Source organism: Onychomys torridus, chromosome 3, assembly GCF_903995425.1.
Source record: "Onychomys torridus chromosome 3, mOncTor1.1, whole genome shotgun sequence".
NCBI lineage: Eukaryota > Metazoa > Chordata > Mammalia > Rodentia > Cricetidae > Onychomys > Onychomys torridus.
This window is the reverse complement of record NC_050445.1, coordinates 122,069,883-122,141,971: the sequence shown is the minus strand read 5'-3', so window position 1 is coordinate 122,141,971 and position 72,089 is coordinate 122,069,883.

The following is a 72,089-nucleotide window of genomic DNA, read 5'->3' as shown; positions in this document are numbered from 1 at the left end:
ATATTTATGAGTTTTTAATATATTTTCACAACTTGTATCACTTATTAGTCTTTAAAAATAATAACATTGATGAAGTTCAAAATGTAGTCATGTTGGACTTGAGGAAAAAATACACTTACCAGTTAGTTACAAATGGCCACATGAAATGTCACTAGGCAATACATCACGATTAAAAATGTACATCATCTTTGATAGACATAACCTTGCCTTCTGCTCTATGGTAAAGATGGAGTAAGTATACAACACAAAACTTTGGAGCACATTATCCATATTTTCTTCCTAATAACACAGAGCCTTTATATAGGTCAGTCAGAACTTGGGCTTTGAGCTATTTTTACACTGTGACCAAGTTTTATAGACCTGGCCAAAGAGTACATGAAATACATTCCTTATCTGAGAATTAATAAGTGAGTAAATGTGTTCAATATTTTAGACTTTTACCTAAATGCAGAAACTTTACCTAGTCTTTTCTAATAATATGAGGTAATTAAGATCCTCAGAAGTCTTTCATACTTCACAAGTGGGTTTTTCCCCCCAAGAACTATTGTCTTAAATGAAGAATAGTCAGTATTTGTCCCTTGATCTAAAATGGGCTAATTTCTGCATTTAAGTGTGCTTGCACGTATGTGAGTATGGACACACACACATACACATACACACACACACACACACAGACATACACACACACACAGACATACATGTCAAAAGGTGAACATTCTTTTCTAAAATGTATTTATTTATTGTGCATACAGTGTTATGCCTGCATGTGTCCCTGCAGGCCAGAAGAGAGAACCATTACAGGTGGTTGTGAGCCACCATGTGGTTGCTGGGAATTGAACTCCCGACCTCTGGAAGAGCATTCAGTACTCTTTAATGGCTGAACCATCTCTCTAGCCCAAGGTGAGCATTCTTAACCATTTGATTGCAGGATGTAGTTTTGATTTTCATGTTTGAAAGTGTGTTTTTCTCTTGACCTCTAGTCCTGCATGACACTCTGAAATAAAGAACATTCCAGAATAAACTAAAATATGAGACCAGCTGGATCAACTGACTGTTGATTCCTTGAACACATTCACATACAAAATGCTCTGAGAAGGTCTTATAAAAAGGAAATGAATGCAATTCTATTTTGTTTAGACTTATTTCAAGTTATCTGCGTACAGAACTTTTTTTCTTTAAATAACAAATTTAACAATCTGTGTAACATCCTCTAGGAAACCTGTTAAGTCTGCCAGATTTGTTTTCAGAGTCTAGAGAAAATAATAAATGAAATGAAGCATGGGTGGATACAGTGGCACTGGTGCTTAGGGTTTACAGAATTGAAAAAAATGAAACACACAGGGCAGTACCAGAGATCCCATGCCTGTAGTGCTGGGGCTCAGTGAATCAAATGGAATATAGAGTAAGGAAAGTGTATTGTGGGATATCCAGAGAGGAAGGAAAATTACAAGGGAAGGTAAAAATAAACCTGCTTTCTAACAACACATTTTGCTTAAATCAATTAATGCTACAAAACAACTGGAAATGTTATCAACTTTGAGAATCATAACTTGTATCCCAAGTCAAGTTCAGCTACAAGACCTCAATAAGCCAATTAAAAGAGCCAAATTAAAGGGTAAAAGCAGAAAAAAGACAATTAATCAAATGTGACCAAAAAGAGATCCAGCAAACCCCTCAAGTCATTCTTTGTCTTTGAGTTCCTGAAGAAAGATCAAAGTGTAAATAAAGGCCAAAGACATGCACATCTACACATTCCATGACAAAGTGTGCTCCTGCTCACCACTGACCCATCATTATCCAGCTTTCAGCCTCATACTCTGAAGTGGTCTGACAAGTTGTTAAACTGAAATCTTTTCTCAAAAATAAGTTCTCCCTCTTGCTAGCATCTACCTGTTCCTTCTCCCATTATGAGATTTCTGGGAGTATTAACATTACCGGGTATCTCTTACTTCAGTAGTCAGATTGAGAGACACTAGGGTTTCTTTAGAACCTCTTCATTCTTTTGAGGCCAATTACAGATACACAACCATGCAACAATTGTAGTAAAGTTTCTTTCAGGTAAGCACACCTTAACTTGGGTCAAACTGTTTGGGGGGCACCCAGGCAGGGGATCGGGATCTGTCCCTAGTCTATGAGCAGGCTTCTGGAATCCGGTGCCTGTGGTGTGATACCTTGCACAGCCTTGGTGCAGTGGGAAGGGGCTTGGACCTGCCTAGGCTCAGTGTGCTGGGCTCTGCTGACTCCCCATGGGAGACCTCGATTTGGGGGATGTGGAGATGTGGGGTGGCTTGGGAAGGAGAGCTGGGGACTGGGAGGAGGGAGGAGGGGATGTCTGTGGATAGCATGTGGAGTGAGTAGAAAATTTCTTAATAAAGAAAAATGAAAAAAAAAAAAGAGTGTCTTCTAGTATAGTCATCTGACTGCATGGATTTAAACAAGGGCTGACTTGTGCTTACCGTGGTCCTGGCAGAACCATGATGGTCATTTTTATGTGTTCACCAAGGAAGATGGAATTGTCTGAAGTAGAAGGGATAATAAAGATCATCACAGCCAGCTCCTCACTTTTGTAAAAGTAATGAAACGAAGTGGAAAAAATACATTGCTTAATGTTGATGCCTTAACTAGATGAGAATGAAACTTTGAAATTTGAGAATGATGGATTTGTTCTTTACCTATGCTTTATTAGTCCTGTCTTATTGGGCAAATTATTCACTCAGCTTCAGAAGTTTTTTTTTTGTTTGTTTTTGTTTTTTTGTTTGTTGTTGTTGTTGTTGTTGTTGTTGTTGTTTTTGTTTTTCAAATTCAAAGCACAAGATGAAATGGGTGGAATATACAACTCATGGTGGTCAGAGAGTAGGTAATGGATGGCAGCTGATGGGAAGTGCTCATTGGTAAAATAGTTACACCAAAAAAGAAAGGAAACACAAAAATCAAAAGTGAAAAATCCAGTACATAATATATGTTATAAAGAATTTGCTCATATAATTATGGAGATTGACAAGTTTTGAGACCTGCAGATGAATCTATAGAGTAAATAGTGCTGCCCCTCAAGACCTAAGCCAGTGAATGATATTGTTCTACTCCAAGTACAAAAGGCAGAGGATGAAAACCCCAAGAAGATTAGCTATTCCTATTTGAGTTGAAGGCATATAAATATCAGCATCCAACTTTGAAGGCAGGCAGAGAAATTATTTTCTACATAAAGTCAGATATTTTCGTGTCTGAAGCCCTTTCCCCTGGTGGGCCTCAGCCAACAAACACTGAGAGGACAATCTGCGTTTTCAACTCCACCAAGTTGTAGTGTTTACATGACAATGCCCTGTAGACTCACACCTTTGAATGTTTGGTTCCCAGTTGTTCTGAGACTAGGAAGGAATAAGATGGGTGGCTTTGTCCAAGGAGGTGTGACACTTGGGGTGGGCTTTGAGGTTTCAAAATTGCATTCTCATTCTCTCTCTCTCTCTCTCTCTCTCTCTCTCTCTCTCTCTCTCTCTCTGTGTGTGTGTGTGTGTGTGTGTCTCTCTGTCTCTCTCTCTCTCCTCTGCTGGCTGCTTATGGACCAGATATGTGCACTCACCTACTGCTCCAGCACTGTGCCTGCTATATGTTGACATGTTCTACACCATGATAATCAAGGACCTCTGAAACTGTAAGCAAGTCCCTAATTACATGCTTCCTCTTATAAGGTACCTTGGTCATAATGTCTTTCCACAGCAAAAGAACATTAACTAAGACACAAACTAAATGGTAGCTTCACCAGAATATCATTTTATCAAATATATGGGTACCATGTAACCTGCTCAAGCTGACACATAAAATTAACCATCACACCATCTCTCAGCTTGTAAGTGAAAAAAAATCAAAGATTTTATGTCCATCACACAGAACATAGATAGAACTGTATATTTATTCTTTTATGCATTTGCTAATCAATTTTTTCTCACATACATATATACATATATCAATTAACTACCCTTAGCATGGTGTATGTGTGTGTGTGTGTGTGTGTGTGTGTGTGTGTGTGTGTGTGTGTGAGAGAGAGAGAGAGAGAGAGAGAGAGAGAGAGAGAGAGAGAGAGAGGTTTTGATGTTTCAGAAACAGGAAAAGGGGAAATAAGTTTTTCAAGGGTTTGACAATAATTTGGGGTGTTCAGAATAAGGGAAAACACCAGGCATTTCCCCAATTGTACCTACCATACAGCATAGAAAATAATCATTGAATTTTATGAGAGCCTGAAAAGACATTTCTTTTCTAGTCTTTCTCTGGTGGGTTACTCCAAAGAACAAAGCAAGTTGATTTTTCATGGAATGCCATGCATGCATAAAACAAATCTACTGTTAGTAATTCCTTAGAAACAAACCTGGACTTCCACAACGAGATCATTTTTACTGTGTTCCCCTTACATGCTCCCTCTAGGTATTTCCCCTGCACATGTATACAGTGGCACATAGTTAACACATGTAGTGTTGGTGTTGCAAGTTTCACAAATGCTGTGCAAGCTAGAACAATTTGTACAAATGAGTGGCCGCTTCCTGAGTTCGCCTTGACTCTTTCTTAGAGCCTGTGAATAATACCTTATTTTGGAAAATGAAAATGTGCAAAATTTATATATATATATATATATATATATATATATATATATATATATATATATATATAGTCAATGCCATAATTAAAGCCAGACAGTTTTCACATCCTGATGTGTCTGCCTCAGATTGTTGTCAGGTGAACTGTGGGCAAGTTCTTGAACTGATCCTGGCGAGTTCATTTTGTTAAGAAATGACCTTTGCAATTGCTCACCCTTTGTTCTGTAAACTGCTCTGCTTTGGCTGCCAGAGGCCAGGGAGGCTCAACCAGCAGGGGGTGATAGAGGGAGCCCAAGGCTGGAAACCAAAGACCTTGCACCTGCTGGTTTGCTCTGTCTCTGCCCATGGCAACATGCAAAGACTCTTCATTTCAGCAACAGTCCCCTCAGCACAACCTTCATTCAGTTTGTGCTTTTTTTAACTGTAACAGAACAGATGATATCCGAAAACCAGCAAGCTAGGACAGATCTCCTCACAAAAATGCTGGCCCCTGTTAAATCCCAGCCAGGGTGTGTCACTCCTCCATGATCTGGTAAGGCCTCTTCTCTATGATTAAAGAAAGACCCCAGCATCAGCTGCGATGAAACCTCTCATCAGCCAGTCTTTCAACTTCTTTTAAGCATCTAAGTTTAATGAATTATTGCTGTTTCCTCCAGTAGCCGACTCTTTGGTATTTTGGTAAAAACTTTATGGCTAATTAACAACAGTTCACCCTATTAAACAATTCTTTGTATTTAAAATTACCCTTGTTAAAGTAACATGCAGTTTTCTGTCTCCTGGTGATAGCCAACAAGAAGAACTAACTTAGTACTAACAATCAGAAATGTCAGTCTTAACTAGTAAGTGGAAATAGTCAGGAATGTATATCACACCAGAAGGACACTGACCATAAAACATGGTGTAAAAAGACAGCAGAATGAAGACAGTTTGGCTCATTGATATGGGATCATGAATTATTTCTTCATCTCTGAATTATATCTTAGCATATAAACATTCAAAGAGATGTCATATTGGTATATTTTCATATGAACTCAGGATTAACTTTCTAAGTACAAAATTATTTGAGGGAGCTCAAATAATGGCTCAGCAGTTAACAGCACTGGTTACTCTTGCAGAGAATCAGGTTTGATTCCTAACACCCACATGGTTGCTCACTACTGCCTGTAATGTCAATTCCAGGGAATCTGATGCCTTCCTATGGTCTCCACAAGTACCAGGAATGCATGTAGCACACAAACACATACACAGGCCCACATGCATAGATACAAAATAAAATAATTAAACTTTTAAAAATTATCTTAGTATTTTTGTTCCAATAAAAAAGTTTTAGAAAAACATAAAGATGTTTTATTTATTTAAAAAACCAAATTTCTTATCTAAGGATGTAGTATATCAGTAATTAAATGTTGTGACCTCTTACACATTAAAATATGCAGAAAGACTCAAACAAGACTAACAAATTATTATTAAATAGTAACTCTTCACTTAATAATAACAATTTTACTATAAATATTTGCTGATCTTTTCTAGGTTAGGCTTATTGTATGAATTAGCCAAAGATGTACACTGAGTTTAATGTTGGTGGTCATTGGTTGATCCATGAGTGAACAGTACTATTTTCCTCTCAGTTATACAGGAAATTTGACACTGATGAAGTGATAAACTCCACATTTAGTGTTTTCCCCATTCCCTTCTGCCATGTGCACATTTCTATTCTCACATCATTACTCTACGCTCCCCATTTCTCACACCTGCCATCTTTACTTGCTTGCAACTAGTTGTCAGATTGGAACTCATAGGAACAATTTATTCAGAAAGAAAGACTTGCAAATGGGATGAAATGTGATCTAAAGGCCACGGCCCATTAGTAGAGAAAACAAATTTCAAAACTGCATCTGGTGGGTATGGGGTCAGGTGGAGTGGGGTAGGTATTTCTGCCTGGACTCTAGAGAGACAGGCCTTCTAGACATTTGCAATCACAAAGTTCTTCTGCCTGTAGCTAACTCTTTTTTTTTTTTTTGGCTGAAATTTCTCCTAGTCCTCACCAAGGACTGCTGAGATGACTCAGTGGGTAAAGGTGATGACCTGGATTTGATCCCCAAACCAAGTGATGGAAGGAGGGAATGACTCTGCATGTTTTCATCTGAGCTCCATATGTGTTTCATGATGTATGCACACACACTTGTACACACACCCCCCCACACACACACACACGGATGTATTTAGAGTTTCTCAAGCTCCCTAACTACTCAAGAGGTGGTTTCTCATGTCAGGTGTTTGTTAGATAGTCTAATGCTTTGGGAAAGAAAATTGTCTGAGTAAGTGGGATAACTTCTTTTAAATTATGTGTGTATACATATAAACTTACATGTATTGTATGTAATTTAAGGACAATAAATAATAGTAGATTCTTGTGGCTTTTATAGACATCCTTAGTGTTATTTTACTCTCCTCCTTCCCTCCCCTTCTCTATTGAACTTCTCTCCTCCTCTTAAAGCCCCAAGTTTATTATGTGTGTGCTAATGGAGGCCAGAAGAGGGCACCATGCCCATTAGGGCTGAGGATACAGAAGGTTGTGAATTGCTTAACATGGGTGCTGATGATCATACCTCTGTAAGAGCAGTAAGAGCTCTTAACTTCTAGACCATCTCTCCAGAGCTTTAAGACACTTTTCTAATTAACCACATCTACATCATGTTCTGGCTGACTATTTGGTGGACACAAATTTACCTATATGATTCAGTGTCTTCTCCTTCAATCTGAGATGTAGGTATCAACTTACCTGCAGAGAAATATTGAAATGCCATGGATCAACCACATAGAAACCTTAAACTTGTTGTGATCCTATTGTGCATTTATTTGACATCATCTCAGGAAACGTGCCTGTGTGGGAGATGTTCAGTTGCCATTTACTCTCCACTGGTGCTAATGGGATCGGTGATTGATGATCACCAAACACTGACTATTAAGAAGTACTTATGTAATGTGTTTTCCAGGTTTGATAGTGAATTTTCTTCCAGCAAGCTGCATCACATGCTGCTGTAGATATTTTAAGACACATTCTCACAGTTACAGTTAAGATGTTTTTTCTCCTTGAAATACACAATCACCACCCGCCCTCCCAGCAGGCGGAAATTTTTTATTAGTCAGTATGTTCTGAGAATCAACTCAGAAATGATGACATTAATTTCCTGTCCCTTTGCCTTGTATCACATAAGTAATAGCTCCTAAAGTTTGTCATCCATTAAATACACTGAGGTAAAGTTGTCTCTTTCACAAACACAAACACAAACACAAACACTTTTCTGATTTTAAGGAATTCCTTAAACTTATTTATTTTATATTAAGCAAAAAACGCCTCACCAACAGCTATGAACTGTTTTCTGATCACTTCTCTCATAGCAGACTAATGACTAATTTAGAAAAGTGGCAACATAGGCTGACAGGCAACTCCTGGATCTCCTTGTGTAGACCCCTGGAGGTCCTTCTCGGCCTGATTCTCAGAGCACATACGATTGAGGAGCTAAGAATTTAGAGATGACCATATCTGAGTTGTTCTGGAGCCACAATAATGAAGAATTAGGAAGGACCTGTTTTAGACAAATACAGGTATTTACAGGAAAGGTTTATTTATTTATTCATTTATTATTATTGCTATTAATAATTATTCATTTATTATTAATGTATATGTTTATGTCCATGATTGTAGAGGAATTTAGTATCTCTTTTTTATGATATATATATATATATATATATATATCATAAAAAACTCTGATTCTTAAGACATTTTTGTTCATGTCTCCCACATAAGCCTTCCCAATATTTCATGAACTGTCATTTATTTAAACCTTTGATTAAAGAAATGAGTAAACCAACACATTTTCTCTCATTCTTAACTTCCACTCTAGATTACCTCTTTTCAATATAATTCCAAAAGCTTCAGGATCACCTCCATAGGTGTTTTGTGGCATTTGGTTGTATTCTTGTCCTTACACCATTATAGGGCTCACTGCAAGCATGTCTGTCCTTTCTTCTAACCAAGAAACTAGCTAACTTTGCTTCACTCCAACTAGTAGGAAGTTCTTGCTATGTGAAGGTATCATATATCAAAAAGCTTGTCTGCACCTGAGTAGATGCCCTGGTGAGGCAGGAGCCTAGGAATTTAGAGAGTGATGGCAAGATTAAAGTATGAAAAAAACAAGTTGACAGTAAATAGGCTGTAAATACTTCCTATCCAGATTACATGCATTAAGCCTGAGAGGTAGATGCCATGTAAATGCCTTACAAAGTGTCATGAGCCTCACAGCAAATGTTTTTGGACATTTGCCTTTCTACAGCTCACTAGTCCACTGCATTCTCAGGAGTGTTTTTCCTTCTTAATAAAATTGTCATGAATTATGAACCAAAGGCTGTGGAGCCCCCAGCTGGATCAGGCCCTCTGGATAAGTGAGACCATTGAATAGCTTGATCTGTTTGGGAGGCATCCAGTCTGTGGGACCAGGATCTGCCCTTAGTGCATGAGCTGGCTGTTTGGAACCTTGGGCTTACACAGGGACACTTTGCTCAGTCTGGAAGGAGGTGACAGGACCTGCCTGTACTGAATCCACCAGGTTTAAATGAATCCCCAGGGTTGCCTTGATCCTGGAGGACATGGGAATGGAGGGGAGGGGCTGGGGGGAAGGTAGAGGTGGAGGTGGGAGGGGGGAGGACAGTGGAACCCATGGCTGATGTATAAAATTTAAAACACATAATAATAAAGAAAAAATTATTTATAAAAAAAATTGTCTCTATTTTCATGTCTACCAATATGTTCATGGTGCAACTCATTATCCTAGGAACACAAACCTGTAAAGGTCATTGGGTGCCCTCCGAACACAGATCCATATCTATAACAGTGGAGCGTTGAAGGAGGGATCCTCAGGTTTCGCAAGCCAAATGATGAGCTGTATTCACTGCTGCAGATCATATAGTGATCTTGAGAAGTACAGGGATGCTATAGAGATATGGATATAACCCTAGAAATGGAAAGATGAATATGATTTGCAAATAGATCCAAGGCAAGGGGCCAGACAGAAAGAACATTTGAAAAGCAGATAGCATTTTTACTCAGTGCAGACATTTCCTAAATGTTATTATCCCATTAGACACTTTTTATAATTTCGCTGTAAGTCACAATGGCCATGACACAGTTTGAAGCCATCTTGCCATATAATACTAAGGATAAGTCTGATCTATGGGAGCCAGCATGCTAGTACTCAAGTCTCAAATGAATATTTAGAAAGGATCATTATATATAATTAGGCCATACTTACACAAGGAAAAAAAGCAAAAGTACACAAGAATTTAGAAGCTACATGATATTATCTTGTAATAAGAAAACAATTAGGTGTTAGCCAGAATGACACAATTTGTAAAGCTCCTTTATTTTGGTTAAAGTGTGATAATGATTATAACTAAATGATTTTATACCTAGACATAAAGCACCTATTTTTTTTTCCTAAATACTCACCCTTCCTTTTCTCAGAACTAATTGATAACTAAATTGAGAGACAATCTGACTGCAGATCAGGCACATACTTTAGCAGTCATATGGCTTAGAACCTGCAAAAAAAGGATGCTCACTTCTCCATGGAGGCATCATCTCTCATGTGGGCCCCTGCTATTCTGTCTCCTTGTCTATGGTGTCAATGATTCTTCTAATAAAACTCTTATTCCAAAAGAGCTATCTCCCTCACTGTCCCATTTGAAACCAACACCAAACCTTTTATAACACTGAAACCTGTAAGGATAGTCAGCTATTCTGATGAGTTGCTCTTTGGGGTTCCATTTGTCCTTGTAGCAATCTTCTCCATTCCCAATATTGGCCTTTTTTCCCCATTTGGGCTCTGTGATAGCCTTGAACATCTGTTGCCCCTTTCTCCCCAAAAACCTTTCACCGGGAGCACTGAAATAAAATTTCTTAATCACGGAAAGTTGCCATTCTCTAAAGTGAATGATGAGCCACTATTTAGAAGATACACAAATATGACAATAGCATATGTCCTTGCTCTCTGACACTCAAGATCTGCAAGATATAATGAATGTATGTAAACTATATATAATTGGAATTCACTAAAAGAGAGAGAAGAGTATCAAATTACTGTCAGGTAGCTAATCAGAGGATGGACCCCCTCCCTTCTAGGTGACTTTCAACCCTGCCTCTCATTTTCTTGGTAACTTAGAAAGGAAAACATCATATCTGCTCCTCTTTAGGCAGTTGTGATATATCTAAGTGGACAACTATCTCTTCTATGGCTAGCTAAATATTAACTGGGGAATTAAAAACCTAGAAAGAGGGTCCTGTACTTTACATTATAAAAAGTCTTTACTTTGTACTTACAGTGTGCTAAACTATAGTCATGTTAACTGAAGAGTTTATCAAAATCTACACTGATATTGCTGAGCACATGAAAGTGTATCTGAAGCATGACTATTCTGCTTTGGAGATTTTCTAGACACTTGGGCATTCACACTGCAAAAGTAGCACAGCCAGAGTTGTTGTCGAAAACACAGGCCATGAAAGAAGTGCTCCCTCTTCCGGCGACTGAGTTAAAAGCTGCTGTAGGAGCTTTTAAATATAAATCTTACTAACACAGCAGAGTAAAGAATTCCTAGATGAAACCCTACCTCCAGATCCCACTGGTGTTGTTTCTTAATAAATGTATTTATTCTTTCCAGCACCTACGTTCCTTTTTGTAAAAGATATCAGTTGAGTTCTTACGATCTTGAATAATTTTCTTAGTTTTTGATTACCATGTCCATAGTCAAGCTTAAGTACAGAAAGGAGACATTATCTCCAAGTATTTGTTACAACAGAACATATATACATATATATTTTTTTTCTTTTAAAAAGATTATACTTGTCTAATCATCATGTCAAGGGTTTAAAATTAAACTTAAACTCTAACACCTCCATCGGCCTTGTTTTCCTGAGGCCTTCTTTGCATACATCTACAGCTTTCACCAAGGATAACTTGCATGCTACTCTTCTGACCCCTTTTTATTGTACAACCTTATCCACCCTTACAAGTGCATGCTGTTGTATAATGATCACCATTGTTCAGTTCCGCCATACACAAACATGTCTTCGTTCTTCTTGGTAAGCAGCATCATCCTTTACCTTAGTCCTGGAAACTAACAATGTATTTCGGTAGTTTCATATAGATTTCAGGGAAATATGCAGAATGTCATCATTTGAGTTATTAAATACAAATTTATTTGTGATTCATTCTTATATAGGATGCATTCATTATTCAATTTTACTTTTTCTATCTGCCTCGAGTGTTTTGGCATTTTTGTCTTGGATTCTTCACTTATTTAAATGTTAAGTAGCCACTCTGAGAGCTTTTTGCTAAGGGCAGATTCATTTGGACAGCTAATTGTTCTCAGATTTTCTATGATTGGAGTCTCTCCTTAGCTCTTAAAATAAAACTATTATTGACCAAATGTTTATTTTACTGGGAAAATTGGGGTTCTGTTCTTGTTGTTAGACTCCTCAATAAAAGAACTTGAACACAGACTTGGGAAGAAGCTCAACGATAACTAGTCTGAGAAAAACAAAACAAACAAACAGCAGAGTAAGCAAATTGTAATCTTTGCAGCTGCCAAGTAAAAGGAGACGGAAAAAAGCAAGAAAGTTATTATGGAATAATTATTCCTCCAATCTCTGTTTTCAACTAAATTAGCTTTCCTTTGCCTGAGGATTACTGGCCAGATTATTGACAGGTCCCACTACATTAACTCATAAAGGGTGAGGCAATAGTATACAGTTGCTAATTTTTGGAATAGGTAAAAATATTATATCTTCACCAGGAGGTCTAAAGAGGTAGTTGTGATATTTTCATTTCTAATTTACCAGGGAAATGAAAGATGGGGTCCAAAGCCACATGTAAGAAAGGGGTCCATTCTCAATGGCCTCTAAGGTCACTAATCTCTGACTACCTACCTATCTGGCATTAATTCTAACCCCCTTTCTCTCTCTCGGTGGATTCCAATTGCTATATTTTAAGTAGTTTTGTTTTGTCTTACAGTTCTTGGGTATTTTGATATTTTACTTCTCTCAGTAATTTTTCTCTTTGAGTTAAAGTTTTAAATAATTTCTACTGGCTTAACTTCAAATTCATTGATTTCCTCCTTTAGCTCAATTGAGTCTACTGGTGAAAGAGAAAAAATATTATGCACCATAATGCATTTTTCTTCTAGTATTTCTATTTATTTTATTTTACTTTGTCTCCAGATTCCATTTTACTCTTGAACTCAATTATCTATCTATCTATCTATCTATCTATCTATCTATCACCAGAAGTTTCAACTAGAGTTCTTAAAAGTATTAATCACAGTTATTGCAACTTTCTTGGATACCTGTAATGTCTATATTCTATCTCAATCTCAGTCTATTAATTATTTATTTTCCTACAAATGACATATTGTATTAGCTTCATGCCCACCACCTTCACTGAAGACATACTTTCTTTCCTCCTCTTCCATTAATGTGGCAAATCATCAAAGATCAAAACTAAAGCACATTTTATGGCTCATTAGAATTTGTGAATGATGAAATTACCCAGTAATTAAGCACAGGCCTTACTCTGGTGAAAGGTGTGTCACAAGAGTATTGTTTGTTTATGAATGCCTTCAGTTCACACTGATTGAATTATAAAAGATAAGAGAAATTTTCTGAACCAAGAATTTCTAAAAAAAGTTACTATTGTGATTGACTGACCACCACCCCCTTTTCTTGAAGTCATGGAAGTTAACATGCCATCAATACAAGGATTATAGCAGGGTAAATCCTGGTGCATCATAGAAGGCACAGAGTAACAATGGTTCCCATCTATCTCTCATGACTGAATATGGTATGACTTTCTCAAATTCTTTCTATTACAGTAATGCTTTCTATTAGAGTCCAGGCCCGGTTCCTCAATGCCATAATAAGAGATGACATACATGTGACCTTTACCAATGTCAGACTCAAAGTCATCTGCTTATCTACCTTGTGATACTTTTGTAAGATGAAAAATTTTAATTTACAGGGAAATGTTATGTATAGTAGAAATGATAGGGTGGAATATTCATCTATTTCTCCATTTCTAATTAGAAAAACTGAAGATCAAGCTGGAGCTGGTAGTATGTTTGTAACCAAATCTTGTTTTTACAAAACAAGATAAATAATATAACCAAGATTGAAAAAAAAAACCAACAACTTGCCTGTACTGAATCCACCAGGTTTAAATGAATCCCCAGGGGAGTCTTGGCCCTGGAGGAGATGGGAATGGAGGGGAGGGGATGGGGGGAAGGTGGGGGGGAGGGGGGGAGGGGGGAGGACAGGGGAACCCATGGCTGATGTGTAAAATTAAAACACAAATATAATAATAAGAATAAGAAGGAGAAGAAGAAGAAGAAGAAGAAGAAGAAGAAGAAGAAGAAGAAGAAGAAGAAGAAGAAGAAGGAAAAAATTTAAAAAAAACAACAAAATAACATTGGACTGTAGGAGAGAGAGAGAGAGGGAAGGAGAGAGAGAGGGTGTGTCTAATAAAAGTATTGAGAGACAATAAATCTAAGATATGTTAAATTATGTAATATATTTGTAGTGATATTTTATTTGTACTGAAATATGTTTTATTTGTGTCTTAATAAATAAAGTTGCCTGGAGATCAGAGGTCAAATAGCTATAAAACAGAAGTCAGGCAGTAGTAGTACTTGCCCTTAATACAATCACATGGTAGGCAGAGTCTGTGTGGTCAAGGACATAGCCAAGCGTGGTGACACAAGCCTTTAATCCTAGTACCAACCATAGATTCCTAGAGGTCTGTATAGACAGGCATGACGAGGAATTCATTTGGCTGGGTTTAGAGCCAATGAGAAGGCAGAACAGAAAGGTAATAAAAACACGGGTTAGACTTGAAGAAGCTCTCTCTGTGGAAGCTACTGTTGGTGGTAAGCTAAAGCTAGTTGTGGCTATTGCTATAATCTCTTTGGCTATTACCTCTGTATTTGGGTCTATGTTTCTTATTTAATAAGACTGTTTAGAAATTTGTCTACATATGTAGAAACTTAAAACTATGAAAAATTTAAAAAAATATTCCTTGGCACTGAAAAGTGGGAATTATTAAAACTATTACCTTGTGAGTTTCAATGACATTTTCATTTTTATAATATTCAACATTTGAGTGCTTAAGCTCACATGTTTGTTTGTTTTTTATTTTTATTTTTATTCAAGATAGGGTTTCTGTTCAGAAACTTACTCTATAGACCAGCTGGCCTTGAACTCACAGAGATTCACCTGCTTCTGCCTCCCAAGTGCTGGATTTAAAGACATGCACCACTACCCATCCTCAAGCCCCCATTTTTAATGAATATATGGGATTTTTGTTTCTTTCTTCCTGAACTTATTCTCTTATTCAAGATATCATTAGTGTAAAGAAACATTAACAAAGTTTTTATACTTGTGGTTTTTGTCCTGTACCCTACCTCCTGAGAGCTCTTAAAGTTAGTTGCACTGTGAAGAAAATGGCATCAAGTGAATTGACTGTGGTTTGGAAACTTTTCTCTTCAAAATTGTATGTTCTTGTTAGTGCCACCAGGAAAACTGAAATAATAAATAACATACTGAAAATGAGAGTAAATAGTTTTTTGAGGAAAATGAATAAATGTTGGCTATAAGCAGTAAATGTCAACTACAATCATTGACAGATAGAAAATCATCTAAATCTCAATGCACTTTCAATGTGTCTCCTCATTAGCAGAGCTGAATCTTCTATTAGTAATTGTGCTCGTGTTATATGAGGCAAATAACATTTGGAGACCATCAGAAAACATCATCAATTCACTGTTCAGAATTAATGGAAGAGGAAAGGCAATCTCAATTAGTTAAAATGTTGGATTATATAATATAAATAATCCTTTTCATAAAATAATCTATTTTAATTGGGTGAGACAGGCAATAGCAAAGGGTTTGAATTGCATATTATGAAGAATGTTGAATTTTGCCTTTTATATTGTACATAGCATCCTATAAATTATGATTCTGTACTTTACTATAGTGCTCTATATTAATCAAGCTTATAGATCAACATTTGAATACTGCAGTGGGAAAAACATATAAACAGATGGTGTGGCTTTTAATCAGTTTTACCTCTGTTTATTATGTTAAGTTCAGATTGAGTATTTTCACTTGTATTTTAGCCTGACCATTTAGAAAGAATATTCAAAATGCCATAAGCATGCATAGCTGGGAGCTAGTTTTTCTGTCTTAACTATTATCCATAGTTCATAGAATGGCCCTGTCCTGTGACTCTCAAGTTGTTCATTAGACTGAAATATTCTTACAATGCCCACTAGAAAATCCCACATCTTCACCAGTATTCTACTGAAATCCTTTCCTGATCACAGAACACAGGCCTGAATATATTACTTGACATTGTTTCTATGCCCAATTTGCTGTGCTGGGTACATAGCTCCTACCCTATACCAGCAGCCTCTTTCTTACCCCTTTCCAAGCTCCAAGTGAGATTATATTGGCATGTAAATGAATCTCAGTACAGCCCAAAGAGAACAAGGTCCATAAAGATTCTGGAAATTTCTTAGATTATATAGTTAAACAAACAAACAGATACTATGGCCTGGTTTCTTCACTCCAAATCCCACTGGGCCCTTTGTAATATTCTGGTATTAATTGACAATAGTGAAACACTTAGTGAATTTAATAGTCATCCCTTGCTGTCTGTGGGAATATGTATCATAACTTCTGTGTATAACAAAACCCATACACAATCAAGATTTTTACCTAAAATGTCATATTATTTGCATGCAATGTACAGATATTCTCTTACACAGTTTTAAGCTACTCTTGATTACTTATAATGTATCAATGTAAATGCCAAGGTAAAAGTTTTTACTTCGTTTTTTAAAAAATAACTGCAACATAGACACATTTTCATTTTAAATATTTTTGAGATTTGTTGGCTGAAGTGACACATATGAACCATTTTGAATGGAGAGGTGTGTGTGCCTGTGTCTTCACTAATGCATATTTTAAATTGGTATATTTATAGTATGACTGTAGTTTTTTTTTTTTTTTTTAATTCTTCTCCCAGGTAACTATGTAATCAAAAATATATATAATAAAATGGTGGCTTGAAGTTCTATGCTGATAAGCAACAGAAGCAGAATCTGAAGTTGAATTTGTCCTAACAACCTTTTTTTTCTATTATTATTATTATTATTATTGTTATTATTATTATTATTATTATATTTGTGTTATAATTTTACATATCAGCCATGGGTTCCCCTGTCCTCCCCACTCCTGCCCCCACCCCTACCTTCCCCTCCATTCCCTCCCCTCCATTCCCATCTCCTCCAGGGCCAAGACTCCCCAGGGGATTCATTTAAACCTGGTGGATTCAGTACAGGCAGGTCCAGTCCCCTCCTTCCAGGCTGAGCAAAGTGACCTTGTATAAGACCAAGGTTCTAAACAGCCAGCTCATGCACTAAGGACAGGTCCTGGTCCCACAGCCTGGATGCCTCCCAAACAGTTCAAGCTATTAAATTGTTTCACTTATCCAGAGGGCCTGATCCAGCTGGGGACTCCACAGCCATTGCTTCATAATTCATGTGCTTCCATTTGTTTGGCTATTTGTCCCTGTGCTTTTTCCAGTCTTGGGCTCAACAATTCACGCTCTTACAGTCCCTCCTCTTTCTCAACTATTGGACACCTGGAGCTCCACCTGGGGCCTGCCTGAGGATCTCTGCATCCACTTCCATCAGTTATTGGATGAGAGTTCCAGCACGAACATTAGGGTGTTTAGTCATCTGATCACCAGACTAGGTCAGATCAGGCTTTCTCTTGACCATTGCCAGCAGTCTACAGAGGATGTATCATTATGGAATTCAGGGGACCTCTCCAGCACTCTGCCTATTCCTGTTCTCATGTGGTCTTCATTTATCATGGTCTGTTATTCCTTGTTCTCCCTTTCTGTTCTTGATCCAGCTGGGATCCCATATATAAAGAACTCAAAAAATTAGACATCAAAATGCCCAACAGTCCAATTAAGAAATGGGCTATAGAACTAAACAGAGAATTCTCCACAGAAGAAGTTCAAATGGCTAAAAGACATTTAAGGAATTGCTCAACATCCCTAATTATCCAGGAAATGCAAATCAAAACAACTCTGAGATACCACCTTACACCTGTCAGAGTGGCTAAGATAAAAAACACAGAAGACAGCTTATGCTGGAGAGGATGTGGAGCAAGGGGAACTCTCCTCCACTGCTGGTGGGAATGCAAGCTTGTACAGCCACTTTGGAAATCAATATGGCACTTCCTTAGAAAATTGGGAATCCATCTCCCCAAAGACCCAGCTGTGGCACTCTTGGGCATATACCCAAGGGATGCTCAATCATACCACAAGGGCATTTACTCAGCTATGTTCATATCAGCTTTGTTTGTAATAGCCAGAACCTGGAAACAACCTAGATGTCCTTGAATTGAAGAATGGATAAAGAAAATATGGTACATATACACAATGGAGTACTACTCAGAAGAGAAAAACAATGACATCATGAGGTTTGCAGGCAAATGGATGGATCTAGATAAAATCATCCTGAGTGAGGTAACCCAGACTCAGAAGGACAAACATGGAATATACTCACTCATAAGAGGATACTAGATGTAAAACAAAGATGACTAGACTGCTACACATCTCCAGGGAAGCAACCTAGAAAATGAGACCCTAGGAAAGACCCAGGGATCACCCAATGACAGAATAATGGATGAGATCTACATGAACAACCTGGATGACAGTGGGAGTAATGAAGGGCAAGGTTTGAGGGAAAGAAAGCTTAGGGGAGCAGAAGATCCCAGCTGGATGTCCTAGCAACCTTTGTCAACTTGATGCAGCCTAAAATCACTAAAAGGAAAGGGAGACAAGAATGGACACAGGGCAGAGGGAGGAGAGAAGGAGGAATGGAGGAGAGAAAGGAGAAAAAAGGAAGGAGGGAAGGCAAGAGGAAAGACAAAGTTGTCATGGGGACATAAACTCTTTAAAAAGTTATTAAATTTAAGGAGAAGCCAGGCACGATGGCTCATACCTTAAATCCCAGAGCTCAGGATGCTAAAGTAGACAGACTTCTCTAAGTTCAATGCCAGCCTGATTTATATAGGGAGCTCCAGAGCACCCAGGATGCGTAGTGAGACTCTTAGAAATATGGGGACTTAGTACAGGTGTTATTAAGTAGTAAATCCCGAATAGGGGATCTATAAATAATATATCTGCTCTGTTAATAAAGTCTTAAATTACTAACTACTTAGTTCTGAAATGTGTTATATATTGTCAATTGTAAAGACTTTCTCAATAATGTCTTATGAAAGCTTTATCAACTATTATTTTGGAAATGAGAAGATTCTGTTTCGAGGTTAACATGCAACTCAGCACCCACCTTTCCTAAGAAGAAAGGGAGAAATGAACTGTGGACCTTTAACTTGGGCGTGTATTTGAGAATGGCCTACATCAGATCTTGCCATTAATCATGTGTGACAAAGAGAAACAGAGATTTGAAATCATTGTTCTAGGATAACAAGTCTGGGGTGGTCCTGCCTTCTTTCTGAAGCACAGGAGATGGGGTAAATGAGAAGTAAATGAAACTGTGTTATTCCATGCTTCCTAAGATACACTCGCATTTGGCCCTATAGAAGGTGACATGCCAACACCTTATGACTTCAAAAATAGCAATAACTAAGCAGGACAATTATTGCTTAAAAAACTCATGTCAAATAATCTCCCCCATCAACTTTAACTTTAATCTAGGTCAAGATAGGCTATTAATAAGCAAGCACCAAACCTATACATCTTTTCTGACACTTCCTTTTAATTTTGTGGACAAGAAGTAACTGTCCTTGATTGATATGGTATCTCTGAATTTGATCACAGAGAAATCCCTATACTCACAGACTCAAATGGGTTTAGTTATTTTATTGTTGTTTAAGACTCTTTTACTTTAAAAATAATTTAGAAAATAGGTCATTTCTCTTCAGAGTAAGGGATAACATATGCTTGGAAAAGTGGAACATTTTCATCCTGACGAAAACTTAAATTTCCCTTGTAAACTTCTTTTTTTTCTTAAGAAATTTTTTACTCATTTTATATACCAATCACAGATTCCCCTCTTCCCTTCTCCCAACCCTTCAGCCTTCCACCACCCACCCCTTCCCCCATCCCCCCTACAAAAAGGTAAGGCCTCCCATGGGGAGTCAGCAGAGCCTAGTATGTGCAGTAGAGGCAGGTTCAAGCCCCTCCTCATAGCCTCAAGGCTGTGTAAGATGTCCCACCATTGGTAGTCTCCAGGAGCTGATGGAAGCAGATGCAGAATTCCAGTCAAACAACAGGCTGAACTGCAGGAGTCCAGTCAAAGAGAGAGAAGAGGGATTCTATGAGCAAGGGACATCAATATCATGATGGGGAAACATACAGAGACAACCAAACTAAACTAGTGGGGGAACTCATGAAATTTAGACCAACACTTGTGGAGCTTTCATAGGACTGGACTAGGCCCTACACATAAGAGAGACAATTATGTAGCTTAATCTGCTTAAGAGACCTCCTGGCAGTAGGATTGTGATTTATCCCTGATGCATGAGCTGGCTCTTTGGATCCCTTGTAAATGTTAATAAAACTTTGTAAGAATACTGAATGAGTATACCTGAGTCTGTAAGAAAATGGCTTGTTAGGGCAAAAGAGTCAAAGGCAAGTAACTTTTCAGTGCACCAAATGTTGGCCCCAAAAGTTATAATATTAACTGTGAAGTCTTAACTTATTCCTAAAGAGACAATTTTAAGCCAATAGTCTCTGATAATGCTATAACTACACTGTGTCTCTGGTAGCAACCATTATCAAGTCTTCAGATACAGTCAAATTCACACACCATCACTTTGAAGTAAATACTAATGACCACTAAATTGTTTGATGGCATTGTGATAATGAACTTTGTTTTGGACATTACATTTATCAGAGATGGAGATAAAATTCTGTTAGTGAAAGTACTTCTTGAATGAGGATTTGTTTTAAAGATTCATTTCATTATTAATTCATGTGTGTGTGTGTGTGTGTGTGTGTGTGTGTGAAGGTGCCCATGGAGGAGAGAAGAGGACATCAGATACTCTGGGACTGGAGTTACAGGTGGATATAGATAATTGATATGGGCGCTGAGAACCAAACTCAAGTTCTTTGAAAGAGCATCAAGAACTCTTAACCACTGAACCATATCTCAATCCCTTTGAAGAACATTTAAGCAAAATTCAAACATTTAAGGAAAAATAGAAATATATGGCATGCACAAAGTACTAACACCTCAGGTTCTCTCACTTTCTTGAGTTTTAAGACTTCATTTATATGTGTAGCATCTTAAAAGTGTAGGTGGTTGGTGACTAGGCTTCCGAGAGGTGAGAGACATGTAATAAAGTAGGAAACTGAATGGATATGGCAACCTGGTAGCTGAATAAAAACTGCAAAGATCTGTTTTTCCATGATCTCCTCATATTGTGATTTATATGGTCAAGAAATATTACAGCCCTATGACTATTCCATAGGTTACACTCAGAAAAAATAAACAAGAACAAACAAGCAACTACAACAATAATAATAAAACACCATGCAATGTAGGTTTTACCATGTGCAGAGCATTGCTTACCAAGCATCATTATCATAAATGGCCACTTGGAAGTTTTTGTGAAAGCCTCTCTCCCTGTAAGATAAAAGTCCCCTGCATCAGACTGAACTAGGCTAGGCTCTATGTATAGCAAAACAGTTGTGTAGCTTGATCTGCTTAAGTGGCTCCCTGGCAGTGGGATCAGAATCCATCCCTGGTGCATGAGCAGGCCTTGTGGAGTTCACTACCTATAATGGGACACCTAGCAGAACCTTGAGGCAGGGGGAGAACTTAGACCTGCCTTTACTAAATGTACCTCCCCATGAGAGGCCTTACCTTCTTATATGAGGGAATGGAGGGTGGGTAGGGAGGGGGAGCCTGGAGGGGTGAGATGAGAGAAGAAGGGGATCTTTGATTGGTCTATAAAATGAATATTTTTTTTTTTCTTAATAAAAACTGCAATGACTAAAATAGCATCTCTGGAAAGCAAAGACTTCTTAATGCAGAATGAATTACCTGCATTAGGACTTCTAAGGGTCTGGAGAAACTTAATATTTACCAGGAAGTACTGAGAAAATTTGGGGTCTAGGTAGAGGCTGACCAAAATACCACTTCTTTTTTTAATACTAAATTGTTTGAGAATTTTATACGTACATATATACAATGTATGGGACATCCACTGAAGCACAAGAAACCTAAGAAAGACTGGTTATATCCTCTGAGAAAATTGATTCTTCTCCCCTAGATGCCATGGGATGTCAATGGTTTCTCTGACAGCAGTGGGGGGTCATGAGTCCTTCCTGCCTTCATGCTGGGGTGTTCAGGGATGTGGAAGCAATCACAGCTGCTGTGAGTCTGTGAGTGCAACTGTCCAGTCATGTCCAAAAGATGTTTTTGCTCTAGTCTTCCCTCTCTCTTGGTTGTTCTTACAATATTTCCATCCATTCTTCAGCGTCAATCAGCACTAACAACCATGAATGATGCCATCCATCAGTTGCATGTCTTTGCATTTATTTCTTTCTCTATGCTAATTCTGTTCTGTCGTCATGTGGCTACCGCTGCATTTCTCCAACCCTTTTACTAATTACTTTCCCCTCCCCACCTATTTGTTTTCAAGACAGGGTTTCTCTGTGTAACAGCTCTGGCTGCACTGGAACTCACTTTGTAGGCAAGACTGGTCCTATTACTATTTTATGTATATGTGTCAATAGGTTCTGAGCAAATGGAATACAAGTGTTAGCTTTATTGACTGTTGTATTCTCAGCTCCTACAGCAAGAGTTGAAACAAAACTTAAGAGAACTCAAGAAAAGTATTAATTATCCATGCTGTCATAAACAAAGGATATGATAAAACAAGAAGAAAAATGAGAATGATCAGGTTTGAGAGTTATAGAAGCATCAAGAAGATCAGGGACTACAGAGCTGACTCAGCATTGAAAACCAATCTTCCAGAGGACTAGAAGCAATATTCCAGCAGGATGTAGTGGGCTCATAGGTGTAAGCCCAGTACTCAGGAGGCAGAAGCAGAAAAATTGTTGCAAGTTCAAAGTCTGTGTAATGAGCTCCAGGCCAGTCAGGACTACATTGTTAGCTTCTTTCTCAAAAGAAAATTATCAAGAAAATCAGAGCATTGTAGAAAATACCAGGTAAGTCTGACTAGAAGTCGATGAAGTGAAGACATGGAGAAACTTAGTCTAGAAGGAAGGCAGGCATGGTGCATGAACTCCTCAAGCAATAAAAAGAAAGACTGAAAATTACTTGAAAATTCTCTTAAGTGCCAGCTCCTTACTCCACCCTACTGAGGAAATAGAGTTGTGAGTCTTCATAGGCAAATTCAGAAGCACATAGTTCAATAAATGATTTTCTGTCCATCTTGGTACTCTTACAAAAATAAAAGTATCAGTCAACTCTGGAACACAGTAAAGAGGATCTATGTCCTGTGTTATGGAACATTTAGTTAAGATTTGATTTGTATATAAAAATAAACAAGCACATCTATCTGTTTACTATGCAGATTTGCTTTTGTCTTTAATAAGTGTATGTATCCAAAAAAGAAACAAGAAAATTTTAAAAATCTGTCAGAATGAAGTAATGGTTTTAATCCTTTCTATTTCTTTAATGTCTATTTGTCACCCCTATAAATAAATGCAATCGATATCTTCACTCAAAAAAAAAAATAAACATTTCAATGATGCTCAGTTATAATAAAAACCTAGTGACAATGAATGAGGCCATGCATTGTCAGATATGGGACACATGGAACAATTTGCTGCTGGACTTGTTAAAAGAGGCTTTAGACTTTATTAGAGGGCAGTCATGGAGAAATTTTTAAAAGGAAAAGTAATAGGCATATTTCAATAGTTTCTGTGCCTTTATCCCATGAGAAGGATGAATTTGAAGTGAATAACCCTTGAGACCAGAAACTCAACTGATAGTGGTTTTTATAATCCATGTGTGAAACTGTGGGGGGCTGAGGCTGGGTGATAATGGAAGTGAAGAGACAGACGGGGCAAGCACTTGTTTCTCCGCCCTGGCTTCATATTAGAATGCATAAGGAGCTTTGCAGTACTCTGCCTTTCTGGCCCCACTTCTCTCTCTCAGGCCAAATAAACATCAGACTGAAGCACTCGCACCTTTTCATGTTGCCAGGTGACCCTGCTGTGCAGTTTGATGTAGCAAGCTGCTAAACTAGAGATGCTTTTAGGGGCAAAATTAGCTGACTTTGGTGATGGCTGGATTGAAGGGATACAGAAGGGGATAGCCAGGATGAAAGAGGATTTCTAGCTTAGATAATAGAGGAGACTCTGGTTCTAGATGGAGAACCCTCAGAAAGATTACATCAGATCAGCTTATATAAGTGTCTCTGAAAAGACTGCAGAACCTCTGTGAGCAAGGGCATTGTGCTCTGCAGAAAGCACAGAGAGCATGAAATATCTTGGAAATACTCAACAATTATGTGATGAAAAGAACAAAGGTCAGGAAGGACAGAGGGAGGGGGTGGACTAAAGAAATGAATGTAGGAATGAAGGAAGGGGAGGGAGGAAGGGAAGAGAGACAAGAGGAAGGAAGGGAGGGAGGGAGGGAGAAAGAGAAGGAGGGAGGAAAGGAGGGAGGAAGGAAGGTAATTAACTAATAATTGAGTATCTGCATAGGCTGTGTTTGTTCTATTCTTGACAAGCAAAACAGAAAATGTTTACATAGGGCTGAGGCAGGCACAGAGATCAAAGAGGTACCGGTAGGTATCTTCTCACTGGTTACTGGATGCTGCCTCTGGAACTCTGCTCAGTGCAGAGCATCTGTGGCTGGCCAGCTGACTCTCAGAAGTGTGCTCAGTGAAGCAGCTGACATCCCTGGACTGGCTATCAAACTCATTGCAGTAGTAACGTGCTCCTAAGGCTACTGAATAATTGTCATCCTTGGAGGAACAACTCTTGACTCCTTGATGGCACTTGTTCATGAATACTTGTTTCCTATTCTACTCAATTAAATATTTATTTTTCTAACCTCTTTAGATCTCTTTGTTCTGCCTGTATTCAATTGTCTAAAGTTGATGTTTTACATGTCCTTTAAGCTTTTGTTGCTTAGAGCTGCAGATATTAAAATCTATAAATGTCCCAGTAATTATCACTTCATATAGTAATTCTTTAACTGAGTCAGATTTATTGAGGTTCCATTTATAAACAGTACTATTCACTATTTATTGCTGTGTCATTTGAGAAGTTTTGAGTAATGTGCTCAATTACATATCTCTACCAAAATGATGTTATATTTCTAACAAACATCTCTACAATTTCCTATTGTATATTCTTTAATATTTATTTTCCATTATACATTATATATATATATATATATATATATATATATATATATATATATATATATAATTTCTAATTTTTTCTTGGCCTTTCACTCACATTTCTTTGTTTCCTTTTGTGATGTGACTTTTCAAAGATTCTTTGGACATTATGGAATTTTTAGTTTACCTATTAGAATTTTGTTCCTTCTGGGAATATGTTTATCTATTTCTGTTGGGGGGCTCCATGATCATTACTAGCTTTGGATCACTTTCGATAATTATCTCCTTGACCATTTTAAAATAATTTGATACCATGAAGTGAGGCTACAAATGAAGGCAAGGCAAGGGAAGCTTCAGTCTCCCCTCCTCTGCACAAACCTCCTGAGATCATTATTAGGTAAACTTGGTTCTAACTACGCTTTGCCAAGCATATATAAATACCCAAATGAAGTAGAGGGAAACATCTAGAGGATCACTGGGTCTTGCTGGCCACAAGACTACCTCCAAGTTCACTGACAGAATCTTTTTTCAGTGGAATAGAGCAAAGAGAAACAGAGCAGGCTAAATGATATATTCCACTGGGCTCTGCCCACATATGCCCACAGGCACCTGTACAAACCTGTATGCACAAAAAGCACACACACCACACACACACATAGAGGCAGGCAGAGAGAGAAAGAGAGAGAGAGAGAGAGAGAGGAGAGCAGAAGCAAGCTGGTTTAATATATTGCACTTACTAACTTATAATTTTCCAGTTTGTTAATTTTTAACCTTATAATAAGCTATAGCAATTGTCTCTATTTATACTTCATCATGGCATGTTATCTTTAAGTTCTTGTCTTCTATAATATTATCAGAATAAAAGTTCTTTGGTAGAGTGTTTGTCTAGTGTGTATGACTACCTATGGTTTCATTATGCACACACACAAACACACACACACAGAGAGACAGACAGAGAGAGAGAGAGAGAGAGAGGGAGAGAGAGAGAGAGAATGTTTGTAACACCATAAAAGCTTCCCTTAGAACTTATCTGTTTGTCCTTCCTTTGACCTCTTCTTCAGCTTGCCTTATCTTTGTTACAGTCTTTGTTAGCTTATCAGTGAATTTAGAAATATGACAAGTGTGTCGTTACCTGTCATACATGGTATCAATCAAGACAGCCATTCAGAATGTCTATTACTCTATACTACAGGATTAGAACTGGTTTGTAGAGTTTGCAAGGGTTCTAAGAAAGTCTTTGTGTATGCCTGTATCTTCAAAATACCAAACAAAAGTAAATTTCATTACTAAGTGCCTCTAGGCAGAGTAGCAAGAATCAGAACAGAAAGATGAAAAACTAATTATAAAACATTTTAAAATGTCAAAATCAAAACAAAATAACCCAAGCAGTCATTTAGGCAGATTCTTCCCAAATCAATTTAATATGAATAAATAGACTAGTAACTCTTCAGTATTTAACTATGCTTGAAGAAGTTAAAGAACATCATTCATGATTCTTGACTTCCATTAGCAGTCACATAAATATTATAATTAAGTATATGTTAAAGTCACATATTTGATGCATGATTCCCCAAGAGTTTGAAAGAAGAGAAGGTATTATGTCTGGTAAGTAACTAATCCCAAACCACAGCAACTGTGCTTTAGGAAACTCTGTAATTGAACTCTCAAAAACTGAGCATGCTGAGGTGGTAGGATTTGGGGTAAGGGTAAATGATCAAATTTCTCAGGGGAGAAAAGAATGTGGAAAATATAGGCTGGATTGAAGACACTACCTGGGCTACTGCAAGGCCCAGTATGATACCCGAAAAAAACTTGGTCAACACCTGGTCGAACTCACACTTTAAAAAAAAAAATATTTATTTCATTTTTATTGATGTGTGCGTGCACATGTGTGTGCATGAGGATGACTTCAGGGATAGAAGAGAGCACCTGACACTTTGAACTGGAGTGATAGGTGATTGTAAGCTGTCCAACTTGAGTGCTAAGATCAGAAGTTTGGTCCTTTGCAAACACTCCCTAACATTGAGTCATTTCTCCAGCCCAGGAGCTAACATTCTCATACACAGACAAGATTATGCCGATAGGTTGATTTGGAATAACATTTAACAACTGGATAAAAAGTTATTCTTTTTCTTGAGTCATGTTACAGTTGATTTTAATGTCAACTTGGCATACATTAGAATCACTTGAATAGGAAACTCCAGCCAAAGAATTGTTCTGGTTACCTTACCAGATGTAGAAGACCCACCACAACTGTGGGCAGTGTCTTCTGGTAGTAGTCTAGTAACTTGTCCTTCTTCCTTGGTTTTCCCCATTGCTGCTGCTCATCCCTTTATTGATATCAGAGCCAATGTTCCCAGGCTTCCAATTTGGACTAAGAACCAGAATCTCTTCAGGAAACTTTAAGGTTTTCTGGGACTACTGAGGACCCCTGCTTCCTAGATGACAGTTTATTATTGGGTTCTAAGCTTCTCATGTATGAGGCAACTACTGTTGCTATCTGAAAATAAAATTATCTAATAAATCACACACACACACACACACACACACACACACACACACACACACACACACACCAATCATCCTATTGGTTCTGATCCTCTAAAGCAGCAGTTTTCAGCTTGTGGAACATGAAATCTTTGGGGGTCACATATCAGATATTCTGCATATCAGATATATTTTTTAAATCATAAAGTTTTTTTAAATAATTTTATTCATTTTACATACCAACCAGAAATCCCCCTCTCATCCCTCCTCCTGGTCCACACATGCCCCCACTCCCCACCCCAATCCCCCACCCAAGACCCACTTTTCATCTCCTTCTCCAATAGGGCAACTTCTTCCATGAGGGCACAGCTAAGTCTGGTACATTCAGTTGAGGCAGAACCAAGCCCCTTCTTGCTGTGTCAAGAGTGATTAAGATGTCTGACCATAGGTAATGTGATCCAGAAAGTCAGCTCATGCAACAGGAATAGATCCTGATCACACTGCCAGGGGCCCCTTAAAGAGACTCAGCTACACAACTATCTCCCATATGCAGAAAGACCAGTCTGTTCCAATGCAGGTTCCACAGCTGTCAGTCTAAAGTTTGTGAGTTCGTTTGAGCTTGGTTCAGTTGTCTTTGTAGGTTTTCCCATCAAGAACTTGACCCCCTTTGCTCATATAATCCCTCTTCCATCTCTTCAACTGGACTCCAGGAACTCAGTCTTGTGCTTGGCTGTGAATCTCTGCATCTGCTTCCATCAGTTACTGAATGCTCTATGATGACAGGGTATTCATCAATCTGTTTACCAGAGTGGGACAGTTCGTGTACCCTCACCATTACTGCTAATAGTCTAATTTGGGGTCATTAATATTATAGGTTTATAGTTAGAGTTTGCCTGCCGGGTCCACAGTCAGGACAAATCTCTCACCTGCCAGTTCCACAGTCGCTCAGACCCAACCAAGTAAGCACAAAGAGACTTATATTACTTGTAAACTGTATGGTCATGGCAGGCTTTTTGTTATCTACTTCTCTTATCTTAAATTAACCCATTTCTATTAATCCATACTTTGCCACATGGCTTGTGGCTTACTGGTGTCTTTACATGTTGCTTGTCATGGCGGCAGATGGCAGTCTCTCCTCTCTGCCTTCCGCTTCCCAGAATTCTCTTCTTTGCTTGTCCCACCTATACTTCCTGCCTGACTACTGGCCAATCAGCATTTTATTTATACAGAGTGATATCCACAGCATAGGTTCCTGGAAATTTGTCTGCTGAATAATCCTGTTCTCTCATATTCTCATCCTCCATCCCCTAACCTCTATTGTTCTCCCTCACAGTTTACTCATGGGGGTTTCCTTTGTTTCCCCTTCCCAAGGTGATTCATCCATCCCTCTTAGGGTCCTCCTTGTTTCTTAGCTTCTCTGGCACTGTGGGTTGTAGTCTATTTATCCTATGATTTATCTCTAATATCCACTTATGAGTAGGTACATACCATGTTTGTCTTTCTGAGTTTGGGTTACCTCACCAAGGATGATTTTTTTTCTATGTTCATCCATTTGCCTACAAATTTCATGATGCCATTTTTTTTTCTTTTACTGCTGAGTAATACTCCATTGTGTATATGTACCACATTTTTTTATCCTCTCTTTTGTTGAGGGGCATCTAGGTTGTTTCCAGGTTCTGGCTGTTAAAAAAAAAAAAAAAAGGCTGTTAAGAATATAATTGAGAGAATGTCCTTGTGGTATGATTGAGCATTGGGTATATGCCCAAGAGTGGTATCATTGGGTCTTAAAGTAGATTGATTCCCAATTTTCTGAGAAACCACCATACTGATTTTCAAAATGGCTGTATGTGGTGGGTATTGTGTTCCCTGAAATATTGTGTATTCCCTGAAATAAACATATCTGGGGTCAGAGAACAGACAGCCACTAGAAGAAAGCCAAAAATGGTGGCTAGAAAATAGGAAGAGTAAGCCCTAACAGAAGTTGGGTGGTGGTAGCACACGCCTTTAATCCCAGCACTTGGGAGGCAGAGCCAGGTGGATCTCTGTGTGTTCAAGGCCACTTTAGAAACAGCTTAGCATGGTGATCCATGCCTTTAATCCCAGAAACCCAACCTTTAACCCCAGGGAGTGGGGGCAGAAAGAAAAAGGTATATAAGGCATGAGGGCTAGGAACTAAGGAGTTAAGCATTTAGTTAGTTAAGCATTTGGCTGGAGAAGTATTCGGGATTTGGAGCAACACAGTTCAGCTGAGATTCATGTGGAGGAGGACTCAGAAGCTTCCAGCCTGAGGAAACAGGATCACCTGAGGAACTAGCAAGGTGAGATAGCTCTGGCTTGTTCTGCTTCTCTTCCAGCATTCACCCCAATAACTGGCCTCGGGTTTTTGTTCTTATTAATAAGAACGCTTTAAGATTCATGTTACAGCTGTACAAGTTTGCACTCCCATCAACAATGGATAAGTGTTCCCCTTATTCCATATCCTCTGCAACATAAGCTATCATCAGTGTTTTTGATCATAGCCATTCTGACAGGTGTGAGATGATATCTCAGAGTCATTTTGATTTGCATTTCCTTGATGACTAAGGATGTTGAACAAGTCCTTAAAAGCCTTTGGCCATTGGGATTCTTCTGTTAAGAATTCTCTGGTTAAATCCGGAGCTCATTTCAAAATTGGATTGTTTGGCATTTTTGCTGTCTAGTTTCTTGTGTTGTTTATAGATTTTGGAGATCAGCCCTCTGTCAGATGGGGGTTAGTGAAGATGTTTTCCTGTTCTGTAGACTGTTGTTTTGTCTTATTTATTGTGCTCTTTGCCTTACAGAAGCTTCTCAGGTTCAGGAGGTCTCATATTTTAATTGTTGCTCTCAGTGTCTATGCTACTGGTATTATATTTAGGAAATAATCTTCTGTGCCAGTGCATTCTAGGCTACTTGCTACTTTCTTTTCTATCAGGTTCAGTGTAGCTGGATTTATGTTGAGGTCTTTGATCCACTTGGATTTGAGTTTTGTGCAGGATGATGGATATGGATCTATTAGCAATCTTCTACATGTTTACATCCAGTTATGCAAGCACCATTTGTCGAAGATGCTTTCTTTTTTCCATTGTACACTATTGGTTTTTTTTGTCAAAAATCAAGTGTTCATAGATGTGTGGATTAGTATCAGGAGCTTCAATTCAATTCTATTGGTCCACATGTGGGCTTTTATGCCAATACTAAGCTATTTTTATTACTATAACTTAATAGTAGAGCTTGAAGTCAGGGATTGGGATGTCTCCAGAAGTTGCTTTATTGTAAAGTATTGTATTAGAATACCTAGGTTTTCTGTTTTTCCATATGAAGTTGAATATTATTCTTTCATGGTCTCTGAAGAATTGTGTTGGGATTTTGGTGGGGATTGCATTGAATCTGTAGATTGCTTTTGGTAATATTGCCATATTTGTTATGTTGTTTCTACCTACGTATGAGCATGGGAGATCCTTCCATTTTCTGATATCTTCTAATTTCTTCCTATAAGTCTTTCATTTATTTGTTTAGAGTTACCCCAAGGTATTTTATATTATTTGTGTCTATTGTAAAGGGTGATGTTTCTCTTATTTCTTTCTCAGCCCATTCATCATTTTTATATAGGAAGACTACTGAATTTTTTGAGTTAATCATGTATCCTTCAACATTACTGAAGGTGTTCATCAGTTGTAGGAGTTCTCTGGTAGAATTTTTTGGGGTCACTTATGTAGACTATCATATCATTTGCAAAAGTTTGACTTCTTCCTTTCCAATTTGTATCCCCCTTGATCTTCTTTTGTTGTCTTATTGCTCTAGCTGGAACTTGGAGTACTACATTGATAGATATGGGGAGACTGGACAGCCTTGTCTTGTTTCTGATTTTAGTGAAGTTTCTTTGAGTTTCTCTTCATTTGATTTGATGTTGACTGTCGGCTTGCTGTAAGTTGCCTTTAGTATGTTTAGGTACTTTTCTTGCATTCCTGACTTCTCCAGGACCTTTATCATGAAGGGATGTTGGATTTTGTCAAAGGCTTTTTGAGCATCTAATGGGATGATCATGTGGTCTTTTTCTTTCAGTTTGTTTATATAATGGATTACATTGACAGATTTTCATATGTTGAACTATGCTGGTATCTCTGGGATGAAGCCTATTTGATCATGATGGATGATTTTTTTTTTTTTGATGTGTTCTTGGATTCAGTTTGCCAACATTTTATTAAATATTTTTGCATCACTGTTCATGAAGGAAATTGGTCTGTAATTCTCTTTCTTTGTTGCATCTTTGTGTGGTATAGGTATCAGTGTTATTGCAACCTCATAGAACAAGTTTGGCAATGTTCCTTCTGTTTCTATTGTGTGGAACAATTTGAGGAGTATTGGTATTGGCTCTTCTTTGAAATTCTGGTAGAATTCTGCATGGAAAACACCTGGTCCTGGGATTTTCTTGGTTGGGAGACATTTAATAAAAGCTTCTATTTCCACAAGAGCAATTGGTCTATTTACACTGTTTATCTGATCTTGATTTAATTTGGGTATATGGAACCTATCCAGAAAATTGTCCATTTCTTTTAGATTCTCCAATTTTGTGGAGTACAGGTTTTTGAAGTATGACATAATGATTCTCTGGATTTTCTTAGTGTCTATTTTTATGTCTCCCTTTTCATTTCTAGTTTTGTTAATTTTGATATTCTCTCTCTGCCTTTTAGTTAGTTTTGATAAGAGTTTGTTTATCTTACTAATTTTCCCAAAGAACTAACTCTTTGTTTCACTGATTCTTTGTACTGTTCTCTTTGTTTATATGTTATTGATTTCAGCCCTCAATTTGATCATTTCCTGGTATCTAGTGTCTACTCCTCCTGGATAAGTTTGCTTTTTTTTTTTTTTTAGCTTTCAGCTTTCAGTTGTGCTGTTAAATCATGAGTGTGAGATTTCCCCAACTTCTTTATGTGGAAATTTAGAGCTATGATCTTTGCTCTTACTACTGCTTTCATAGTGTCCCATAAGTTTGGGTATGTTGTACATTCATTTTCATTGAATTCTAGGGAATGTTTATTTATTTATTTCTCCCTTGACCCAGTGGTTATTCAGTTCCACATTATTCAGTTTCCATGAGTTTGTAGGCTTTCTGTAATTTGTGTTGTTGAAATCTAACTTTAAGGCATGGTGGTCTAATAAAATACAAGAGCTTATTCCAATTTTTTGTATCTGTTGAGATTTACTTTGTGACTGAGTATATGATCAATTTTAGAGAAGGTTTCATAGGGTGCTAAGAAGAAGGTATATTCTCTTGTGTTTGGGTCAATGTTCTGTAGATATCAATTAAGTCCATTTGAATCATAATGTCTGTTCATTCCCTTATTTCTCTGTAAGTTTCTGTTTGGCAGACCTGTCCACTGGTGAGAGTGGGGAGTTGAAGTCTCCCACTGTTAGTGTATGGGATTTGATGTGTGACTTAAGCTTTAGTAATGTTTCTTTTACACATGTGGTTGCCCTTGTATTTGGGTCATAAATGTGCAGAATTGGGACTTCATCTGGATGTGTTTTTCCTGTGTTGAATATGTAATGTCCTTTTTGATCTCTTTTGATTGATTTTAGTTTGAAGTCTATTTTGTTAGATATTAGGATAGCTACAACAGCTTGCTTTTTAAGTCCATTTGACTGGAAAGACTTTTCCCAGTCCTTTTTCTGAGATAGTGTGTGTCTTTGGAGCTGAGGTGTGTTTCTTGTTTGCAGCAGAAGGATGGATTCTGTTTTTGTATACATTCTGTTATCCTGTGTCTTTTTATAGGTGAATTGAATCCATTGATATTAAGGGATATTAATAACCAGTGATGGGTAATTCCTGTTATGTTTTGGTGGTAGTGTTGTGTGGTTCCCTTTTTTGGGATTTGCTGGTGTGGGATTATCTATTACCTATGTTTTCATGGATTCATCTAACTTCCTTGGGTTGATTTTTCCTTCTAGTGCTTTCTGTAGAGCTGGATTTGTGGATATAAATTGTTTAAATCTGGTTTTATCATGGAATATTTTATTTACTCTGTTTATAGCAATTAAGAGTTTTGTTGGGTATAATAGTCTGGGTTGGCATTCATGATCTCTTAGTGTCTGCATAGTATCTTTCCAGTACCATCTGGTTTTCAGATTCCCCACTGAGAAATCAGGTGTTATTCTGATGGGTCTGCCTTTATATGTTACTTGATATTTTTCCTTTTCAGTTCTTAATATTTTTTTCATTATTCTGTGTGTTCAGTAGTTTGATTATTATGTGGTAAGGAGACTTATTTGAGTCCAATCTATTTGATGTTCTGTAAGTTTCCTGTAAGTTTCTTGTATCTTCATAGGCATTTCCTCCTTTAGGTTGGGAAAGTTTTCTTTTATGATTTTGTGGAATATATTCTCCATGCCTTTGAGCTGGTATTCTTTTCCTTTTTCTATCTCTATTATTCTTAGGTTTGGTCTTTTCATGGTGTCCCAAATTTCCTGGACATTTTATGTTATGGCTTTGTTGGCTTTAATGCTTTCTATGATAAATCTATTTTCTCTATCGTATCTCCAATGCCAGAGATTCTTTCTTTTATCTCTTATATTCTGTTTGCTATATTTGCATCTGTAGTTCCTGTTCGGATTTTCCATTTCCAGGATTCCCCCAGTTTGTGTCTTCTTATTGGCTCTATTTCAGTTTTCATGTCTTAAACTGTTTCCTTCACCTGTTTGATTGCTTTTTCCTGATTTTTCTTGGCTTCCTTTAAGGGATTTATTGATTTCTTTCAAATTTTTGTTTGTCTTTTCCTCAATTTAAGGGAATTTTTCATTTACTCTTTAAAAGCCTCTATCATCTTCTTCAAGTCATATTTAAGGCCATTCTCTTTTGCTTCTTCTATGCTGGGATGTTCAGGTCTTGCTGAGGTAGGACCACTTGGTTCTGGTGATGCCATATTGCTCTTTATGTTGTTGAATGCATTCCTGCACTGGCAGCATCTACTTATCTCTTCCTCCACTCAGTGCAAGTGGTATCTTTGTCCAGGGAGCCACTCTTGGTCCAATTGGAGCTTTTGGTCCAATAGGAGCTCTTGGTCCAGTCAGAGCTGGTGAAGTCTGTGTCTCAGGGAGTAGTTGTGGTCTAGAAGGATGGGTGGGCTTGGCGGGTGGGGTGGAGTGGAGCTTGTAGATTACAGGGTCTGATGGAAGATAGTGGTAGTCAGGCCTGCTGGCAGGAGTCCCTACCTGCTGCACTGCAGCTGGGGGAGCAATGGGTGGCAGTATGGGAGCACTGGTTGTGCCTCTAGGAGAACAAAGACTCACCTCTTGGTCCATTCAGAGCTGGCAGAGTCTGCCTCTCAGGGAGCAGTTACAGTCTTGGAGGATGGATAGGTTTAGGAGTGGAGTGGGGTTACAGGGCCTTGTGGGGTATGGTGTTAGTCAGGCCTGCTGGGCAGGAGTCCTCTGGGTCTAATGGGAGCTGGCAGAGCCTGCCATTGCTTATCAGATATTTACATCATGATTCATTATAATAGCAAAATTACAGTTATGAAGTAGCAATGAAAATAATTTTATGGTTGGGGTCACCACAACATGAGGAGCTTTTTTAGAGGGTCACCACATTAGAAGGATTAAGAACCATGGGTCTAGATACTCTAGACAAATATAAACATTAACTTTTCAAGCATGAAGATAAAATGAAGGATCCAACTCTGGAAGATCAACTCAGACAGAACAGGTAGGTATCCTGTATTCAATTAAGTATAATATAAGTGACACATATATAATTCCTGGCTCTAGAATAGCATCTAGGCTTTAATTATATTTAGTTTTATTTATTTATTTGTGGTGAGGGTACACACTTGACACAGGGCTCCTGTGTGGAAATTGGAGGACAGCTTGTGGTAGTCCATTTACTTTTTCCATCATATGTATCCCTGGGATCAAAATCAGGTTATTAGAGCAAATGGCTCCACCCACTGAACCATTGAGACAGCCATATAATATTTTCAAATTGGGAAGTGGTTTTTCCTACTTAGATGTATTTTGTACTGAAATTTAAATATTACTTCTTATCTAATTCATAGTATCAGAAACTGTGATGTTGGAAAAAATATGTTTGATCAAGTGCTATCTTGCATGTTTGTTCAATGAGATAGGCTTTAAATGTGAGAAAGAAGAGAGATATGAATATTATACATTGTTTTAAATAATATGCACAACATTTTTCACTGGTATTAGTACTATAAGAGACCAACTGATAAACTAAAATGCAAGTAATTAAATGACTTATTACATATTTTTTTCCTTGCATGTGTTAGCAAAATACTAAAACACAGTTGAACATACTTTCATTCTGTTGAGAACGCATAGTGTTTTGCTACTCTCTGATTATAGGTGCCCTTCATTTATCAACAAAGAAGAAAAGAGAAGTTGATGGGGAGGATGTTGCAATTATTACTGTCTTATTAAATAATCCTCCTGCCAGGCTCTTTGCATACATTGATTAATGCTCATATTAATATAAACACCAAGTAAGCATCCACACATACCCCATTTTGAAGCTGACTTAGGGTGAGTTGTTTGGGCAAAATGTCAAATTCTTGGGCACCTGCTGCCCAAGAACTAATCATGATGTTTTCAACGGTGAACATTTAAGGCAGGAATTCAGTAGAAGTGTTGTATATGAGCATAATTATGATTATGCAGTTTGAAGAGCAGGAAGTTGTTTCTGTGTATGCATTTAAAATGTATGTTCCATTTATATGAAAACAGCTGCATTGTATATAATATAATAAATATGTATTACTTGCTGCATGACATATTTAGGCTCAGAATATCATGTACAGTATATGGTTCTTTGCCTATTTTTAATATTTTAAGCAGTAGGAAATTGAGAACACTGCAAAAGTAAATAAGTTAGAAGTCATTGTCGTGGCTGGAGTGAAGTGTCCCTCACAGGCTCAGATGTCTTAAGACTACTTAGTCTCCATGTAGTACTGCTTTACACAGGATGTTGTGATGTTTCAGGGATGTGAGTACTTCCCTCAGGGAGGAAGGCCACTAGGAGCAGGTCTGTGAGCTTTAGACACCTAAGTGAGGTTTTCTGCCACATGCTCCTTCCCCCATGCCATCTGCACCATATGGAACCTAAGCTACTCTAAACCTTCCCTCCCCCATGCTGCTCTTGGCAGGTACTTTCTCCCTCTCCAATCCACTGAAGACTTGTGAGACAGTGATGTACTACATATACAAGGTTGAACACAGAGCAGTCAAGAAGAATCACTACAAACTAAACTTGCCAATTTCCTGACACTTTGTAATATGCTGGGCTCTTTGCCTTCCAAACATAATCTGTATGATTCTCATAAAAATATAGGGTTGGGAGTGTATGTGGAGCTGGTTCAGTCCACAAAATATCTGCCATAAAGGCATCAGAACTTAGATTGATATCCATGGTACCCATGCAAAAAGCTGGGTATCATGGTCCATGTCTGCAACTCCAGCACTGAGGAGATAAAGTCAGGGTATATTGGCCAGTCAGTCTTATTGAATTAATGAGCTCCAGGTTCAATGAGTGATCCTTTCTCAAAATGGAAGGTAAAGGGGGAAGAAGGGAGATACCAAATGTCATTCTCTGGCATCTACATGCATATATGCTAGCACATGCCCACAGAAACACACACATACATACATACATGCATACATACATACACACACACACACACACACACACACACACACACACACAGAGAGAGAGAGAGAGAGAGAGAGAGAGAGAGAGAGAGAGAGAGAGAGAGACTGTGTCCCTAACTCTTTTCCTCTACATTTTTCATCTCTGAAAGTTGCTTTGGCTATGTAAGACTTTTTAAATAAATTATTAACTTTTTTCTATGTTGTCTTTATTGTACAGGTCCCAGGCATGAACCCTGTAAGAGGTCATAGAAAAATTACTAAATTATTTATTCTCCTCTGTATACCTATATGGAAATATATAATGTGTATATTATATATGCACATGCATTAAGGAGATAAGGAGCTATTAAGAAGTATCTGGGCGGTCTTATTTGTAGAATTAAATGAAATATCTCTATAATATTTAGATGCAGAACACATAAAATGAGGATGAAGTGGACCCATAGAGCTGATAAAGTGGAAAACCAAGATCCTTCATACAGCAGAGGGATTATTAGGAGGGAGGAAAACTTGATTCTTTGAAGGTGCCTTCCCTATATCACTGTCACATATTAACTTATTAACCATTGTGGTATGTACCTCAAGAAGGAAACATATCCTCTAAACCCTCTAAAATACTAGAGAATTACTGCTACTTGTCACTCCTGTTAGAAAATCCCAGAAGCACACACTCCCACCACTTGTTAGAGAATCCTTTTGTTACATACCAAACCATGTATCTGTTTTTACTTTTACTCTTTATTGATCCCCAAATATAGCAAATGTTTCAAGCCACACTCAATAAGTCCACGGAGAATGGACTGCTGAGGGGAAAGCTTGAAAATATAACTTCACACAGATACCCTGGAGAGACTCTGACACCTCTCATTCAAGCTGAGCAGCTTCCATTTATTTACATAGATACTGAAGTGCTGTGGCATATTTTATATGAAAGAAAAACTGACTCTAAAATTAGTCTGAAAACAGCTGTGCTTGTAGATAGTGAGTGGAAATGGATTAATCAGATACAGTCAACACTATTGATTTTAGTGCTGTGGCTTTTGGAGATTACAGAAATGATTTTCAAATTGCCAAGGCAGACTACATCACACCCTGGAGACAGCCATATATGTTGCCTAAATTAAGACTGGCTGGTGCTGGGGCAGACAGTTGGTGTTCCTGGATTTAGCTTCCATGCTTCCTTTGTGTGCAGTTCTTCTGGCTCCATTCCTGATTGTGGCTACCTCACTAGCTACCTCCTTTCCTTAGACTTCAAATAATATGGCTTCTTTCCCATGATGCTATGTTTCTATAAAATACAACCTGAGGAACTTCAAGACATTTCATTAAAAATAGTCTCTCTCTCTCTCTCTCTCTCTCTCTCTCTCTCTCTCTCTCTCTCTCTCTCTGTGTGTGTGTGTGTGTGTGTGTGTGTGTGTGTGTGTGTGTGTGTGTATTTGCATGCCACCATATAGGTGTGGAGGTCAGGAAACAATCTCTACTGGTCTGTTGTCTTCTTCCACCATATGCATTCCAGGAATTGAACTTGGGTCATCATCCTTGGCAGTGAGCACCTCCATCCTTCAAGCCATGTCACTAACCCTTTCACACATGCACTGTAGATGTTTATAGTAAGTCACGTTTTCAGGTAATACATATAGACAATTTAATATCAAAGAGTAGAAAAAAGTAAAAACACATAGTAAACTTCCCTCTCCACTAGCTCACCCAGGAACAGAATTTTCCTTTCTGGGAGGCTTCTCTCAGATTTCACAGCTACAGTGAGTCAGACTCTCTAACATGTGAGCATGGGTGTGACTTGTTCTCCTTCAGCATATACTTTGTTTTATGCCACATAATGTTTATTGCAGCTGTTGTTCTGTGCAAACATGTGATGAACTTCATTTCTTTATATAGCAAATTAATTTATTATATGAATGTTATATAATCCATTTAACAATATATGGCTTAGAAATTTGTTAAAGCTGTGTTTTTACAAATAACACTAAAATGAATAACCATACGTCTTTATGCAAGCATACCCTTAGAATTAATCCTTTGAAGTTGAATTAACTGCCAAATTGATCCCATGAATGTCATATATTTGGTAGTCACATAAAGCAAGACTCTTGACTTTCTATACCCTCACCAAAATGATATGTTTCAAACACCTTAGATTTTAGTCATCTATAAATATTATCCTATTTTCTTTTTGGTTTTTCGAGACAGGGTTTCTCTGTGTAGCTTTGTGCCTTTTTCCTGGAACTCACTTGGTAGCCCAGGCTGGCCTCAAACTCACAGAGATTCACCTGGTCCTGCCTCCCCGGTGCTGGGATTACAGGTGTGCACCACCATCGCCCGGCCTCCCATTTTATTAACTTTCTCATTTAGTGAAAAACTTTGAGTATTTTTTTTTTACATGGTTACAGGATTTTTTGATTTGTGTATCTCCAAGCTAAACATTTTGCCTTTGAAGAACATTTTTTTATTTGCTATTGTTGATGTTTCTTTATTAAAATTTGTTTGTGTATAAAAGACACACACACACACATGTGAGGAGGTCAGAGGACAATTTGAGGAAGTTAATTATCTTCTTCTGCTATGTGGGCTCTGAGCATTGAACTCAGAACATTCATAGTAGTCTGCTGTCACTTCTCAAAATACCCTGTCTGCTGTTGAACAGATTAAGTAGATCTAGATCAAACATATCATTATGTGAAGGTTATTGATTTTTGTGTTTTTTTAATCTCATGATCTTATTGGATCCTTGGAATATTCGTAAATATTTTACCTTTTCTCTTTTTTTTTTTTTGGTTTTTTTCGAGACAGGGTTTCTCTGTGTAGCTTTGTGCCTTTCCTGGAACTCAGGCTGGCCTGGAAATCACAGAGATCCGCCTGTCTCTGCCTCCCAAGTGCTGGGATTAAAGGTGTGCGCCACCACCGCCCAGCCCCCTTTTCTCTTTCTTGTGTTGAACTGAAATGACGCTGGATTTCTATTGAACAAACTCTTTAAACAACTTTGAATAGATTTAGCCATATGTAATCAAGTATTACTTTTTTTCAGTGTAGCATGAATCTTAAAGGTACTTGTTAATAAAAACAAACCTGAGGCCAGTTAGTGGGGTGAATGATGGAAGATCAGAGAAGCAGAACAAGCCATGGCTATCTCACCTTGCTAGTTCCTCAGATGATCCTTTTTCCTCAGCTGGAAGCTTCTGAGTCTTCCTCCACATGTTCTCAGCTGAACTGTGCTGCTCCAAAATCTAAATGCTTATCCAGCCAAAATGCTTAACCAAATGCTTAACTAACTTAGTTCCTGGTCCTCACGCCTTAATTAGAGGAGGTGATAGTTCATCAATCAACATGACCATCCAATTTAAACTCACTTATACTATTAATACATGCCTTTTCATTTAATCAGATATAACTTGCCAAAAGGAAACCTCCCCAAAATTAATCTTGGGGAAAGGTTTTTATTTTTGTCTTTTAGGAGAATGAAGGCTAAGGAATCTGAAGAACACTGGAAAAATGAGACAACTAAAGAAAAAGGACAAATCATCTGTCCCAGGAAAAAGAGTAAAATGGCCTATTGGTATATCATCTACAAAATTTCACAAATCTTCCTAAATATTTGTTTCTGCTCTTCTCTAAAAAATTAATACTATTGGTCTTCTTGTAGTCCTAGTTCAATTAAAGTTTAAAGCTGACTTAGGAGTTGGAGAATGGCTCTCTCCTCCTTTAAACTCAAGCATGTTGTTAAAAGGAAAATGAAAACTCCCTGTATCATACCAGAAGAAAGAGCCATCTTCTGACATAGGACAGGAAAAAAACCAAATTAATTAAAGGACTATTCTATTAATAATCTCAATTCTTTGATTCTATTCTGATTCTTCAAACTTTTCTTAAAATATGAATTTTATATCAAAATTTACAATATACATATATATATATAAATTTTATAAATATATATATATATATATATATATATATATATTAAACTTTGTTAAGATAATAATGGTCATATAGAGTACCAATTAATTCTAGAGGAAAGGCTTGGATTAGCTGCCTATACATGTCTTTCTGTTGGAGTCTCTTTTCAGTTTTCTGCAGGAAATCATGGCCAGGCCTAACATCAACTGAAATCTCCAGGAAGAAGATGGGGCCCCACAATGACAATTCCAAATGGACAATAGTAACATCACTAAGCTGACAAACATCATCTACAGATCAGCTTTGGACTACAAAGTGCTTAGAGCAATTCTGAAATGGCTAGCTGAGATGATCCAGTTTCAAAGACTACTTGAATAAGGACTTGAGATAAACCCTGAACTTTGGCATTATGGATAACAAAGAATATAGTTACCTTTCCTAGAATTGGACAATTAACCCAAAATTTTTCTTTTCAGAATAAAGATAACTTCGCCCATACCCAACAGAAAGCAATTTTAAGAATACGACGCCCACATTCCCAAAGGGGTGGTGTGGGGTGGGTGGTTTTTTGGTCTTTTTATGGGTTTTGGGTCTGGGATAGTTTTCATTGTTTAGGAGGGTAGGTTACAAGTTGTTGTTAAGGGTTAGGAAAAGGGCTAGGCAAAAGGTGCTTGTTTAAAAAAAAAAAAAGAAAAGAAAATAGAAAAAGACAATTACTAGTTTTAAATACTTTGCATTGGATTGGATTGTTTTATATTGTACACAAATTGTTATTGTTATTGAGATTGAGATTGTTAGAATATGCCATACACATATTTCTAATCTTGCTCGAGGTATTGTATTTATATCATTCATTTAACAATGTAATAATGCAATTTGCTAATCCTTGAATGTTAATATTACCAACTATTAGGATATATAGAAATGAACGTTAGTGGTTAGACATTACAATTGAACTTGTAGTCATATTAGGTGTGTTTTCAAGATGGAACAGAGATATTTTAGATAGACAGGTCATCCTCAAACCCTTCAGAGATCTACAGAATATGGCATTTAAAATGTTTTAATAACTTAGTAATTTTTCTTTTTTGCTATGACTATGAGACAGACATGTTGGCTCCTGGCAGTACCAATCTACTTCAGAGAAAATATTGGCATTGAAGAAACTGCATATGGAGTTAACTTTCATTGTGGCAAAAGTTAGCCATTGGACAACAAAGTATCCTCGAATCAACTGCTGACAAACAGGACAGATAGGATATGAAACCAAGGACTACCGATTCTTGCCAAAACAAGTGTGGTTGTGGCTTTAACAAAAGGCATCTTCTGAAGCCAGGACAATATGGCACCATCTCTAAAGTGAGTGGCCTTTGCAATCTGTGAAAGGTACCGTGCCCTTTTCTTTGAAGGCAGCTGAACAGGGAGTGGGCCAATGGCTTCTGATGTGCAATGGAACAGCAGATGAAACAGTTATTCTTGAAGAATAACTAAGCTCACCCATCTCAAGAGTAGACTGGCATTTAATAGAGGGATGTGGAGAAGAACGGGATGCTGAGATGAAGCCACATATACATAGCCAAGAAAAATGGACAGCTAAATTGAAAGAAACATCAATAATTTCCAGAATTTAAAATCCTAAATCATGACATGACACTAATGAAATTCAGGTGTTTCTGGTACATGGACTACTCTTACCAAATGTGAGGTCAAACTGTTGACCTGGTATACATCCTAGTTCACAAGTGAGTCTGTCAGATATGCTAAGCCTATAGGCTGAAGATGATGCCCCAACACTGCGGAGAAACCTTAGGTGACTGTCCAGGCAGCTGGCTGTTTCTGTCAACTCACAATTTTTTTTTTTTTTTTTGGAAGCTGCTTGCATGCACTTCCTGTTTTTATTTTTTATTAGGTAGTATTATTTCCTTCTTGGGTCTCTGAGGGAGTTGAAGATAAGTTAGTTATAGTTATAATTATCTTTGTTAAGGATTTCAAAACAACTCACTAAGAGCTGTAAGTGTATAAATTTGAAAGACATTATAAGACAGTTCTGTTAGTAATATAAGTTAGGATAGAAAATGAATCAGGTACATTTTGGACTTACCAAAATAGGATAGATAATGAAATTATTTTCTCTGAATTTATCAAATGCAAATGGACTAAACATTGTTTCGGTATTTATTATTTGTATATATGGTATATATAGTTATTATACTTTTGTATATAGTTTTTCTTAGATTAGTAATAACTTTTTCCCTTTTTTCCTTTTTATTAAAATAGAAAGGGGGAAATATAGTGATATTTTATTTGTATTGAAAAGTGATTTTATTTGTATTTTAATAAAGTTGCCTTGAGGTCAGAGCAAGCCAGAGCAGAAGCTGGGTGGTGGTGGTGCACGCATTTAATCCCAGCACTTGGGAGGCAGACCTAGGTAGATCTCTGTGTGTTCAAGGACACAGCCAGCATGACAGACACACGCCTTTAATCTCAATAGCAACCATAGAAGACCTGGAGGTCTGACAGACAGGCAGTGATGAGGAGGTCATATGGCTGGGTTTACAACCAATGAGAAAACAGAACAAGATAGTCTATAAAAAGACAGGACACACAGAAGTAGGTCTCTGGTGGAGAGGAAAGATAGCAGAAGCAGTGAAGGGTAAGATTCTCAGTTATTGCTCTGACCTCTTGTTTTTAACTCTGCAGCTGGCTCTGGTGTTTCTTATTTAACAAGATGGTTACATCTACATTTCAGTAGTTACATTCCATTAAGTTGATAGTGAAGATTGAACATTTGTTACTAGGGGAAAAAACACTGAAAGCTCTATTATGCATATGGTATTCTAAATATTATATCATTTGCATATAGTTTTTAAAGATAATTACATGGATCGACAAAGATGGAAATCTCACATAGATATAGTTACAATCCCCAAGAGTTGCTCATTCTACAGAAGATAAAGCCAGGTTGTTAGTGTCCAGTGATTTGCCCTGAGGCTATCCCACCACAGTTGCCCATGTTAGAACTCAGTCCCAGTTTACATCACTCTGCATAGCCCACCTCCCTGCTCCCTCTTCCCTCCCCACTACTGAAATAAAATATAGGGGAAGGGCTGGATTAGTGACACAAAGTTTTCTAATTCCAGGCAGCACACCATTCCATTCATATGCAGCCAAATTAAAGGCTACCAGAAGAGTGCACCCAATTTGGAGTTAGATGTTCTTGGATGTTGGTGATGTTGTTTCTAGAATATTAGGAGTCAGTAGTCAAACTGGCAATCTGAAAGTCTAGAATGAAAGCAAATCATAACATTAATTTATCATTTTTATTTAACAGATGTGTCCAACCTGCAGCTCAATGGCTACACAAGGATGAGTGTAATTATGAATTGCACCTTTACACAACATCATAAACTTACTAAAAACTTTGAGATTTTGGAAATGTTTTTGATAATTCAATTGTGTGGGTTTCGATGGGGAACTCTGTAGATGAACAATGTCAGTGTTGTATTGCATTCACAAGATTGGATATACCTAAAAAAGGAGAGGAAAGATGGTTAGTGGTCCACTATAGTTATCAATTATTTTAAAGTCCTTTCAGTTTCCCCCAAAACTGCTCCTCCACTGAATCTACTACTCATAAATACGGATAATACAGGTATGGGTTGTATAGTTAGAGCACCCTTGAGGCTGTTAGTTTTTTTTTCTCATAATTTATACTGTATACCACTTAAGAATTGTAGCTCTTCAAAAGCAATACTTTGAGTTTAATAACCACCTTATTCGATGTTTTAGAAACTAGAGTCTTAAGCTGGCATAATGTAGCTAGTATGAATAGTTTTATTTTTAATTTTTATAGGACTTGTATTAATTCTTTGAGAATTTCATAGAATTCATTTTGAACATGTCTATCCCCTTCTCCATCTCTTCCAAGGTCCACCTAACCTCCCTATCCACTCAACTTCAATTTCATTTATTTTAGTTTTGTTTGTTTGTTTTTTGAGACAGGGTTTCTCTGTGTAGCTTTGCACCTTTCCTGGAACTCACTTGGTAGCCTGGGCTGGTCTTGAACTCAGAGATCCACCTGGCTCTGCCTCCCAACTGCTGGGATTATAGGCATGCACCACCACTACCTGGCTTATATTGGTTTTTAATTCATTTTCATCCCGTAGAGTTCAATTTGTACTGTCCAAGTTATCTTGGTATAGGGCCTGACATGGAGTATGTGATCAACTGTGGGTTCACATCCTTAAAGAAGACTGTCTCCCCCTTCCCCAGCAGCTCTTACATGCCAGGTGCAATCTAGCAATTGTTAGGGGTATAGTGATATTTAGTTATGAATGGCTACAGAGTCCAAGATTTCATGACCGCAAAATACCACATGACAGCACTTTAACTCCATGATGGCAATTCGACAAGTTTGCTTTTTCTTTGCTCTACCTTATTTCCAGAACAAGACAGTCGTAAATGATGACTTTGCTTGTCTTTGGCCTATGCTGCCCACCTCCAGCTGTCACTCTCAGTTCTATGGTTAAGGAAACCTTTCTCTTCTTGCAGTTTATAAAGTTTAGAAATAAGGACATGTGAAAGTGATAATATGTTCAACAATGTGCTCTATTCCATACTAACAGACAGACTGACTGGGAATGCAGCTCAGTGGTGGCATGCTTGCCTAACATAAAGGGGCTCTGAGTTCCATTCAGCACTGCAAGATATAATAACAGATAAAGACAGTAGTGTCTCTAGACTGAAGACTAGACCTTGTGTAGCAAACATGTAGGCCCAGTGTAGTTAGTTTTTCTGCCTGGCCCAGTCAGGACAAATCTCTCTCACCTGTCAGGCCCATAGATGCTCAGACCCAACCAAGAAAACACACAGAAACTTATATTGTTTACAAACTGTATGGCTGTGGCAGGCTTCTTGTTATCTACTTTTTTATCTTAAATTAACCCATTTTTGTTTATCTATACTTTGTCACATGGCTTGTGGCTTACCAGTGTCTTTACATGTTGCTTCTCATGGCGGCGGCTGGCAGTGTTTACCCAGCCTTCTATTTTTCAGCATTTTCTTCTCTCTTGTCCCGCCTATACTTCCTGCCTGGCCACTGGCCAATCAGAACTTTATTTACACAGAGTGATATCCACAGTACTTCCCCTTTTCTTTTTTTCTAAGGAAGGTTTTAACTTTTACATAGTACAATTACATATAACAAAACAATTATCAAGCAAGAATTACAGTTACAATATTAAAGAAGATATCCTATCTATCTTATATTTGTGAGGCTAAGGTTTTATATCTAACTTATCTTTTATCATAACTGAGGAAATTATAACTATCTAGTCTTTAACCATATCAAAGACCTCAGAAGGATATAATATTACCTGAGAACCGTGAGAAGGATGTAAGCATTTTTCAGGAGTCTTGTAAGAGTAGACAGAGACAGCTGACAGCCTGGACAGTCACCTAATGTTTCTTTGTAAAGTTGGGGCATTTGTCTTTAGCCCACAGGGCTAGAGTCTCTTGGTCACTTCTCTCAGTGTCCTGTAGAATGTCTGGCAGTTTCCTCTGTGAAGCAGGAACCTGAAGGACCATTCTGTCAAGTAAAGTTTAGTGGTCACCTTTCTATGGGTCCTGCATGTCCAGTCGATCAAGCAGTACAGGCAAGAACAGTTTTTTGTCTAAATGGCTATTTTTGTCAAGGTGACGATAAACTCCATATGAAGTGTCTTTAATGCCCATTCTCCTCTCTGAAGTAAAACAGTGCTGCCAGGAGCAGACATGTCTCACTGTCCAGAAAGTCTAAATTTTAAAAATATTTTAAATGTCATATTTTGTAGGTCTTTGAAGTATTTGAAGATTACCTATCTATCTGAAATATGTCTATGTATATGTAGAAGACTTAAGTAACATGGCTACGAGTATGATTATCATAGATGACTAATTATTAATCTATTTTTAATTATCCATTACAATTTAAAATGAGCTATACAAACATAATACCTTAAACATGAGTAGAAATATACACACAGTATAATAAAATTAACTTTAAGTTTGTATCAATAGACTAAAATCTATACCAATGTAAAACATTTTAAATGAGTTGTTGCTCTTTTAGAAGTAAGTTCATTAATTTACCCTTTCATCCTATCATATCTATATCATATCCCCTTTTTATCTTTAGAAAGAGATTACATTTATAATCAACCTGTTTTAAATAAAATAGTGGTTTTTTTCTGTCCCACACCAGAGGGACACAAGAAGCTCTTAACCTTTTTTTTTAACAATGTGTTTGGGTTTAGAGAAGGAATGAGCCATTCCATCTCCAAAGCCAGGTGGGAATTTGGGCGTAGTTTTTTTTTACTACTTCCTGCTGGAGGGGGGTGCTGTATCTTATGGGGACACAAAGAAAATTTTAGGATTATGGAGTAGTCTGTGAGGGTGAACCTCTGAGCCAGTTTTCTTGAAACCATTTTGGATGTTGCATCATCTGGGCCATGGTGTCATTGGAGACCTTTCAGGTGGTCTTGGCTGATCAAACCTGATGTATCTTAATCTGGAACAAATCCATAGCCTCTGGCTTTCTGTGGAAACAAAAGCAGAGACTCTTTTCCAAAGCAACATATCCTTATATCCAAATTTTGAAGTCAAGTTACCTTTAAAATTTACATATTTGTTTAACTCAACAGCTTTTACGATCAAATCTTTTTTTGCAGTTAAAAATCTCAAAGACAACACAAACCAGATTCTCTGTGTAATATCCATCTTTGTAAGATTGAAACGCCTCTGTGGCTGCTGTCTCTGCCCACCTCAGTTTCCCAACATGGCGGTGGTACAGTTTACCGCCAACTCTGGGTCTGGAACCATGTGTACCATCAACTATCAGAAGCAGTTCTATCAAAGCAGCGCATAGCCCAGAAACCCTTTTTTGTTTTTGTTTTTGTTTTTGTTTTTTTAACTCACAAAGGCTAAATCCATCATGCTGCAGAGCAAAGTGTTGCTTGTAGACTCCTCATTTCTGCCACATTGTAGGTCAGACGCACAAGCCAGGAACCCGCCATAGTAGCTCAAACCGGCAGGCTGCCGCTAACTTGAGAGAGACAATTAGGAAGCTGTATTTAGTTCCGTCTTAGAATCTTTTTTTTCCAGGTTTTAGGTAGAAATTCTTGCCCCACATTGGGCGCCATTTGTAGTTAGAGTTTTTTTGCCTGGCCCAGTCAGGACAAATCTCTCTCACCTGCCAGGCCCATAGATGCTCAGACCCAACCAAGAAAACACACAGAAACTTATATTGTTTACAAACTGTATGGCTGTGGCAGGCTTCTTGTTATCTACTTTTTTTTATCTTAAATTAACCCATTTTTGTTTATCTATACTTTGTCACATGGCTTGTGGCTTACCAGTGTCTTTACATGTTGCTTCTCATGGCGGCGGCTGGCAGTGTCTCCCCAGCCTTCTATTTCCCAGCATTTTCTTCTCTCTTGTCCCGCCTATACTTCCTGCCTGGCCACTGGCCAATCAGAACTTTATTTACACAGAGCGATATCCACAGCAGCCCAGAATATAAAGGACCTTCTGGAAAAGAAGAAAAATTTCTATGATGAATCCTTATGAAGGTAGATTTTATTATTATTATTATTATTATTATTATTATTATTATTATTATGTGTTTTAATTTTATACATCAGCAATGGGTTCCCCTGTCCTCCCCCCTCCTGCCCCCACCCCCACCTTCCCCCCAGCCCCTCCCCTCCATTCCCATGTCCTCCAGGACCAAGATACCCCTGGGGACTCATTTAAACCTGGTGGATTCAGTACAGGCAGGTCCTGTCCCCTCCTTCCAGGCTGAGCATGTGTCCCTGTGTAAGCCCAAGGTTTCAAACAGCCAGCTCATGCACTAAGAACAGGTCCTGGTCCCACAGCCTTGGTGCCTCCTAAACAGATCAAGCTATTCAATTGTCTCACATATCCAGAGGGCCTGATCTAGCTGGGGGCTCCAGAGCCATTGGTTCATAATCCATGTGCTTTCGAAGGTAGATTTTTTTGATTGCATTATTTACTTTTATTTTTTCTTTTTCTTTAATTATTATAATGTTTATATATCAAATAAGTACATAAATATAACTATCTATAATTCTATAATTATAACTAGATGGCCTGTATGTATATGTTTTGAGGGATAACCACTTAGCATTAGATTTCTGAGATATGAATTCCACTGCTGCACCCTTGGAAATGTCTTACTGCCCAGGTAATTGTTATGGTAGTAGGCATCTCAGATAGGCTGGGCAATTGATTGATTTTCCTTCTTAGCAGCTTGCATTATACCTTTCAATAGCACAAAGCTAGTCCTTGGGAATGAAGCTTCTAGGTCATATGTAGCTTAATTCTTTCAAGCCTTATGTTTGTAGTTATTATGTGACAAGACTTTACCTGGGGAGGCACAATACATACATTTACTCACTACAGATACAGAACTCACAACAGACCAAAGTATGAACACCACTAGAATCCAATTGTGTTAACCAATGAGTTCTCTTGGGGTTACTTACAGGAACACAGATGAGGGCTTACTGACAGGAGCAGAAATGACTCAAAGACAGATGCATCACCAAAGCCTACCCCAGTTTGGGTCACAGCTCACAAAAGCTGATTACCCAGAGAATATTGCATACCCTACAAGCAGCACACCAGATTGGGAAGTGTCCTTTCCAGTGACTCAGTTGGTTTAAATTTCATCCAGACAGTTCAGCTGTTTTCTGCTGCTTCAAGGCAGCTAGTCAGGTGTCAAAGTCTTTGCAGCTTCATTTTATTGCTTACTCTAGCAGGGAGGGGCCCTAGTGAATCCGGTCAGTTTCAGCTTACCTTCCACCTTGAGAAGCTTCCCTGTAGGATTGACTGTCTCAGCCTTGAATGAAACTTCTACACAACTTAAGTGCATGGTGTAAAGACAGATTTTTAAAATATATTTTTTATTACACTTATTCATGTATTGTGTGTGTTTGAGGATTCAGTGCTCATAATCTATGGTGTGTATATGAAGGTCAGTTCTTCTTTTCTACCATGTGGGACCTGGGGATCAATCAGATTTTCAAGCTTTGCAGCAAGCATCGTTACACACTGAGTCATCCCGCCATAATACCCTCTCCCTGCATTAATAATTTTTTGAGACAGGGTGTAGATTGAGCTTAAACCTGCTCTGTAGCCAAGGAGATATTTAGATTCCTCATCTGCCTGCACCTACATTCCAAGAGCTGAAATTACAGGCTTGTGCTATCACAATGGCTCTTGAGGGTGGGTCTTAAAAAGTCAATAATGAGGACATATTCATTATTGTGAAATTTGTAGTCACAGAAAATTTAAGACTTCCTTGAAAATCTTCACAGGAGGGTTTCCTCATGATCACTTGTCCAGAATCTGACAGTGTGGGCAGAAAGTGGTGCTTCCTGACTCAAACATGTAAAACCAACTACACCGATTGTAAAAGGCATGTGGTAGGGAATTTTTGTACCTAAATGAAAAATTCAACTAATACTCTTCTCTATGTAGAACACAGATCAAATAAACTGGGCTAGACTATGCTGTAGCAGAAAAGAGCAGGAAAGGATAGATTACAGAAAATCAAAATAGTAGTACTAACTAGTCCATGAAATGTCTCCAAAACAAATAATAATGATCTCTCTGGTTCATGTGAGGCCAAAAGAATCAGGATAAATTGAAGACAATACTGGAGAGATGCTTCAGTGGGGATGAACACTAGCTGGGCAAACATGCAGACCTGAGTTTGGGTTTCAGCCTCAGTTTTAAAAAATGCTTGCAACTCTAATGTGTTGTGTTGAAAGGCAAGTGGGGGCAGAAACAGAAGAATCTCTGACACTTTCTGGTCACCAGCCTAACTACATGTTCAGTAAGAGACCCTGTCACAAAGAAATAGAGTTAAGGAGGAAGGAGCAGGATACACTGTGTCCTCCTGTGGCTTCTGTGATTATACACACAGGCATGAGTACCTGAACACGCTCACAAATACTCCCCCGCCCCACAGAAATCCCTTAAAAGAGTAATAAACCATTAAATGTAAAAACCAGATCTATTCTATTTCCCCTTTCCAAGGAGGTACATGCATCCCCTCTTGAGCCCTCCTTGTTACTTAGCCTCTCTGAGTCTATGGGTTGCTGCGAGATTACTTTTACTTTATAACTAATATCCACTTATATGTGAGTAAGTATGATGTTTGTCTTTCTGGGTCTGGATTACCTCACTCAGGGATTTTTTTTTTTTCTGGTTTCATTTGTCTCCACATTTCATTATGTTATTATCTTTAAAAGCTGTGTAATACTCCATTGTGTAAATGAAGCAAATTTTCTTATCCATTCTTTGGTTGAGGGACATCTAGGTTGTCTTCAATCTCTGCTATTACAAATAAAGCTGTAGTATGAATCTTAAGGGGTCTTTTAATAAAAAACAAACCTGGAGCCAGATTTTGGGATAAATGCTGGAAGATCAGAGAAATAGAACAAGCCACAGACCTCACCTTGCCAATTCCTCAGCAAATCTTGTTTCCTCAAACTGGAAGCCTCTGTGTCCTCATCTGAATGGATCTCAGCTGAACTACTGCTAAAAGCCTAAAAGCTTAACAAGACTCTAGTTTCTGGTCCTCATGCCTTATATACATTTTTGCTTCCTGTCATCACTTCCTAGGACTAAAGGCATGTGTTACCATGCCTGGCTGTTTCCATTGTGGCTTTGAACTCACAGAGATCTGGATGGATCTCTGCCTCTGGAATGCTAGGTTAGAGTTGTGTGTGTACCACCATTTTCTGGCCTTAATATCTATCTAGTGTTCTGTTCTCTGACCCAAGATAAGTTTATTAGAGTGTATAATGTGTTGGGGGACACAGTATCACCACATAAAGCTGCTATTAACATAGTTGAACAAGTGCCCTTATGGTATGGTGCACTGTCCTTTGAGTATATGCCCAGGAGTTGTATATCTGGGTCTTGAGGTGGGATAATTCCCCATTTTCTGAGAAACCACCATAATGCTTTCCAAAGTAGCTGTACAAGTATACACTCCCTTCAGGAAAATGGAAGAGTGTTCTCCTTACTCAGCATCCTTGCCAGCATGAACTGTCACTTGAGTTTTGGATCTTAGACATTCTGACAGGTGGAAGATGGAATCTCAAAGAAGTTTTGATTTGCATTTCCCTGATGGCTAAGGATGTTGAACATTTGTTTAAATGCTTGTCAGTCATTTGAGATTCCTCTTTTGAGAGTTCTTTGTTTGGGTCTCTATCCTACTTTTTAATTGGATTACTTGGTTTGTTAATGTATAATTTCTTGAGCTCTCTATATATTTTAGATATTGGCCCTGTCACATGTGGGCTTGGTGAAGATCTTTTCCCATTCTGTAGGCTGTCGTTTTGTGTTATTGATGGTGTCCGTTGCCTGCAGAAGCTTCTCAGTTTCATGAATTCCCATTTATTAATTGTTTATTTTAGTGCCTGTATTACTGGTGTTCTGTTCAGGAAGTTGTCTCTATGGGTGGGTAGGGATGGAAACAGGAAGGAATAGGTAGAAGACTAGAGGGAAAGAGTACTTGGAGAGACAACTGAATTTGGGGAGCATTTGGGGAGCAATATTGAAACCTAGTGCAATGGAAGTTTCCAGGAATCTACAATGGAGACCCTAGGGAAAACTCCTGTCAATGGGGGCTGTGGAGGCTGAACTGGCCATCTTCTGTAATCAGGCAAGGCTTCTGAAGGTTAGATTGGTACCCCAACTCAGACACAGAACCTTTTACCTGAAATCTGTCTCCCCCTACAAGATGTCCTGGGGTAAAGGTGGCACAGAACTTGTGGGAGTGGTAAATCAATGACTGATTAAGCTTGAGACCCAGCCACAAGAGGAAGCCCAAACCTGACACTGTCTGGAAGGCCAGGAATCAGAGGCTGGACATCCCAGAGACCTAGGATAGAACCAAACATGTCCAGGAAAAAAAGTGAATGGAATGATTATGGTAATATTTTATTTGTGTTGAAATGTGGTGATATTTTATTTGTGCTTTAATAAAACTTGTCTGGAGATCAAGGGGGAAAGACCAGCCATTTTAAGTAAACAAGAATTCAAGCAGTACATGCCCTTAATCCTATCACTTAGCAGGCAGTGTCTGTGTGTGTTGAAGGCCACACTAGGGAACAGAGCCAAGCATGGTGACACAGGCCTTTAATCCCAGTACCAACCATAGAGACCTGGAGGTCTGTACAGACAGACAGAATATGACAGAGCTGTGTAGGAAGAGGAAGTGAGGTAGCTGAGCTAAGACAGCCAATGAGAGGGCAGAACAGCAAGGCAATAAAGGCAAGGGTAGACAAAAAGTAACTTGCATTTGGAAGCTGCAGAGTTGGTGAGGTAAGGTTGGCTGGTGGTTTTCACTATTTCCCTGATTTAAGGATTCCACACCTATATTTGGCTCTGTTTGTTTTTTATTTATTTAATAAGATCACTTAGAAATTCATCTAAAAATGATTCATAAGGATACTCTACTAAACTTGTAGACTTGTAGACTAGAGCGTAGTATAATTGTCATCAGAGAGGATTCATCTAGCAACTAATAAGAGCAGATGAGATCTCCAGAGCCAAACATTAGATGGCTCTTAGAAGGAAGGATTGTAAGAGCCACAGGGATCAAGGACACCACAAAAAAATGACCTATAAAATGAACTATCCAGGGCTGAACTGACAATCACGGAGCCTGTATGGTTCTGACCTATGTCTTCTATGTATATGTTATGGTTGTGTAGTTTGGTTTTCCTAACAGTGGGAGCAAGGATGTCTCTGATTCTTTTGCCATCTTGACCTTTTTCCTCCTACTTGGTTGCCTTTTACAGCCTTAATATGAGGGCATGTGCCTAGCATTATTGCAACATTGTAGATGAAAGGTTAGTGGGATCTTAAGTAAGGTCCAAGGTTCTGAAAAATTATTTGAAACATACACACCAACCCTGGAGAATATGAGGTCTTCTTTGAAAACAAGATAGATTCTTTCCTTACTGGCCAGCTTATGAATGCATTATTTGAAATGTCTGGAAGTGTGTGGTTAACTTATAGTTAGGTTTAACACCAAGGCTGAAAATATCTTTTGTCTGATATAAAGCAACAGCTCAAATGTTGCAATTTATTATTCTAGAACTTTAAATCACCTCATATCAAATCCAATTGTTTTTACTGACATTCCTTTATTAAATTACCCATGATACCAGGTGCTTCAAATTTTCATTTTAACTGGCATCAGCATCATACAGTTTACCTCATTAAGTTCATATGTTCATTTTATATTGGCATGAGAGTCATGATTTTATATCTTTGCAAATGAGTCTATAACAAGGTACTGTCGGGTATTTATGGATTTGATGGAAGCTTGAAAGCAGTACCTACAGTCAACAAAGCTACTAAACAATACTTTGTGCTAACCTCTCTTGAACAAAGCCTAGAGGAGACAATGACCAGTGTGTTCAATGACTTCTATTTTCATTTATACGTGTGTATGCCTGTGTATATTTCATGGATATGGAAAAGAGGGTGTTAGATTCCTTAGAGGTGGAGTTACAAATATTGTGAGTGGCCTGACTCTGAAATGTAGGACTGAACTCATGTCCTCTGGAAAGGCAGGAAGCATTCATATCCATTGAAACATCACTCCAGCCTCATGAACAGTTTTGTTTAGTATTATTTTGTTTTTGTAACAGCCTGGGATATGTTACACTGGTATTGAAAATGCTTCCATTGGCTTACTAGACATCTCTATCAAGAAACATAGAAACCAAGTTATCCAACAGAGTATGCCTTCGATGGGAGAGAAAGGCAGAGGGACTAAGTGAAAGTATTTTGACAATGATTTCATGCCACTTAGGAATATCAAGGAGGTATGAGTATATTATCAAATATGTTGTATAACAAAATAAAATGATCATTCCTTGAAAACTTCAGATCATTAAGAATTACTTTAAGAAATGTCACTTCATCTTTGGGAACCAGTAAAGTATTCTTCACAATGCATTTTTGGGTATTAAGCACAAATCATCATTGACCTTTTATCTTTTTCATTACACAGCTTATTCTGTGTACTAGATGACTGATTTCTTTGAATTACATAATCACCTTGAAATAATAATTCAATGGTGGGAACCACCAGGAGTCTGGAGACTAGGTTGAAAGAAAGGTTGGGGAACTCCCTCTGATCACCATTGCCTCTGTTTCAAATCCCCCTCCAAGGTCTCCTTTCTTCCTGTAATTTCTGTAACTGTCCATTGAAATCCAAAGAGGATTGAGTCTAGGACCTCCAAAGAAGTCTAAAACTAATGTATGTATAAATATACTTCATAAAAATTGTGCAACATTTTATTGTAGCCTAAGTACATCCTTCCATATACTTTACCATCAAGAGACTAATTCATAGGATTTAGTGCAATGTAGGAGCTGTGTGAATTATTGCTATACTGTATACTCTAAGAAGTGACAAAAATAAACAGAAAACTCCATACTTGTTTGGTACACCTGCAACATTTTTTCTCAGTCTTCATTCTGAGATTGATAGAACCTTTGAATACAGTGAACATGGTTATAGGGATCAAATGGTATTTCCTTCACTTTGCAGATTCTGTAAGTGCTAGGATTTAGCCGCTGACTGAACTTTTGCCAAGTCTTAGAAGTGGCCCTAAACCCTTATGCAAATATTTGCCAATTCAGTTGTTTTCATGTAAACCTACTTTTCTACTTAATCAGCTCCTCATTGAAGCACCAAAATCATTTTTGTTTCACCATCTGTGCTTGTAGCAACTTTTGTAATCCACTTGGTTCTTTTGGTCTTTGGTTCACAAACTCTCTCCCAATCTCCCAAAACTAAGTGTTACCTCTTTCTTCAAAGTATGTCTTAATTAGGTGTCCTGCAAACATGCCAGAGAGTCTATGTTCAGTTAATTGTCTTCCTGATAAACACTTTTCTGTATTTTTGCTACTATAAGAGGACTCATCACTTCAAGACAACCATGCAATAAATTTGGAAGGAGGTGTATATTAATGTCTTATATTTCCTGCTCCCCTAAGAATACCCATATTTCAACTTAATGTCAAATTCAATAGCACTTTATATGATGCACAGCAGAGTACAATCCACGTGCATTGCCTCTTCCCAAATATTGGATTACTGGCTGTTCCCTAGTCAGTAATATTTCCAGTAGAGCTGTTTTCTTTCTTTGACACTGTTCAAGTTTCATCTTCAGATTCAAATAAAACACTTTTGTCATGACAACCTTTCTCATTGACATTTATTAAAAAATAATCTTATGCCAAATGATTTGGTACACTCAACAATCTCTCAATCCTCAAAGAGAGTTCACCATTTTAGCCAGATACAGACCCACACATGTAATCCCAGCTATCCCAGAGACTGAAGTAGAGTCCTTCCATGAGGTTGAAACCTGTCTGAGATATGTCCAGGCAGTGAGGTCACTGTCTGGAAAATTCAGACTGCACATTTTCTCTGCTTTCTTGGGAGTCTTTGTACTTTTCCCATCTATTGCACACTCCAGCCTGACCATTTCTCATCCTTGGGATGTATCAGAAAGGAGTGGTAGTCAGCAGTTAGCTATTATTATTAGCTGTTTCCAGTAGCTTTACCTACCATGGGACTCAAGCTAGAGATCCCTGTCACCCTATGTCTTAAAGAAATAGGTCAAACTGCAAGTTCCTTGACTTCTCAGTACTCCAGAAGCTGTTTGTTGCCTTCTTTATAAGCACCGAGCTTACAAAGGGCTCTACAACATTTCTCACATGGTACTGTCTTTATATGTTTATAACATATATCATGTGCTATTATTCAAGTTTTTGCATAATATGTAATGTCTGAGCTCTCTCTGAACCTACAGCCTCTAACATATAAAACCTGTCATTTTTATGTATGATTAACAAAAATTTGAATAAGTGGAGGAAGACACAATATTTTAAACATTTAAAAAAATTTTTATGTGCACAAGTGTTTTGCCTATATGTGTATGCCTATGAACCATATGCATGTATGTACTTGCAGAAGCCAGGAAAGAGCATCATATTCTCTGGAACTTGGGTTACAGATATTTGTGAGCTACAATGTGGGTACTAAGAACACATCCTGGGTCCTATCTCTCCAAGACCAACAGAATATTGCATAGGTTACCTCTCACTCCAGTGATATTATGCTTGCATTCAAGCTTCAGTTACATTAGTTCTGCATCTCTCAGTCAAGATTATGTTTTTCCTAGCTTGAGTTCTGTTTATATTCTTAGCTTACATTTGATCACTGGAGTTTCTAGAGAATATATTAAACATTTGATTTGAAGTGCACCTTTGTACAATGATATGGCTTGTCACAGGGAGCTGGTCATTCTGATGGTTAAATATTGTGAGGTGAATCAACTCTACTTTACAAACATGGATCCTCTTAGCCAACTGAATCATTTTCATATCTCATTAGTTAAGAGATGTAGATGATGCTTTGTCTAGAAGAATCGGACATTATTCCTGCCCTCCATGAGAGCACTTATGCATAAAAATCCATAGAGCTAGGCTCTAGCAAGACAGCTCAGTGGCTACGTATAGCAAGTATAGCAAAAAGTTAGGACCTGAATTTGGATCCCACAGGCCCATGGAAAGTCAGGTACAGCAGCTCGTGATTTTAATCCCAGCACCCACATGGAAAGATGGGAATGGGAGGCAGAAGAAAAAGGGTCCCTAGAAATTCAAGACACATGAAGCAGGAAAGAAGAGATACTACTCCAAACAAAGTGGAAGATGAACACTGACCCCTGAGGATGTTCTCTGACCTCCACATGTATGCTGTACTGTGTGTGTAACCCCTCAACACATGCACCTACTCCACAGAGATGATACATAGAGGTGGGCTTTTCTACAGTGACCTTTCTTTAGTAATGAACACTGTGTTTTTAAACTGTGAAATACCACATCACAAATCTATGTTGCAAATGCTAAGCCTGTCTCTCAGATTGTTTTAAAAGTTCATTTTTTAAAGGGTAGTTTAGTGTGAGATTCTTCGGACTATGTAACTTCTGGGCTCCCTTTGTCTTGTTAGTTTACACAGGTCACAATGTTGGTGTCATGTGAGTCACTGTTAATACAAGCTTGTCCCCAGGGAAAGTATAAAAGAGTGATTAATTAAGAAAAACAGAAAATAACAGGAGCAATAAATTTATTATTTCTAGACATTGTCAAATACCAGTAGAATGGTTTCTAACACACACGTGCATACATATATGAGTGGGTGTGTGTGCATATTTACAAATATGTAATTTTCTATATTCTTTATGATCACATGTGTCTCTTCTTTTGATTCTTCTGATCTTGTGTCCTCCTAATTGATGCTAAAACACAGTGTTAGCACCCAATCTTCTTTATTCTTGAAATGCTGAGGAACTTTGGAATCTCTTTAATTAGAAACCCAGACACCACCTAGGTTCTCCCAACAGAAAGACAGATTCAGGAACTATTGTTTTTTTTTTTTTCTAAACCATGCTCATTTCCCTTTTTTTCAAACATCTATATCTCTAATTTTAGAACTGTTGTGTCTCCAAATCATTTTTTTTTTTTTTTACAGACTACTAACAGTTAAGGATTACTTGTAATCATCATCTACTGTTTAGGTCCATGTAAGTAGAGTGAAGGAAAACCCTTGAGTATCAGTGTCCTTATTATAAAATCTAGACTTTGAATTTTTTTGCTTATTCTTTTTCTTTTTAAAATTTGTATGTATTTACTTTTGTTTCCCACCACACACCGTTCTCTATTAGAGCTGATTGACTAAGAGTTACTAGTTCTAAATTGAGGATGATGGTTAATTCTGATGCAAGAGGTCCCACTAGCAAAAATTCAGTACCATATAATTTCACCACGAAGGAAGATCGCAACTGTTATTTGACCACCTTCATACCCAGTACAATTAAAGTAGGTATTGATTAAGCAATGTGATTTTTTTTCCCTAAGGAGTCTACAGAGACAGGAAAAATAAGTGAGAATCTTGTTAGCTCAATTCCCTTTGGCTGCAAAAGGCAAAGTAAACCACAACAGAATAATGCAGAGACAGCAGTTGCTCCAGGCAGCCCTTCATTATGGCTCAAGTCAGGAATGTTTGTGCCATTCTCCGGCTGATGTTACTTTTGTTTCCCTTGTGATTATATTGCAACACTTGACTTGTATCCATCCTTGCTCATAGATAGCAGTATCCCAACCATACCCCACCAGTAACATAAACAGACATGCTAGCGTTGTCCACAATATTAGAAAGTATTGAATAATAATAAATTCACAAACTATGTGTGCTTCCCTTGGTGTAATTTGCTAAACAGACTCAATTTCCCTTGATGGCTGGCCCTTGGCAAACATAGGTTCTTCTAGTCAAATCTCAATATTAACATTACCTCTTAGATCACACACACACACACACACACACACACACACACACACACACACACAACACCACAGAGTAATACATATATTTAGAAGTGTTCCCCATAGGCAATGGGTAGTGCTGTTTGTATGGGTTATGGAACCTTTAAGAAATGGAGCCTTGCTGGGGGAAAATATGTCATCAGGGATATGCTTGGAGGTTTTATCATCTGAATTCATTTCTGATTTCTGTCTACATTCTCTGTATGTAGAAGATATGGGATCGCTCTACTTTCTAAGTGCCTCACCAACTTCATGTCAGTGATCACTCCTGTCTATAATAATGACTCTATAGTAAGGTAAAATAAACCATTTCCCCTTAAACTGTTTTTTCTTGTGTTATTTATTATGACAATAGAAAAGTAACACCTAGTCATAGCTATTCATATATATGTGTGTGTGTGTGTGTGTGTGTATGTGTATGTGTATATACAACATCTATATATATGCACACACACACATACATATCACAAATTGGTTACAGAGAAAGTAAGAACTTATATCAGAGTTCAATGTGTTCAAAGAGAACTCATTGGAGGCAGAGGCAGAGAGCTGGTCATGATGCCAAGAGAGTCACTCTAATATTTAGATTAGAAGAAAGCTGCTGGGGTATGCAGAGTCATGTATGAATTACAGAGTCCCTCATTGAAGCAGCGACATTATATTGCGTCAAACTGCAGGAGCAATGTGCAAAACCAGATCTGGATGGACAGATGGACACATGACGTTTCAAGTAGGCCATATTAGGGGTGGAGTCTGAGTCAAACCAATGCCTGAAAGACATTTTTTTTTAAAACTTTTCACTTGTTAGTTTCTGAGCAATCAGATTACAGGTTGTTGGGAACCTCTGCCATCACAGTGCTGTGTCCTTTTTGTGGGATCTAGGTGAGGTTCTGGATGCTTCCTTAATGTGATTTCTTCCATAAATTTGGGGGTCTGTTTTTTTTTTTAATATTATTAAATACATTCTTGTGCTAACAAGGTCACATTCTACACTAGTAAGTTTCTAAAGTGAGCCTTTTTACTTTAGGAATACATTATTTATCATCCAGTGCTGCAAGGATGGCACAAAACAGGTAAGAGTGTCTAGACAGAATCATCTTATCTCTGAAAAAAAAAGGAAACAACTGTTGTGTAGATGTAACAGTCTTATTAAATAAGAAACATACAGCCAAATGCAGAGTTAAAAGCCCAAGAGGTCAGAGCAGTAGCTAAGAGCAGAGACAAAAACCCTTTCTTGCCCCTCGCTGCCACTGCCGTCCTTCCCCTCCAAAAGGGGCATACTTCCTGTGTGTCTGTATTTTTATTGACTTTCTGTTCTGCCTTCTTATTGGTTGTAAACCTAACCACATGACCTCCTCGTCACTGCCTGTCTATACAGACATCCAGGTCTTCTATGATTGGTATTGAGATATAAGGTGTGTATGTCCATGCTGGCTGTATCCTTGAACACACAGAGATCTGACTAGCTCTGCCTCCCAAGTGCTGGGATTAAAGGCATGTACCACCACCACCCAACTTCTGCTATGGCTTCCTATTAGCTCTGACCCCCCAGGCAACTTTATTTATTAACATACGAATAAAATCACATTTCAGCACAAATAAAATATCACCATACTGTTGCTTGCAAAACAGAGTCACCCAAAGTGAAACAGCCTGATCTCTGAAAGCAGGCAGGACAAATTCTAGTCAGTATGGCTGTTGTGACTCAAGCTGATCATCAGTCTTGGCTGAACTGATTGTGAGCCAGGTGAGTCAAGAAAGAGAACACATAGACTGATTTTCTGTATCTATGCCTTTAACTTCAGTAGAGAGAGGAAGAGAGGCATGAGTGTGGTGAAGATATAGATATGATAAAATAGTGTCTTGTTACAGCAGTACCTTCTGCGGCTGGAAAGACAAGACAGTTCACCTATTAAGAGTGCTTACCTTTCCAACGGGCTGGAATTTGGTCTCTGCACCATCATGGAGGATCACAACCACTTGTGACTCCAGCTCAGAGGATGAAGTTATGTAGTTATTGTACACACACACACACACACACACACACACACACACACACACACACACACACACACACACACACACACACACACACACACACACACACACACACACACACACACACACTAAATCTTTAAAAAGCAGTTACCTTTTAGGTTTCAATACTTCTGACCATTCGTATCTATGTGTGTACATGCAAGACTTTTTCTCAATTTCACAGTATTTTTTTGTTAATAAAACTGGATGATACATTCCTCATATGTGTGCTATTTTGGCATTTTCCTTTCCTCTGGAATGTGAATATCCACTGAACAAGACTCTGCATTCCACAGTATCAGATGTTCCTTTGTGTTTTCACTAAATTCATGTCATCGGTCTGGGTACACAACAATTATGTGCAAATTGGTATAAATTGCTATCAAACCAATAATTTCCATCCATTAGGAGGTGGTGTATATTTCTCATCTTATTCTTTTAGTGTCAAGCAGAGATATTTGCAGTTATTTGAAGCCTGTTCTAAGTGTCTGGCTTTTGGGTTCTGCTCCTTTTGATGAAGAGAGAGAGAGAGAGAGAGAGAGAGAGAGAGAGAGAGAGAGAGAGAGAGAGATCACATTTGGAACACATTCTTTGTTCTGCAACAATAATTAAAGTTTTAAGGTATAGTCATTCTCATGAAAGTTTTGTCAACTGAATTAAAATATTAATTTGTGTGATTCTGTATTTGTAGACCTTGTGCTAACTTAAATTTTCAGTAGTGTCATGGATTCACTTAACAATGTTAAGCCAGAAAAGTAATAGCATTAGGAATTATATAAGTTTGGGAACAGAAAATGAGCTAGGTTTGATTCAAGCATGTGCCTTTGAATCTTTACTTTTGGAGCCCAATTCTTTTTCTTCCTCTTTATTCACACCACCTGTTCTTGAATGTAAGAACACACTTAACAAAACAAAAACAAACTAAAGATTCTCTTTGGGGTTTTTATATGCTACCAGCCACAATTTAATATTCTTATTGTTTAACACTTGCTAGAACTGGCTTTAAGTATCTCAATAAAGTGGAGAACATTCACACTATCATAACCCTTTGGTTCTAACCAGCACTGGCAAATTTTTACTCCCTAAACACTACTGCCCAGCCACAGCCACAGAGATCATCTATGCTTGAGACATATCTCAGGAACATGTCATATCTCTAATGTGCTTGCCCACCTGTTTGTCCACATGGCTGCCTTCAATTCAGATTATAACTCTGAACACAAACAACTATGTTTCTGATGCTGTTCTTGACCTATTACTTTAATTTAATCATTCAGTTATAACTATGCTGTTTTCTTTCATAACTCTTGCTTCTGTTTAATACAGTGTATATATAATTATTGAGTTGATATCTGCTTTCCATGCTATGTTGAAACATAAAACAGAATCTGTTTTAGCTAGAACTATACAAAACACCCATAGTATAAAACAGTTCTTGAATACAGCAGGAACCAATGATTATTTGGTTGAAAAATACAATCTACAATTTCTTGCTGAGTGAACATAATTGTGATGTAAGGGTTTCTGCCATGTAGCTTCCTAAGATAACTGCTACTAATCTCTTTACTATCTGTGTTTGTTTGCTTCAGCACCTAGTACAAATGGAATCTAGGATGGGAGAGATGGCAGAGTGGGAAAAATCACTTTGATTAACAAGCATGAAGACCTAAGCTGGGATCCCAGAATTGATGTAAAAAAGATAGTTATGGCCACATGAATACAGATAATTCTATTGCTTTGAGGGACAGAGACAGGAGGATTGCAAGGACAAGTAGCCACTAGCCTAGCTCCATGTTCAATGAGAGGCTGTATCTCAAAAGGAATACAACACAGAGCATGGATCAGGATACTAAGTATCGTCTTCTTGTCTCTGTATACACCATGCAAGCATATAAAAAAATACAACATATATCACAGAGAGAGACAGAGGCAGAGAGACAGGGAGAGATAGAGAGGGACACACACAAAGAGGGAGAGAGACACACTGAGAGAGAGAGAGAGAAAGAGAGGACACATAGAGACACATAAAGACAAACACACTGATAGATGTGGACACACATAATCAATTATACCTTGGATAGCTTTTAAGCTTGGTTTGCCCAGTAGAAGGCTGAGATGTAGCAGTTCTTTGTAGCTTGTAGGAGATCTTACATCTCACCCTCTTTTCTATTGGAAGGCAGCCATATATGGAAAAGAAGACAAGGGAAGACTACTGAATAATGAGAGAGAAAGAAACTTAGATTGCCCGGAAGTACCTAAATACTGGGGTAACTTTCTTGAACCTTCTAGCCTAGTCCAATACCTATAGCTAAATGAAGCTAAGTTGCTTACTTCATCTGGGCATGAGTAGCAGAAAAAACTCCCTGCAGAATTCTGTAAGGATTCCATCATGGATTCCAAATCAGAAGAAATCATAAATTTCCATTCCTTTGAATTTGAATTGTTGTATTACAAAATGGTAATTTTTTTAACTGAGACCCACTAGGAATCTTCAAGATCTGTTTTTACAGATAAGTGAATTTCACTAAACTTTGGGTTATTTTCCCCAAGTCATATAATTAATGAAAGGTAGGATCCAAGTAGAGTTGAACTTTGGTTTCATTCATTGCCTAGAGATTTTTGTCAACATCCCTGGCACTTCATAGGCAAATATATGTTTCAAGTACATATGAAATTGTAATAATGGAAACTTTTACAGATCATCACAGAAGTAACTAGGTGTCAATGAACTGACTATCACCTGAGATTAGAATGCCCTTAGCTCGAAGCACAACTACTTTATATAATAAAGACAGCAAAATTTCATTTTCAATACCTGAGACTAAGATGTCCTAAAGCTCAATGTAAGATGTGAAGAACAATAGACACACTAATGATAATCATCCTGAAACATTAGAATCTGATCCAGAAAACAGAGTTACCTAATGATGTGTTATTTACAATTGCCATTAACTTTCAGGGTATTGTCTTTATGCTAACTCAAAATAATTAAAAGAAAACGTATTTCTTTTAAAAAAAGTTTTATATTTTGTCTAAGCTTCTCTTAAATTACTTACTTTTGAGTCTCCAAATACTTACAGATAGCTGATCCTTTCTGCTTCCTTTTGAACTAGCATACAAGAGACAGTCAAGATAGTTTAACCAATAAAGTGCAAACTTGAGGACCCAAGTTTGGTTCTGGATATAGTGTCAGGCATCTATAATCCCAGCTCTGGGAAGGTGGGGGAAGGACCATCCCCTGGAACTGCTTGTCATCCACTCTAGGTAAGCTGGCAAGCTATAGGCCCAGTGAGCCATCTTGTCTGAGAAAAGAAGTTGGATGCTCTAGAGGAGATGACATAGTAATTAGGAGCATTCATATTTCCAGAGGACCCAAGTTCAGTTCCTAGCACAGAGGTCAGGCAGCTCACACCACCTGTGACTCCAGCTACAATGACTCTGGCCTTTATGGGAACCTGCACTCATGCAACCACATGGAGTCATAGACACATACACATAAATCAGATAAATCATAAAATTAAGTCAGAGCAAAACGGAGGGATATACCTGATATCAAAACGCTGGCCCACACATTATTACACACTCATGTACACACACCCACACCAACACACTCACATACTCATGCATAAATGCTATGCACATGGAAGACAGGCTAATTGATTTTGCTGATAACAAAACCGGAGTGTTTGAAAATGGTCATAGCTGACCTTGACACTTTGCCTGCAGATTTGTGCACTGGAACAAAATGGCAGTGGCTGTGATAGACTAACTGCTCTTCCAGGATATGAATCTCTGTAGATTTTATGCCCTGCAGCCATACATCACTTCTGAGACCAAACTCATCCTACTCTTCTTACTCATGTCAGTGCAATGAGGAGTTCATCTTCCTCCATAACACTAAGGGGAGAGATCTTTTGGATGGGCAGAAAACAATTTAAGCTCAGTGACACCTAAGAGAAGAAAAACAAATTGACTCTCAGCCATCTAGACTGCAGCCCAGAGATGACGATGGACTTGAAATTAATGCAGAAACTTCCAGGCCATCATTTATTTCATAAATACAAGTTTCAAATAAGGGTTGCAGGAAGGGAGAACAATCCTGCCAGATAAAGGAAAGAATCCAAACCCAACTTTTATTTACTCTACTCTTGTATGAATGAGACAGTAACTAAATACTGAGTTCCTGCCAGCTGGGTCATTTGAGTATCTTTAAAGTAAGACCAATTTGATAGAGTCCAAAATAGTCTGGTCAAAAGCACAAAAGAAGTTTGTGAAACAAAATGCAGAGTCCCTGACATTGATATTCTTTTTTTTTCAACTCCAAGATGTTTTTATTTATTTCAAATTCCAATAGACATTGATATTCTTATGTGTAGCTGTATGAGCCACTGGGTTAGAGAATGTTCAAGTGTCATTAGAAGCCACAGATGAATTAGAAGCTACAATCAATTTCACTCATTATATCTGCAGCCCATTAATTCTGTACTGTTATATAAAAAACCAAATTTCTATATAGCCTGGAGGGTGAAATCAGAGAGAATTAAAAAAAAAAAAACAAAACCTCATCATCTTCTCTTCATTTATAGCCTCCATTTACTCTGGGAGAAAGGCAGCACTTCAGAATTGTAAAGGAGATGTGAAGTTCTGTATTTACTAGTAGAAAGTATGACAAACGGTGTGTGCTAGAAGGCTCCATGACAAATTGTGACTGTAATATCTGTTAAGCCCATCATCCTCCAAAGACTCCCTACTTCATCCAGAAGCATTTCCAGAGAATGGAACTGCTTGGGAAGTAGAAAATTGTAATAAAACAGGAGTTCTTTGATTCCCAACCCCACTGATATTATGACAGAAGCCCCCTTCTTCCCTCTGTGCTGTCAGGCTTCCTGAGGGTCACTGCTTCTCCCTCAACAACTGCTGAACCTGCTGACTAGTGATCTACTCTGGGAAAGAAGGTGAGGAAATAATTCTCATTTTCTACTTACAACAACAGGAGGACTGAGACAAAGAAAAAGGTGAGGAAGAAGTGAGAAAGACCCAAGACAGAACCAATGACCTCGAGAGTGTTTATTGTTCATGCTCATACATACGTTTTTATAAACAGAATGCTGTTTGTGTGTTTACTTTCCCTCACATTCTTTCTATTGCCTTTCTGCAGACATGTCTGTTCCAAAGACTCGGCACTTTGAAGTTTTACTTTCTGTCCTAGAGAGATGGCTCAGTGCTTAAGAGTGTGTACTGCATTTATAGGAGACATGGCTTTAGTTCATATCACCCACATCAGACAGGTTCCACCCTATAACCGTAGTTGTAGAGGATACAACTCCATTTTTCTGGCCTGCACACATACACACACACACACACACACACTCACAGAGGGAGACAGAGACAGAGAGGCAGAGACACAAAGACAGAAATGGGGGGGATTTAAAAATGAATAAATCTTTTATACCTTAAAGTTTATTTTCTTGAGTGAGAAGAATTCACCCTAGCCAAAAGCATTACAAAATCATCTGTAGTGGTTGTATGTTCTATTGGTATTAAAAATTACCGGAAGAAACAAAGGAGAAAAATATTGTTTGGGTCATGGTTTTAGAGATTTTAAGTCACAGTGTCAGGGAGAATGTTGCATGGCAGAGCAGGGCAGCACCATGCACGCAAGGCAGGAGGTACATAGAGAGTGCTTATGCTGCTGGCTTTCTCTTTCTTTTACTCCACCTGGGTCTCTAGCAATGAAATGATACCATGTGTATTCAAGTCAGGCTTTCCTGCAAGTTATTCTCATTGAACACACCCCCACAGACACCTGGAGGCATGCTTTATCAATCATTTAGACACTTCTCAGTCCAATCAAATGACAAAAATAACTATCATAGTGTCTTAGCCAAATAATTTCTAATTTAAATTAATATATCATGGGAAATACTTAACCCAAAAGCTGGCATAATTTAGGTCTTAGTTAATGACATATGTAGGAAAGTTTTCTACAACACGTAAGTGGAATATTTTTTCCTACATGTCATGGAAAGAAAACCTGCATAGCTAGTATAGGATTGTAAGTTCAGCACAGATTATAAATTTTAGTCTTTGGAATTTCAATTGCATACTCATCATTTTTGTGCATCATAATTTGAAATCCTCTTGACTGAAGCCATCAGTGGAAAAGTTAAATCCTTCCTGAGTTGTCTAAGAAGATGAAGATGATTTACATATTACAATAAAGGTATAGGAAGGCTCCTTGAGTCTCAAGCAACATCTCTTAAGATGGGACACATTGCCTGGTTTCCAATCTGTAGGTGCATAGATTGTACTGGTGACGCTCGAGAGAAAATGAAAGGAAATGAATGTGAGATGGGCAGGGAGAAGGGAGTAACTGCGAAAGGGACATCAGAGGAGGCACTGCAAGAATAATCAGAATGCAGCATGCTCAAGCCACAAATTAAACACCATGTTTTTAAAAGGGGTGTTGACCAGCTATAAGACAGATGGGACAACCTGAAGGAGATCTAACTATCAGTAGATCAGAACACCTTAGCACATTATTGTGGAAATTAAAGTGACAGAGGAAATAGGATGGAGATACCACTTGTACAGGTAGGGTCTCTTGTCACCAAAACTGGTAACCTGAGTGCTATACCCTGGAGAGAAATGACTCCCACCGTATTTTTCTAACCATCACACATTCACATTTGGCATATGTGCACCCACATGTATACAGACATACAGGCACACACACACATACACACACACACACACACACACACACACACACACACCACACACACAAGCATACACAAGAAACATATTTTTTAAAAGCAATAATATATTTTAAAAAAATTACAAAGAGTGTAATCTGAAAAAAATGTCAGGGCATAACAAAGTGGGATCAATTTTATTCTTTCCCTCTATCAAGAATCAAGAAGATTATTTTATAAGATTGACCTTGTTATTTTAAAATTTTGTGTATGTTTGCGTGGAGAGTGAGGTATATATACCACATGAGTAGGTGCCCACAGAAGATATTGGATTTCCTTGAGCTGAATGACAGGCAGCTGTGAGCCACCTGAAAATGTACCTGGAACTGAACTTAGATCTTTTAATATCTGAACCATCACTTCAGATCCTTAAAGAAGATTGTGAGATAGAATCAATGAGGTCATAAGAATAAGGGCTAGGAGGTAGGTTATGTGATTTTCTTTTTAAAAGCAACCAAACCAAACAAAAAAACATTAGATTAGTTTTTGAGTTACTTTTCAATAGGATGCATATATAATTTGTGACTTTAAGCAAGTTAGTTTTAAAAATAAACTAGGATTTTTGTTTGAACTAACCCATGAGAACAGGCAAAAGGAGAGCAGACATTTTCTGAAATATTTCTTCTAAGGAGAGCAACAATGTAATTATAAATAAACAATAATTAAAATATCCTTCATCCTGGGGGGAACACTTCTGACACAGACAGGAAAATTTCATAATTTGAATGGGTCAGTGTTTAGGGTAATGCTCAGAGTTTGGGGAAAGCACAATGGATCTGATGTTATAATTTCTAGTCAGTATAAACACATGGGCATTATTGTATGACATGCAGCCATATTGTTAAGAAGTTGGAGAGAACTTCACTGTGGCCAGCCAGTTCCCCCCAGTGTATTCTGGTGTAAGATAAGTCAAAAACCTGAGAATATGGCACATCACCCCCAAAATGCAGCATTCACCAACTCTAGTTCTAATAAGTGAAGTTTGAGGAAGAAGTTTAGAATTACCTACACAGTATGCTTTGAGTGTAAGGCAAACTAACCCCAATATAGCTTGAAAGGACAAAACTAGTTAGGATTTTTAGAAATGTTTACCCCATCTACAGAAAAGACACCGTCTTCAAGTCTACACTAACATTTGATTGAAAGAAAGAAAGAAGATGCTCAAGAAGAAAAACTCTCCCCAAACTGGGTAGAGAAGACTATCACAGCACCCTTAAACACTATGTCTTTATTCTCATGGCTTCCTGCCAGTCAAATATCGAGGCTTGGTCTAGTAAGTAACCATAATTCCTTGATAGTTACATTGTGTTTGCCTCTACTAGCTCAATAAGAAAAACATTTGTTTCCATATCCATGAAGACAGGTGATAAAATTTATTTCCTTCCTCCAGTGAGGACCCCAAATTCTTATCTGGTATAAGCGGGAGATTGTCCTGAGACTCCTGGAGTCATTTACAATATGCTGTCATATGATCCTCCGTATAAATAATTTTTTAATATAGGCTTTACTTTTCAAAAGGCTAGAAGAAGATTCTCTCCGAATTTGGCTGTGATGGAGTCTAATAAGTGGACTCTTATGTGCTTATTTATGAATTCCAATGACAATCACTTAGCAAAGTGCCATAGAGTAAGTGACATGCCAGTCATAGTCTACTAGTTAACAAAAAAAAAAAGAAAAAGAAAAAGAAAAAGAAAAAGAAAAAGAAAAGAAAAGTTTCTCAAACCTAAAGGCACCTAAATATAAGTCACCCTACTGCTTTGGAGTTACCTTAGAGTTATCTGTTAAATATGATGCCAGCCCTGAGAACATGTACATAGAAATTCTTATAGACACATTTTCACACATTTTCATTTCTTTATGTTGCTGAAGTACTGATGAGTTAGTAATGATCAAAATAAAAATAGAAGTTTTTAGCCAATATTTATAACAGTAATAACACCTAAAATTTAAGGACTGACACCATGAAATAAGATAACTCAAGAGAAAAACACCCAAGATGTATAGGTACTGCTAATGTCTGAGAAAGATTTAGTTCACATATCAAATCCCATTTAAAATATTGTTTCTTGCAGGTAATGTGAAGGATGGTAAAATAGGAGATAATAGGACATATCATAACACCATGACCTATATAAAAGGAAAAAGCAATGACAAATGTTAAGTAATGCCATAGTTGACAAAGAGAATCAATATTTTAGAAAATATAATAGTATACATATAATAATAATGTGATAGGCAGTTTTATGTATGACAAATGAAATAAAAGACAAAAGTCTCCAATATTTGCATTATATTCATGGAATCATATAATAAGTTTACAGGTGCTAATAAATAAGGATATTTTAAATATTTCAACACTAAAATATTAATATTTTAAATGTAATATTTTTAATTAAATGATAAGTATAATAAAAGGCTACCTAAAGATAACATTTTACTTAGGAAAAAATACGCATGATGTAGACAGCACACAGAAAGAAAAGAAGCCAAGAAAATGGAAAACAGAATAGCATGAAATATCAAGCTGGGGTGATGATGGGTTTAGTGGGGTTACTTTTCTTTTCAAACAAAGGTGCTTTAAATTGAGCTTGAACACCAGAGGTCATATATGCATTAATATGAGCAATCACCACTAAAACGTGGATGCATAAATTTTAATCCATGTACTAAGCTCTGTACATTTCAAGGACAAGGAATTTGAATGTCATTCCTTTTCATTATGGATGAAAGTATTTTATTTTCTCTTTCACATGTGAAGTTGAGATCTAATCAGGAACTATCCATAGTAATCCTCAAGAACACTGCACGCTTCCCCAAATCTGCCTAGAAATGCTGTCAGTGCTGACTGAACATCAGAACAAGAACTTGATATGGTTAAACACCCTTGGATGTGACCAAGGGCAGAAAAATAGCCCACCCATAATCCATTTGTAAGGAGAGCCATGAAGATTTGAGATACGATTTTGAAAACCCTTCCTAAAGGGTTACTGTGTGTCCTGCCATCAAACACACAGCAAAGCTGTAGAGGAGCAGGGACTCAATTTCTAAAGAGGTTCTGAAATATGAAGCCTTATTCACCATACCAAAACAAAAGTTTTGCTCAGCTATATGCTTTCAAGCTGGATTGCCTCTTCTTTAACTCTCCAGGGAATCTAGTGTATTCATGAGGACAGACACCATCTGGAAAGAGTGAATCTAGACTGTGCAGAATTTCAGCATTATAGAGTCCATTCTCTTTTTGTCTTAGGTGTACTTAGTACTCAAGTTCATGTCATCCGATCTGGTTTGAGAACACATAACATTATATTTTAATCTTCAAGTGGATAGATTGTTTTCTCAATAATATCACCAGGCTTCACAAGGGGCCTTCAAGAAACCTGACCATTGCTCTAGCTTCTAAATGACACTTTTTGCTAAGATAAATGTCAAAGAATTTGGAGGTATGTTGTAAAACTGCCCCTACTTGCCTACTTCCCTGTTGTTGCTTCTATGAGGATTAGATCTGAGAGAAAATGAATTTTAAAAGCAGCCATTAAAATTTGGCTATTGATTTTATGTTTGCCCACCACTTAGCAGACAATCACCTTTAATAAGAACATGTGTTCTATCTTTGAAAATTTATTCTGAAGACACTTTCTGCACTGCTTACTTCCCTAGAAAAGAAATACAATTTTT